Raw genomic sequence first — 72089 nt, forward strand, 5'->3', positions numbered from 1 at the left:
TATAGAAATTCTATATCCGCGGAAAGCCTTTTATAATACGATACGAGAAATAACTATTAAAACTTTTTAATTTTGAAAAGAAAACATTTTCTTAAGTGGTGACATATATAACCTCTTCTCCTCTATCTTAAAATAATATCAAAGTATTATATTAATGTGTACATCCCAATTGATTATAAACAAAATACCCATTCTTTAGAATAAAACATACGGCCAAAAAAAATGAAGTAATAATATTCCCAAGTCTAAACGAAAATTCCCGGTAATTAATTATAGATTTGCCACGCTTTAACATATATGGACGGGACATTGGGTTGTATATTATTGCCCTAGTCCTCAAAGTTTAATAATAATGTGATCTTATTCATTGGTTCAACAACTTGGGTGACTTTTTTATTGAATTTTGATTTGTTGGTTTATTACGTTGATATTCCTTTGGCCGTAAATAACAGCAAAACGGTTTGCCTAAGGCGGCTAATGCTTAATTAACAAATGCTGTGCCTTGAAAAGTTAAAAAATAATGAAGAAAAGGTCTATGGCCCTAAAACGACTCCTTCCCCCAAAAATAGGCGAAAACTAACTTTAAAAAAAAACATACACAGGGTTTCCCAAAATTGTTAAAATTTGTAAAATAGATAAAATGTTATTATATAAAATCTGTAACTATGGGTTTGTTTTAATCACTTAGAAATAAAAAATAAATTTTCAAAAAACAAAAAAAAATTTTCTTAATTTTTGAAAAATTTTAATCTAATCAGAAAACACTATGGACTAACATATTTAGGTACTTCGTAGATTAATTTGAAAAAAATAATCAATTTGGACCAATTTTAAACTCTACAGACGCAAAAATCACATTTACAGGGTGTTTCAAAAATTTCTCAGGTGTCCAAATATGGAGTGCCCACGCCAAATTCACTTCATATGTATTCTAACATGTATAATATTCACTCTCAAGGCAAACATATAGGCAAGATTCGTTTCGTCACAGTGTCAAAAGTTTAAAAATAGTGTTTTACCATGATTTTTATTAGGACACCCTGTAATTCATGATCTTTGTGAATTTAAATATATAATTTCTATATTCAACTCATCTTGGGGATTAATTTGATGTATAAAACATATATGTGAGTTGAAAACTAATATAAATTTTTAAACTTGTAAATTACAAAAATGCTCATTTTTCATAATGAAAACACCACAGTGAGAAAATGCGCAAAAACTCTAATTTAAATGGATTAAAAAGGTTAAAAATCACCCAGCGCTTGGTTTTATGACCAAATGAAGGGGACTGGGAGTTATAATCAAGATCTAAGACCTTACGCAGAAAAAATTTTTTCAACCTTTCTCACATTTTTCAATGTAGTTACTAAACTTCAAATAGTACAAATATGGTATAAGGGTTTTTAAGGCATAATTTGTTGAAATAGTCATTTTTAAATATTTGAAACATAAATGTGTCATAACAAGTTTTATAAAATTGTTTTTTTTTCTGTGAATAATTAAGTTTTAATAAAAATCATCTTGAAACCCCCTGTATGACCACTTGTCTTTATAATATTGTTACATCACTATCACTATTGTTTTTCACTTTTTTGTATATTAAAGAGCTACTAAAGTATTACTTGTCAGAAAAACATTTGCCATAGAAATTGTCATAAAAAGTAAACTTTTCAAAAAAATAAATATTCTTATAGACCTTCCAGGTTTAGAAAGGTCTAAAAGGTTTGAAATATTACAAATGGACCTACTTTGCAAATAAATTGCAAAATTCATTTTATTACAAAAATAACTTTTTGACAACTGAGGTGGATTCTTAGATGTTTTTTTAAAATTTATAAATAATTTGTAAAAAATAAAAATTAAGTGATCTTGCTACCATAGTCGAATCTTCGCTGCTATATTTTTTTAAAGAACCCATCTCTGTATTCATGACAAGGTTTTTATGACAATTGATGACATGGTAAAAATACACTATTTACATATATGGACTTTACAATACAAGACACTTGATAAATTTTTTAATGCTTTATCTCAAGGTGCCTAGTGAGTCCAGGATCTATATGAAATAAAATAACACAAACTATCCCTCTTTAATTTCAATTTATTTATAATGAAAGGAACCCTGCAGGAAATACAACGCTTCAAATTAAGGGTATTGGGTCTACTTGTGACAGTCTTTCAGCAGTTAGATTGGTGTTTTTCTTGCAGGGTTACTTTAAGGAAGAAGGAGAGATGTCGTCAACTAGGCACTTTCCATGAAACTATCTCTTTTTAAATTTATTTGAGGGAGTGTTCCTTAGCCCTTAAAAGAGAAATAGCTACACCTAGAGATTAAAAGGGACTATGCACAAACAAGAGCAAAAGACTTTCAGCACATTCCAGCATTAAACCTGAGTAATTTTTTATTGAATATACTGGAATTATGTTTAATATACTTATATAGACTAAAATACGTTTTACCAGGGTTATATATGAAAAAATCTTTGAAATTTAAGTATTTTTGATGAAATATCATCAAATGTTTTGTTGAGGTCAAACTGTTATTTAAAAAGTTTTTGAAAATTTAAACTTTACAAGTTTTTTTTCATATAAAACCATGATGTTACTTAATTTTCTTAGTCAATGTAACTATATTACATAAAAAAAAAACTAGTATATTTACTAAAAAAAAACTTTGGTTCAATGCTGGAAGGTGCTTAAAATAACTTAAAGGAGGTGGGGTTATCCCTGCAACATGAGTTAGTAGAATATAAATTGGCTTACCTCATTCTGAAATAATCAACAGAGACTGATATTTTTACAAATTTTCAATTTTCTTTTATTACCATGAACAAGTGTTTTGTAGAAAATATAAGTCACAATCACACAATATCTTCTACAGCACTGATATTCCCTTTATTTAAAAAAAAAGAAAATAAGGGGAGGGGGGTTAGTTTTTTGTTTCTTTGTTTAGGTAAGGTTTGGTTTGGTTAGGTTACAGGGAAGCAAATGTGTAGGCACAAGGACTAAGCATGGGGGAAAATATACTCCCTTCCTTATCATAAATTTATATTAAACTTTAAACCATGGAGGGGGTGGGGAGGGGAATTATGAAAGTTAGAGGGCTATAACTAAGTGAGTTTTTAAATATGGGTATGGCATATAACTTCAAGTTGGATTTTGTTTAATATCTCCATGATGCAAGTAAACCTGGCAAGGTCATCAAAGAAAACAGCCTATAGTGTCAATAAAAAAGATGTCATACAATACAAATGACCAATAATATGCCAGTATAAAATGTATAATATACATTGTAATTAACCATTGGTAAATTGTATACTGGCCTTTTATTTGTCATTTATTTTGTATGACGTCATTTTTTATTGGGCACTATACACTGTTTCTCATACAGATAAATGACAAAAACTTTTAACTTAAACAAAGCATTTTATGTTACCAAAATTTTTACTAACTACATCCTAATGTAGATGTTAAAGTAAATTTTAGGTTCCAGATATAATACTGCAAACCCTGATCCTCCAAATCTCCAGCAATCTTTCATTAGCTCAATTTTATGTGTAAATACTTTAAATGTTAAACTTAAGCTTTAACATGATTACATGACATATTAAAATCCGCAGACGAAATTTATTATTTGATATTTATTATTTGTATTATAAAATTTACATAATATAAACATTTTCTGAAAAAGTTGTTTTTTAAAAGGGTTAAGGAAGCGAAATTGTCCTTGATAGACTTAAAATCGGAAATTCTTATAATTCTTAAAGGGAGTGTGAACGTAAATATTTCTCATCTGATTATATTAAATCTTAACATTTTCTAAGCACATTTCACTACACTGATCAACCAAAAACGTCCTATTAACAAAAATATGCAGGAATAATGCCTTGATTTTATGGTATTTTGGGAGGAAAAAAGGAAAAAACAGGGAAAATCTGAACTTCTTTGTTTCTTATAATGTTTGTAGGGATATTTAACTTGTCATATATAGTTGAAACAATTTACTTACTGTTAAGGATTTATTTTATGATATAAAATTGCCAATTAGTTTTTTTATAACGTAGTAATTAGATAATAAAGACCTATTTTAAATTTGTATTATTGACAAAAAAATACCTCACTGTCTACAAAGGGTTGAATCTCATAGGTTATTTAAAATAATAATATCCTTTTTTATTGTGTTTTGGAAAATTAGTTTACACTTTTATCAGACTGTTTATAAAGAAATATTGCATCTTTATTATTTGCAAATTTGTAATTAAAGGTTGGCAAGAGATGGGCCATCTAATATTAATTGGATACTAATAAAAAAACCTGTTTCTAGCTTTGTTATTGTATTTGGTTTTCAATAAAAAATATTGCTTATTTTATCAATTTCTAAGTAAATATACATTGGTTTAAAGCAAGGATTATGTTAAAAGTCAGCTTAACCGTTAGGAAAAATCAAGAACTATGTGAAAAAGTTTAATTTTAGCTATAATAGGAGAAAACAGCAATTTAATGCACATTTTATACAATACGGAAAATTTCTTCCTTTCCCTGTACCTTATAAAAATCGTCAGAAAAAGCCGTTTTTTAAGCAAACAAAATCACGTTTTGCTCTATCTGTGAGATATTATGAATGAGATAATGTTAAGATTTGACATTAAGATGAGAAAAATTTACGTTCTTAGTCCCTTTAAGTATCCTACCATAGTAATATATAGAGTTCTATCTCTCACACACATGAATGAAATAGAAACAAGGATGATAACATACATAAGTAGCGAAATTTTTGATTTTATCATCCCAAAAAAGTTTGAAAATGAGACCAAAAACATCAAAGATATGAGGAAATGTGAAAAACCAAAAATAGCTGAAAACCGGATAAAAGGTTATGTGATATATGCAATTTAAAAAGGCAATTTTCAAGTCTTGATATTTTCAAAACTACGTGGTAGAAAATTGAAATTCTTTCAAATATATGCCATATAAATATAGTTTAACCCATTGATTAGCAAAAAATATGCGGTTCAATAAATTAAGTTCAAATGCATTTCGTGAAACTACCCCTTTAGTTTAATTACCCTTAAATACAAAAATTTTAACGCTTCTCCTCCAAAACATTAAAGGACGCCTGCAAGAAATAACACGCTTTAACTGCTGAAAGACTGCCACAAGAAGACCCAATGCCCCAAATTTAAAGCCTTTAGCTTCAATAACAAAAAAGTTCTAGGCATTTCAAAATAGCATTTTATGTACAATGGAATTTTTGAAAGATTTCCAATGCTCATAAAAGAAAAAACAATATTAAATTACGACGCCTAGACACAAAATTATAACCTTATCTTTGTCAGAAACTTAGATTGCCTGTAACTGATTACATTTTTACAATAAAAACAACACATTTCATAGTCAAAATCTATGAAAAAAATTTGATTTAAATTGCATTTTTAAACGAAAATCATAGCGGAAACAAAGGGGTAAACTAATACAAGCTTAGCTGTGATTGGTTGTTAAGCTGATTCAGCCTTCTGATTGGCTACAGTACATTCGGTACAACGCAAGTAAAAACTAATTTTTTAAAATGATTTTGACTATGAAAATGAGTATTTTTATTGTAAAAATATAATTAGTTACTGGAAACCTAAATTTATGACAAAAATAAGCTTATAATTTTGTTTCTAGGCCACGTAGTTTAATTTCAAAGTTTTCAACATGAGCATTGCAATTCTTTCAAAATTTTAATTGTACATAAAATGTCATTTTAAAATGCCTAGAACTTTTTTGTTATAGAAGCTGAAGGCTTCAAATTTGGGGTATTGGGTCTACTTGTGGCAGTCTTTCAGCAGTTAAAGCGTAGCATTTCTTGCAGGCTTCCTTTAAGGGTGGATAGATTAGAGAGGGGAGGGAAATCATTCACTACTATTATATCAAGTTGTAGCTAGAACTCTTCCAATTGTTTTAAAAGCATAGCTTTTCTACAATTAGGGTAGGTCCGTATATCCGTCCATACGTCTGGAATGGTTTACGTTAATTTTGACATTTTAGAATTGTCTTATGAAATTTTGAACTTGGCATGGATATTCCTGGAACGGCAACCCTATAATCATTACCAGAAAGACCTTACGTTCATTTAAAACATGTTCCCTTTTAACCTTTTTGTATGTGATTTAATTATCTTATTCATTTAATTTTGGATAACTAATTCTTATTACAAACAGGTACAATATTATAAACGAGGCATCTCTATAATCAAGTCCTAAAAATTTCATTAAACAGTATTCTGTATTTAAGCATTTAAGCAGTTTTGCATCAAATTTACTTACAATTTTGTTTAGACTTACACATTTATATTCTACTTTTTTAGTTCTGACACTCTACAAGTATTGTTATTTGTTGTCTTACTGTTTCAAATCAATTATGACTGTTGTCATCCCCGATAATTAACTTTTGAGTTTTCAGCAGGGGCGGTGGTCTAAGGTCCAAGGTCCAAATGCTTGTTTTTGGCTTGAAAACGGCAACATTAGATAAGCCCGAGATAATTATAAAATTTGAAGTCTCTTGGTTACCCATATGCTAGAATTGTTATTACTAATTTCGCTTATTCCAGTATTTTAGCACTTTCAGTGCTTTGTCTTTGGGTCTCGAAAAGTCATAAGTCATAATGACCCAGCAAAGTTTATTGGCGTCCTCTGCCAGCAAAGATGGAGATACAGTTCTTTAGACCTCTCCCTCTTTTCAAAAAAAAAGGCGAAAATAACAGGAAGGGTGACATTTTCACCCTGCGAGTCCGACCCCCTCCCAATCTTTTTTGGTTAACCTTGTAATAAATTGCAGCTGCTAGGTTTAAGGCGTGACTACTTTATGATTATTAGATGCCAAGAACTTCTAAATGACTTATTTTGTTTCCACAATGAATACTCATTTCTGTTGCTAACTTTAAATAAAAATATTTTAGGGTTTAGTTGTCATGTATCAAGTTATAGAAAAGTAGGTTTGCTAGAAAAAAATGAATAAAATATAATATTTCTATAATAAATGTAAGGTTGACAATTTATAAATAGCAGCCTTTACATTTGTAAAAATTTCACCTGTTTTAAAATTTGACAAAAGGTATCCTTTTTAACAAATATTTTTGCATCACATTTTTTTATAAAATGGGAATTTTCCTAAAGAGCTTAATGAGCAAAAATGGCCTCCCCCTTTACTCTACGTATGAAATTAATTTCAAATAAAGGCAGTGGGGGTTCAGTGCAGTGTTGTTTTCATGTCTCACCCCTGTGTTGCCCTAACCCTAAGGGGCTACCCTGTACCCATTATAGCCTAACCTTATCTAAAGTAACACAATAATAGACAACCCCCCCCCCCTCCTTTATATTTAATTCATTTAAATATAAGGGGAGGGGGGAATTTAATGCTCGCTTTGAACTTTAAGGGATACCGCCAACTGAAGTTATTCCATTTTTTGGTGTATGGAGTAGGTAATAATCTATAATTATATTAAATACCCAATAATTTACAGGGTAATTAAGGCAGAATTTTAACAAACAAGATTAAGCAGGGAGGAAGGGGACATTGAGCTGTTTATTACACTAGTCCCCAAAGTCTTATAATTATGTTTTCTCGTTCGTTAGCTTAAAAACTTTGAGGACTTTATTGGTTTGTTCGTTAAGTTGATTGTCAAACCACTAATTGTAAGAAGGGATACTTGTGTGTATCATCGTTGTTGATGTAGATCAATTTATCGGCCAATATTTTATCCCTTTAGATCCCTGAGATAAAGGCAAAAATTATAGGTCTATTTTTCTGTCCTTAAGTTCCTGATATATGCAGAAAATATTAAAACAAGTGTGTAATATTTACGTAGGAATTGCAATTACAGGGTTAGGATAATGGCTCATAAATAGTTGTACATCCCCAATGATGATATACAAAATTACCCCTTCTGTAGATTACAATTAGTTGTTGAAACGTTTGGACACTCAAATTAATGAAAAAATTAATTAAAATTTAATAAAAATCCCCAAAGTTGTTTGTCCAACGAATAATAAGACGTTATTATTTAACTTTGAGGACTAGTGTAATAAACAGCCCATTGTCCCATCCCCTCCCCCCCCCCCTGGTAATATCTATTGATGTAAGAATTCTATTACAGGACTAGGACAATGGGCGACAAGTTGATATTCTTTATTTTAATGGAAAAATTTTTGGCCTTCATAAGCAAATCTTAGCAGTAGTGAATGCTTTCACACAAAGCACCTTCTTAAGCATTGAAACCCTGTATCTTTTAAAAAAAGAACATTAGGGGAGGGAGGGTTTTTTAAAATTGTTCTTTACTTCTGGGTATAATATATCCCGCAGAAGGCTGTCTGTAAGCGTAAGTATTTAAGTCTGTAAGTTTGTAGGGATCTAAAGGGATAAGACAATGGCCTGTATATTGATGTACCCAATGATGTTATTCAATATTACCCCTTCTGCAGATTGAAATTAGTGCTGGAAACCTCTGAACTTAATGAATCAACCAATCAAAATCACTAAAATTTCACTAAAAAGTTTAAAATCAGCATGTTTTTAATGGATGTACGGCCCTATGGTAATGATTATATAGTTGCTACGCTTCCAAAAATGTATCTAACTTTAAAGTTTGAAATTGATAGGACTATTCTACCATGTCTAGAAGAATGAAAAGAGCTAATCATACGAACAGACGGACCAACCCTAATTATATAAAATCTTTGCTTTAAAAAAAAATTGTTTAAACGTACTTATGCAATATTTATCTACGTATAGCTTTTTTAATATAAAAAAAAAACATAAATCTGTTCCGAATTTTAAAATTTTAATATAAATTGCATTTAATCCTAAATTATTTGACAGGTATTAACCAGAGAAAGAGAGATGGGACAATGGGCTGTATTTTAGTCCCTAAAGTTTTCAATCCTTAATGGTTATTTACGAAAGGGGTAATTTTGTGTGTCAAAATTTGGGATGAACATCAATTTAACGATCATTGTCTTATCCCTTTAGATTCCTGATTTATTGTGGATTAAAATAATATTTTTTTTTAAAAAGTAAAACATTTATATACAGCAGCAACTGTTATACTTAACTTTGCTATGTTAGAATTGTTCTGTCAATTTTAAACTTTGTAAGACAAGTTATTGTCGGTCTCGTGACATTGCCTCTTAATGTGCGTTTAGTCGTGTTTTCATAGTAGCTTTTGATTTTAGGTTGTTTAATTGTAAAAGAAACTAGCGGTAACGGCCCAGTAGGTAAGTACACAAAAATAGCCTAAAACCACCAAAAGACTTAAATAAAAATGGATTTATATTTTTATAATACTATCCTCAATGTTAAAGAGTTAAGACTCTAGAGGCTTGGTGTCGCTTCGGGTACTAGACCTCTCTCCACGCACCTTTACGTTGTGCATATGACATAGGAGATGTGGGAACCATTTTTAACGTCTTTAGTTATGACGCGGTGTCTGGCCGAGATTCGAACCTATCACCTTAATGACGACGAGCGGATGCGCTACATGTTGAGGAACGGTTGCGGGTATCCTTAGTTTAAGAATAATGATAAGAATAGGAAAATTAGAAATAAGTGAAGTTTTTGTATAATTATATATAAAAATATAATTATTTTATAGTAAAACAACGTTTTTTACTTCAATTTTATTTATCTTTAACTTAAAGTTTCATGCTTTCGCAATCTTTAATAATTATATGTATCTTAAAATTTAACATCATAAGACTATGTTTATTTGGCCATCTTATTGGTGTAGCTTCGCTTTCATGGATTTTTTCTTCTTTTAAACTGATATCTTTTTGTATGGCCTTAACTTTTATGCATGATAATAGTTATTTATCACATTGTATTATAGACAGCTTTCGTTGAATATAATAAATATTTGTAAGATTTAAACCGTATATGTTACCTCAAATGGAAAACAAATCCCTGGCTAACCAAAATGGTAACTATTTATGATTTTATTTTAATATTCTTAAAAAATTGTCTGTAATTCAATGCTATTTATACATGAATTTTCAGTATGGCTGAGAACTGGTTCTAATCCAGCAGATCCCAGCGGACAATTTAGCAATTTCGCCTGGCGAAATCGCGAACTTTAGCAAGGGATTAAATGCGAATTAGCAGTTTTTAGCAAAATTTTTGTATTTTTTGCAAAAAAATTCGAATTCGCGAAAATTTTGCGAAATGTATAGGCTAAAAATTGCGAATTAGCAAGCTAAAAGTTGCTAAAAATTGCTAATTAGCAAGCTAAAAGTTGCTAATAATTGCGACTGTGTTAATTAGATTTTTGAGAGAACGAAAATTCGCAAATTCGCTAATTTTTAGCGAAAAAAAATAGAGAAAATTCGCGAATTAGCCTTTTTCGCAAAATATTTGCGATTCTTCGTCATCACCTTTAATAAATAGCAAAAAATTCGCAGATAAAACTAGCGAATTCGCGGCTTTTTTTCAAGAAATCCTTGCAAATTCGCGGATATTCTCTATTTTTTTTTCCCTCAAAATTCTTGCAAATTCGCGGCTTTTCTCTATTTGTTTCCTAAAATTTCTTGCTAATTCGCGACTTTTATTTATTTATTTTCGCGGCTTTTATCTTTTTTTTCTAAAAATCCTTGCGAATTCGCACATTTTCTTTATTTTTCCGCTCAAAATTCTTGCTAATTCGCGACTTTTATCTATTTATTTTCGCGGCTATTCTCTTTTTTCCTCAAAATCATTCCGAATTCGCGGCTTTTCTCTATTTTTTCCCTCCAAATTCTTGCTAATTCGCGACTTTTGTCTATTTCTCTCAAGCTCTAGCCTACTTAAATATTGGCGGATTAACAAATATGTACTTCAGATACCCTTTACTTTAACCTCTAATTCAGAAGTTAAGTGATGAGAATCTCATATATTTATTTTAAGGTGGCAATATCTATTATATTCTCCATCCTAGGCTGACTGCATTCAAATTTTGTATACTGTTGTCTGTTGTTTAGATTTTGTTATCATTTCTTACAAAAAATTTCAAAATACCGGAAAAAAATAAAATAGGAAACTATTTTAAATATGATATACTTATTTCATTTTTAAACAACCATACATATAATAAAAATACCAAAAAAAATATATTTTTCTAAAATGTTAGAGACATCTAGCGGCAAAAATTTAAACTATATAAAGTATAAATTTATTAAAATTAAATTTAATGGAAAAAATATAAAGAGAGCTCGCCACAATTTTATACACAGGGAGGGAGCGGACATTGTTTTTTACACTAGTCCCCAAAGTCTTAGTATTTTTCGTTGGCTTTACAAATTTGGGGACTTTTATTGGTTGCCTTAATAAGTTAAGTGTTAAAACATTTCAATCACTAATTCTAATCTACAGAAGGGGTAATTTTGTGTGTCATCATTGAGAATGTACATGAATTCATTTGCCATTGTCTTATCCCTTTAGATCCCTGTTTTCTACACCTTATATTAAGTAAATTTCAAATTCAATGTCAATTTTAATTATCCGTAAATTTCCATATACAAGAACAGACAAATATTTAACCGGTATGGCATTGAATCTGATAAATTTATGCTGGATTAGAACCGGTTCTTGGGTCATGTATCACAATAAACACTTTTCCGCATATGGTAAAATAAAATCATAAAATCAATAACACTGGAGTTAATCTTACAAGTTTTCATTTTACTATCCGCGGACAACCATCTAACGATGAAATAATCTATTCCTATGATGAAAATAAAGATTTCAACCTATAGGGACAGAAAGCTTTGCTATATATGTATACTAGCGGCTACGCCCCTAGAAGCATCTAGGGGCACTTTACTTAAGGTAGGAGGAGGAAAAGTCGACCTCATCCCATTTAAAATTTGAGTTTCAAAAAGATAAAGAAGATATTTTTTGGGGGGAGGGAGGTGAAGACACCCTCTCCTAAAATAGTTTAAAACCTTCCTAGGACCTATAAGAAGCTTCACTGTAAAGGAGAACAAAATCGGTTCAGCAGTTAGCGAGATCCTTCAGTACAGACAAAAAACGCTTACTACTTTATATAAAAGGACTAGCAGCTACGCCCCTAGAAGCCTCTAGGGGCACTGGTAGGAGGGGGAAAAGTTGACCTTATCACTTTTTAAATTTTAAGTTTAAAAAGAATTTTAAAAATATTTTTTTGGGGGGGAGGGAATTGAAGACACCCTCTCCAAAAATAGTTTAAAACCTTACCAGGATCTATAAGAAGCTTCACTGTAAAGGGGAACAATATCAGTTTAGCGGTTAGCGAGATCCTTCGGGACAGACAAAAAACGCTTACTACTTTATATAATCTATAATATAATACAAAGTAGAACGATGTCTGTCCGTCTGTCCGTCTGAAGCTTAAGATCTCAGTAACCACTGAACCGATTGGGCTCTACTCTTCAGGGAATATACCTACTGGTCCTGTGATGGTTTTAAGCTATTTTCTTTGGGGGTGGGACACCCACAACCCCCCAAAAAAATGAAAATCCCCCCCCCCCAAAAAAAAAATCTAAAATACGAAAAATTAAGTTGATGAAACCTCTTGGGGCAAAGCCCCTATAGGCTAGGGGCGAAGCCGCTAGTAGGATATATAAAGCCTCTAGGGGCTTTGCACCAAGATGTTTGATTAACCTGATTTTTCATTCGGTGGGGGTGTCCCACCCCCCAAGAAAATAGCTTAAAACCATCTCAGGACCAGTTGGTATATTCTCTGAAGAGTAGAGCCCAAACGGTTCAGTGGTTACTGAGATCTTAAGCTTCAGACGGACAGACAGACATCGTTCTACTTTGTATTATAGATTTAAGTAGTTAGAATTGTCATATTTTTCGTCAATTTAGGCAGGTTAGAATTGTCCAATCGATTTAAAACTTTGCAAGGTGATTCCTGTAGTACGTAGGTACAACTTAGAAAATTTTTAACTATATAAGTTACTTTTATTGAATTTTCATTGAATGGTTCACTAACTTGAATATCATTTATTTGTTAGTTTGTTCTTCCAGTAGGAGGGGAGGGGTGAGGTAAAGTGGGTGGATAAGAGTGTTTGTTCTTTTAGCCAGCTAATAGTTTCAATTTATTAAAGAACATGATAATCTTGTGTAAAATCCATGTAATAATAATCCATTATATAATACTAGCGGTTACGCCCCTAGCTTCTAGTGGCTCTGTATTCAAAGGGGAGAGTTAAAAAGCCTAAAACCTTCCCAAGACTTAAAATAGAATAGCCTAAAACCAATCCACGACTTAAAATCAAATAGCCTAAAACTATCACAAGACAAATATTAAGCTTACCTGAAATAGAAAGCCCAATCGGTTCAGTAGTTATTGAGATCTTAAGCTTCAGAACATAGAACCGGTTCTAATCAAGGGGATAATAGTCAGTTTTTAAGCCAAACTGGAAAAATTTTAATGAACAATTGAATAAATGCAACTACTCTATGATTAAGTGTATGTTATACAGGGATAGGAAAATGGCCGATAAATTGATATACAAAATTACCCCTTCTTTATATTAAAAATTTGTGGTTTAAAAGTTTGAACACTCAACTTAATAAACCAACTTATCAAAATTCACTAAAGTCCCCAAAGTTTTTAAGTTAACCAATAAGAAAACGTTATTGTAAAACTTTGGGGACCAGTGTAATATACCCATTGTCCCCTTTCTCTTTCTCTGATATTTATTGTTTTTTTATCAGTAGCGAAGCTACTCTATAATTTGAAATGTCCGTCTGTCTTAGTTTGGGGGAAACGTGATTTTCTCGGCTCTTATAAAAGATAAAAGATTGATTTTTTTTTGACAATTAATTACCCCTTATGAACAATTAGATTATTTGTTGGAAAAGTTTGAAGAGAAAGAGGGGACAATGGGCTGTTTAATATACTAGTCCCCAAAGTTTTATAATATTTATAGTAATATTTTTTTTCTTTGGAGAATTTTGATTGGTTTGTTAATTAAGTTAAGTGTTCAAACGTTTCAGCCACTAATTTTGATAATATAAGAGGTAATTTTGTCATTCAATGTCTTATCACTTTAGATCCCTGAGTTTGCATTAAATTTTCAATTGCTCTTTAACAAGGATGACAACATCCATAAAAGCGAAGCACTGAAACGGTAGGACAAACGGACATTAACACTTGTATAGTGTCTGAACTGAATAATCAGAATATAAAAGAATCGAAACAGTCGAAGCAAAATTGTAAGTAAATTTGCTTAAAAACTGCTTGATACGGGATAATGTTTCTGGACATACTTACATTTTTAGGACTTGATTATAGAGTTGCTTCGCTTATACTATTGTTCTTTGTTGTCCCATGAATCAATATACAAAAAAATCAGATCAAACGGATAACTAGATCACATAAAAATTTGTTTTTTAAAAAGTAGAAAAATCAACATGTTTAAAATGGACGTACGGACATTCTTGTAATGATTATAGAGTTGCTACGCTTTCTAAATCGTACCTAACTACTACAGGAATCATCATGCAAAATTTGAAATCGATAGGACAATTCTAACCTGCCTAAATTAACAAATAAAAGCTATCTATCTCGGACGGACGTACGGACCGACCCTAATTATAGAAAAGCTTCGCTTTTAAAAATATATAAATATACATACACAACTATCTCTCTCTATACACAACTTATGTTACATACGTAAAATCATTCTTATATGATGAATTTCCCAAGTTTTAAGATTTTTTGGATAGTCCTCCAGGTTCCGGAGCTCCAGGCCTCCAGGTGGTCTCTGTACAGGTAAAAGTTAAAAATCAACTTTTTTTGATGAGTTAGAGGTCAACTTATAAAACAAAATATGCATCTTTTTGAATATTATTCACATATTGGAAGAAAAAACATAAAAATTTTGTTTCATAAGCTAACATCGTATTATAAACAGCTTTTCGCGGATATTATAATGTACAATTATAAGATAAAATTAATTAGCCCTGATAGGCCGAGGATCATAAATTGATATACATACATTCCCAATGTTGATAAACAAGATAAGATGATAAGCTAAAATTGCTTAAAAACGGACCTATGGAAGCTTCCCTAAAATGAATTACTTCATCAGTTTAATGATTACCGAGATCTTAACGAACAAACACAAAGTTATCAGCGAAGCACCACTGTTTTTTTAATTTTCAAATGTTAAGCATCCTGTATTTGATTTAGTTTGAGATAAATATTTATATAAATTTTAGAAAAGTAACCAACTTTTAAAAGCCAACCAAAATGAGCAAACGTTTTATAAAATTTGGGTAGCAGCATATTTTAAATTCCAATCCCCAATCCCTCCCTGTTTATTACGTGTCCAGTTTGACCGCTCATATGCTCTCACATGCACCTCATGTTACTGCTATTGGTCTAGTGCGCATATTTGACCGACAATGCTCGTGCGTTTTCATCTTTGAACTAAATAATGGGTATATAAGAAAGACAATTCACATCATCTATTAATACCCAAAAACACCCATTGTCTATCTAACGGGAAATGTTTTCAATAAAATCTAAAGGGATTTGCATATCCTCAATGGTGACACACAAAATTACCTCTTCTGTAGATTAGTTTTCAAGATTGAAATGTTTAAACACTCAACTTAATAACACAACCAATGAAAATTCAATAAAGTCCCTAAAGTTGTTAAGCCAAGGAACAATACTAAGACTTTAGGGACTAGTGTAAAAAAACAGCCCAATGTCCCCTCCCTCCCTTTGTATAAAATTGTGGAGAGCTGTCTTTTCCATTGCACATTTAAAATAGAGTTAAACAAATTTTTACTTTATATAGTTCAAATATTTGCCGCTAGGTGTCTCTTACTTTTTAGAAAAACTTTTTTTTATGCGTTTTTAATATATATTTTTAAAAATTGGCGAAAATATGCAAAATTGCACTAAATCTTATATGCTAAACTTACCAATTAGCAAAATTGGGAATTTAAAAAAAATGGCAAAAATATGCAAAATCTCACTAAATCTCATATGCTAAACTTGCTAATTAGCAAGATTGAAAATTTTTAAAAATTGATGAAAATATGCAAAATTGCATTAAATCTCATTTGCTAAACTTGCTAATTAGCAAGATTGAAAATTTAAAATTTTTTTTTAAAATTGCCAAAAATATGCAAAATTGCACTAAATCTCAAATGCTAAACTTGCTAATTAGCAAGATTGAAAACTTTAAAAAATTGGCGAAAATATGCAAAATCGCACTAAATCCCATATGCTAAACTTGCTAATTAGCAAGATTGAAAATTTAAAAAATTGGCAAAAATATGCAAAATCGCACTAAATCTCATATGCTAAACTTGCTAATTAGCAAGATTGAAAATTTTAAAAAATTGGCAAAAATATGCAAAATCTCACTAAATCTCAGATGCTAAACTTGCTAATTAGCAAGAATGAAAATTTTAAAAAATTTATAAAAATTGCCGAAAATATGCAAAATTGCACTAAATCTCATATGCTAAACTTGCTAATTAGCAAGATTGAAGATTTTTAAAAATTTGCAAAAATATGCAAAATCGCACTAAATCTCATATGCTAAATTTGCTAATTAGCAAAATTGGGAATTTAAAAAAATTGGTGAAAATATGCAAAATCGCACTAAATCTCATTTACTAAACTTGCATTATAATTAGCAAGATTGAAAATTTAAAAAAATTTGTGAAAATATGCAAAATCGCACAAAATCTCATATGCTAAACTTGCTAATTAGCAAGATTGAAAATTTAAAAAATTGGCAAAAATATGCAAAATCGCACTAAATCTCATATGCTTAACTTGCTAATTAGCTAGCTTGAAAATTTTCAAAAATTTGCAAAATTGCACTTAATCTCATATGCTAAACTTGCTAATTAGCTTAAGATTGAAAAATTTCAAAAATTGGCGAAAATATGCAAAATCGCACTTAATCTCATATGCTAAACTTGCTAATTAAGATTGGGAATTTTGAAAAATTTGGCAAAAATATACAAAATCGCACTAAATCTCAAAATGTGATAAACTAGCTAATTAGCAAGATTATAAATTATAAAAATTAGGGAGAAAATACGCAAAAACGTTTTTTTTTTGGCGAATTTTTAGGGTTGATAAAGTATGCAAAATCGCAAATATAAAGCTAAGATAAAAAATGCAAAATCGCACTATATCTCAAAATTTTCTAAAACTTGCTAATTAGCAAGATTGGGAATAAATCTAATTAGTGCTAAATTGCAATCATTAGCAATTATTAGCAAGATAGGTAATTTGGAAGTTTTCATTTTAAGTGAATTAGCAAGTTTTAGCACATTTTAAGATTTATTGCGAATTTGCAACTTTTATCTAATTTTTTTTTGTTGCGATTTTGTATATTTTAGCAACCCAAAAAAATTCGCCAAAAAAAAGCATTTTCGCACATTTTCGCTAATTTTTTTTTGCATGTTTTTTCGCGATTTCGCAAGGTTTCGCAAAATATGCGATTTTGCAAACTTTCGCTAATTTTCGCAACATATAATCGCAAATATTTCGCGAATTCGCCATTTTTTCGCAATTTATTTGCGAAAGTTGGCGAAAATTTCGCAAATTTGTCGGCTGGGTATCAATCGGTTTCTAAGTCATACTGGAATATGATGTCTGCTTCTATGCCAGATGTATGACAAATTGACCATTATATTAAAAGTACTAGAGTTGGCTCGATATAACTATCTCACTATTGGCTAGTTTTCTATAAGTACATAACTAGTTATCTATTTAAATTTTCCTCCCTCGCCATTACTTTCTAAAAGAAAGAAGTAAATATTTAATATTTTAAATGATTTTGAAAAGATTTCTTCAATTATATTTTTTATTTATATTACCATCACCAAAGGGTTAATATGATTAAAATTTTAGTTTTAGTATTTGAACACTACGGAAGTGTCGCCACAATCGAGTTCTTTTAAAACAGAGTTTTCTTAGATTTTCTATATTATGAACGTATATTTTTTGTTTATTAAATCATGATTAAATACTTCAATGTAATTCAAATATCAACATGGATTGAAAAACTTTATTCATTCCATAAACAAATAGAATAAAGGTCTTATCGCTTTGGTCAATGAGAGTTTAATGATGATTATTGGAGCACTATGAGTTTTAAACATTTATTCCTTGGAAAACTTGAGCTCATTTATAGAAATTTATTTCCTATATAGATCTGACATTGATCTTGAAGCAATAAAGCAGGCTGTTTTGTAAATGTTAAAAATTGGAAGAATCTATTAAATAAAAGTTATCGCAAATATACTTAGTAAATAATATATTAGACAAATGAACGACAACACATTCGATTATGACAATACCCAAGGAGGGGACATTTGGCTATCTATTTCACTAGTACTCAAAGTTTTATAATAATGTTTTCTTATTCGTGGGTGTTATCAGCCTTGTTTTTCTATCAGATTTGTACTTGTCACAATAATATTAATGTAGAAATAAATTATTTCAAAAATAGTATTTATTATCTGACATTGTGACATTTTTTTTATTTATTAATTTTAAAACATTTGTATTCTATTTTTCATTGTAAAACTGCAAGAACTGGGCGGGATATATTATTATATAAAATAAATCTATTGTTAAAACTAATATAGTTAGAAACATTCCCTGGACCTTTAATAATCAGTCAAGCAGTTAGCAAGATGTTATTATTATTACCTATTACCTCATTGGGGCAGGATTCTTCTTTGATTAAAGTGATCATCTAGAGAATCCAAGGGCAAGGTCTATCCTGAGGTGCCCTAACTCAGCGTGGCTACCCAGTACCCATTAAAATATAAAGTAATTAGAAAACAATTAAAATATAAGGTGAAAGTGGGTGAGGGGGGGGGGGTGTTTAAGATGCTTAAAAGAACTCAAAATTTTTGGATTAATGGTTCTGTCTCTTTAACAAACAGACAAAAATATAAATTAAATATGTCTTTGAAAACAAATCAAATTTGCCGCCACTCAAACGCTTCCTATTGGTGTAAATTTCGTAGCTGCCGCCAATGTCGACTAATGAGAACAGTTTTCAAGAAATTTTGCCATGTTGGAAGCAAAGCTACTTGATATTTACTTTATCTCTAACACTAATTTACTTGTATACTATTAAAAAAGATAGATGGCTCATTTTTTTAGAAAGATTCCCATGAATTGATGATTAAATTTTCATGTGAATCTGATGTCTATAGAAATTTTCTGTGAAGATTCTCCTGAAGATTAAATCTGTTACACTTTCATTAATATAAAATTTATCATTGATTACTGTGGATATTACAATTTAGAAAGTTGTAAGTTTCTTGTGATCCTTACATAACCAAATTTAATCTCTTTTTGTCCAGGGATCTAAAGCATAAGACAATGGCCGATTAATTTATTTACAAATGATGATACACTAAATTACACCTTCTGTAAAACAAAATTAGTTGTTAAAACGTTCGGACACTCAACTTAATGCATTTTGGGTTAAAATTTAAATGCACTGTTTCTTTGTATTTGGTAACATTTATTAAATGACATTATGATATAATAATCTTCGCTTTTATGTACGTTGTGATCATTGGTTCTATTTATCAAAGTACTTACAAAGTAACCACAAGTGTTTTAAGGAATAAGCCTTTGTTAATATTTCTATAAGATTTGACATTTTTAGATATTTGTGGGCGGTACTGCTGACATACAATTTGTAAAGATTCTCAAAAGTAAGACGTAAATAAACAGATGTTTTTTTAAGAAGAATTCTTTTGTTGTTGTTTTCATAAGGAATTGACACGTAATTTTAGTGCACTTGTTTCATTTTTTCCTAATAGATTGAATTATTTTTAGATAGAGGTTTTGTGGTTTTTATCATTATCCAGCTTCTGTACCCATGGAATCTTGTAGTGATGCAACTTAAAAAGCCTAAAACCATCCCAAAATCCATAAGGGGGGGATAGTTTTTTTGCCGAGAAAACTGCCAGAAAGTACAGTGTGGGCAATCAACCTATTCCATGTAATCCAAAGGGAAAAGTCATGAGAGGGAGAGGGGGTAGGCAGAGTATTATAACAGCATCTTATTAAACATTGGGGACTGTAAATTACTGTGGTGCCCAAAGTATTATAACAGCATCTTACAGGACATTGGGGACTGTAAATTACTATGGTACCCAAAGTATTAAAACAGCATCTTACTAGACCTTATATTGGTCCCAATGTAATAAGATTTTGGGTACCAATGTGATAAGACTTTGGGTATCAATGTAAAAAGACTTTGGGTACCAATGTAATAAGACTTTGGGTATCAATGTAATGAGACTTTGGGTACCAATGATATAAGACTTTGGGTATCAATGATATAAGACTTTGGGTACCAATGTAATAAGACTTTGGGTACCAATGTAATGAGACTTTGGGTATCAATGTTATAAGACTTTGGGTACCAATGTAATAAGACTTATGGTACCTATGTAATAAAACTTTGGGTACCAATAGAGTGATATTGAGTGATTTACTGACGGAAATTTATGTTTTTTTGGGGGGAGGGGGACTAAATGTCTAATAAGATGCTGTTTTAATACTTTAGATACCACAGTAATATACAGTCACCAATGTCCAGTAAGATGCTGTTATAATACTTTGGGTACCACAGTAATTTTCAGTCCCCAATGTTTAATAAGATGCTGTTATAATACTTTGGGCACCACAGTAATTTTCAGTCCCCAATGTTTAATAAGATGCTGTTATAATACTCTGCCTACCCCCTCTCCCTCTCATGCCTTTTTCCTCTGGAATACATGAAATAGGTTGATTGCCCCTTATTTTGGGTTTAGGTGCTCCAGTCCAGACAATTTTAAGGAATGACAGACTGACAGATTTACAAACATCTTTGATAAGTGAGTTTAACCCACCCTTTATCCACCTGCACAGTCAGCAGGAACGTGTAGAAACAGGGCACCTTGGAGGCATAAACTTACAACTGAAGGTCCCCTTTTAAAATGGTGATGGTTTTTGGCTATTTTTTTATTTTTAACATGTTTCCCGATATCGTTGGTGCTTATTGTCTAATCAAGATTTTATTAAACAAGGACATAAAACAAGGATGACAACATCCATAAGTAGCGAAGCACAAAAAATCGTGGATGGAAATACGTAAAAGTAGATTTAAAGTGTATTTATCCCAAAAAAGTTTGAAAATTGGACCAAAAACACCAAATATATGGGGAAATATTTAAAACATATAAAAATAGCCAAAAACCTGATAAAAGGCAGTCTGACCGCCATGGTTGTTTTCTTTAAACGACGGGAAATTTAATTTTGATATCTATAACTGAAAAAATGTTGAAAATCGGACCATAAACACTGAAGATATGGAGAATAATGTGATAAATACAAAAATAGCCTAAAACCTGCAAAAAGGCAGTCTGGCCGTCATAGATGTTTTCTTTAAACGACGGGAAATTTAATTCTCATATCTATAACTGAAAAAATTTTGAAAATTGGACCATAAACACTGAAGATATGGTGGAAATGTGAAAAATACAAAAATAGCCTAAAACCTGCAAAATGGCAGTGTGGCTGTCATGGTTGTTTTCTGTAAACGACAGGAAATTTAATTTTGATATCAATAACTGAAAAAATTTTGAAAATCGGACCATAAACACTGAAGATATGGAGAAAAATGTGAAACATACAAAAATAGCCTAAAACCTGCTAAAAAGGGGTCCGACCGCCCTTGATGTTTTATAGTTAATTGTGCTCCTTAATAATGGGAATGCTGTCAAAAAATTTCAGCTGTCTATCTTTAATAGGAGCCGAGAAAATCACGTTTCCCCTATTCTGTCTTACACGGACAGACGGACGGACGGACAGACGGACGGACAGACGGACGGACAGACGGACGGACGGACGGACATTTCGAATTATAGAGTAGCTTCGCTACTAAAAAACACTGCTTGACCAGCCATAATCTTACAGGTTTTACAATGTTTTTAAAATCTTTACAAAAGTTTTATTCAAAAGCAATTATTCAAAAAGTTTTAACCTTCTAAAAGTTAATTGTATGCAACCCCATTATAGTTTATTTAATACCAATATTTGCAACAACTTTTGTTTTAAAGAATTATCAAATTCTTAACATTTACAAAAGTGCCTGTTTCATTGCTTCAAGATCCATGTCAGATCTATATAGAAAATAAATGTATATATAAATATGAACTCAAGTTTTCCAAACAATACCCAGAGTGCTCCAAAAATCCATAATAAACTCTTATTTGCCAGAACGATAAGATCCATTATTTTACTTTATGAAGAATTTTTTATTTTATGTTGCTATTTGAATTATATAAAAGTATCTGATTTCTATCCATAAACCGAAAATTTAAATTTATAATATAGTGAATATATGGAAACTTAGATTGTAAATAAGCAATTGAAAGAGATAATAAAAAGTAGCATTGAAAAAAGATTTATTATCTCTGATAATATTTAATATTATCCAGGTACTACAATTTTAGAAAATATTTTACAGTAATATAGGTTTTTTTATATTGTAAAACCAAAAATAAATAGATAAAACATCAAATAAATCTAGCCAAAAGTAATATCCCGCCACCTCTAGTATCTGTATGTGTAGGTATATCTAAATAAATATTAATTTTGTTATTCAAAAAAAGAAATTATGGATTGCTTTACTAACAATTTCTGGGTTAGAGATAAAAAATAACTCTGATAGTAATTCATTCATATTTTTTTTGTGCTTTGTTTTAAAACATTTGTATTCTATTTTTCATTGTAAAAATGCATTTACAGGAATATATTATTTTAAAATAAATTTATATTCATATACAGGGTGTTCCAAGAGAAATGTCTTTTTAAAAAATTAATCATGCATAGAAAAAAAATTATACAAAATGCTTTATATATTTGAAAAACCTTTACTGGGGAATTTATGTTTCAAATATTTAAAAAATGATTATATCAACAAATTATTCCTTTAAAATCGTTTTTTTTCGGTTTTTGGAAGATTTATGGATGTTAAAATTATGAAAAAAATGGAAGTTTTTAAAATTCAAATTGCGCAGCTTGTGTTAATAGTAGAAAAATGTTGTGCATATCGTTAGAATCGTCATACACATTTTTGGAAAATTAAGTACCATTTTTGTGCTACTTGGTAGTTCAGGAGCTATGTTGAAAAATGTGAGAAAAAGGTCAGAAAGTTTGAAGTAAGTTGGAACATTTTACCACGTAGCTGATATACTATAGGTAGCCCAGCAATGTTTCTTATATATCCAAAAATAAGAGTTTAAAAAGATATGGTATGCATAACATTTTTCTACTAATAATACAAGCCGCGAAATTTGAATTTTTTTCATTACATTTAATCCATAAATCTTACAAAATGAGGCCTTTTGAAAAACTGTAATTTGGTTGAAGGGCTGCATCTGGAGGGAAGGGATGTTTCCCACCATCTGCAGCTTTCTTTCATTTGTGGAGCTGCAGTGCCTCCTCCCCACATTCCAGTTTTTATCTTATTTCTGTGTGTGAAAGAATTAGGGATATAACTGAGTGACTTTTTAAATATAAGCATGACACAGAAATGAGAGTTTTAATTTTTTTAATATCTTCATCCTGGTGGGCAAAAGATAGCAAACCAAATATGACAGAATCCTCCAGGATTGCTGTTTTTGTGTTTTTTTGTGTGAAAAAAATTGATTTCACAATATAACCCATTGCTTTTTATGTCTCTGGTTCCATCAGTCATGCAACAATAACAAGTTATATAAATAAAATTTATGAAGATCTAGCATCCTTTAATTAGCAGGAAAGCTACTTTATGATAAAATTTCTCTTGGTCAAAATACAAAAGACATGACAACTAAATCTATCACATTGTCATTCTTGATTAAACCAATATAATTATTGAAACTCATATATATAAGTTCTTGTACCAAAATGGATCTGGCAATCTAAAATCATCAAAAATAAAAGTTCAAGGATATTTATTTAAGGATTAGAAAAATTATATGGAGATTTCTGGCAAAATTACTGCTTAATATAGATTTGTATTCTTCTTCAGATTAAATTAGTTTACAAGAATTATTATTTTAGAAATAAAATCGTATATATCTCAATAAGATATTTGTTTGCTTTAGATGCAATACTAGATTTTCTTTTCATTAATTTCACCTGTATTTTCTATAGACAAAATTTCTTAAGACAAAATTGCATAGAAATTATTGCATCAATTGTTAGATGCAACATTTAAATAAAATGAAAACAAAATTGAAAATGCATTAGGTCTAGTTTGATAAGGTTTATCAAAGTCTATCTAAAATTTGTCTATATACAAATTTTGGGTACCCCAAATTTTACATATTTTTGAACCCTAAAATTCATGGTGTAAAATTGAGATAATATTTGACTTTATTAGATACATTAACTAAATTACTGTTAATAAAACAAATTTAAATAATATCATTAGCATAAAATTGCAAAAAAATCTCTATAGAACACAACTTGCATGTTATTATCTTCTTGTAATAATGTAAAAAGTTTTTCACTTTTAGGGATATATGGAAATGTCAATTGACATATACAAATTACATAGAATAAGGAGGAATAGAAGTGAAAACCCTAAATATTTATGGGAAATTTGAAGGAATCTTTGACTTGCGCAGTAAAGACAATAATGCTAAAGTACAAATCACACTGACTAGTTGAACACAATTTAAAAAGTTTAATTTGTATCAAAATCTTATATCCACTGTTAAATATTTGATTTAAGCCTTTAAAATTTAGTTTTATACTGAGTTTTGTAAAATTTGTCTTTGAATAATTTGCTAGAGTTTTCTGTGGATAGTAGGTACTCTTTAACCCTACAAATATTGGTATCTTACTAAGAAAATCACCACCATAACTCACCTCATGTGGAGGTTATTACAGCATTAGCTGCTTGGTCGTATTAGACTAAGATGAAAAGTTACTTGTCTTTGTACACCTTGTTTTTATAAGTATGATTGACCACATTTATAAATGGGTACAATATTTAAATATTTTTAAGGGGTGGGGGGGGGGGATATGTTTTTTTCTCTCAAAAAAAAACAATTCTATTTTAAATTTTGATTATCTTGTCATAGCCCTACAGGATGGGGGCATAACACACGAAAATTCAATTATTATTACTTGTAAATATGATGGTTTTAGGCCATTTCATTATCTTGTCATTGCCTTCAGGATGGGGGCGTAACTAACCAGTATTCTATGTAAATTTGATGGTTTCAGGCCATTTAGCTTATCTTGACATTTCCCCACAGGATGGGGGCGTAACTAACCAGTATTCTATGCAAATTTGATGGTTTTAGGCCATTTTTGTTATCTTGATATTACTGTATTATTATATTCTTTTGTTTGTGATATTTTTTAAATACTTTAGGCCAAAGATATGTGATAAGTCTTTTCTAGTCTTTCCTTTATCAATAAAAATTATATTTTTTTATATATTTGTCAATTACTGATACTACTAGAATAGTTGCTACTCTAAAATTCACTTTGGATGTTCAAAAATTACATTATCAAAATCCCTCCCATTATTATCAATACAAATATTAGCAAAAGTTTTAAAACTTCCTCGAAATGGGCTTTTTTAACCAAAAACTGCAGCACCTATAGCCAAAATCTTAAATGTGATATAAATTGTTTTGTATGTTAGTTGTAGCTCTATCAATTACATGAGGTTATGTAGTTTTCAATTACGGATCGTATCAAAGTTCTAAAAAGTGTTCATCTCACTTTGGGCGTTCAAAAATTACATTTTTAACTTTTTGGGCCAAAAAACCGGGTATATAAAGAGCAAAAATATTTTTTTGACTTAACAAAGCATTTTACCAAAATACTGAAATATCCTAAAGTTGTAAACCCTTATATAAAATATATGTGTTCGAGTCAATTTCAGGTTCCAGGTATGATCCTGCAGGTCTCCAGAAATCTTTGAAAGCCTCCTGTGACTGTAATTTTAAAATTATAAACTTAAGCTTTTCTTACATGTCTACATAATGTATTACAATTTTATTAAGATCACCTGTTATTTTCCTGCCAACTTCCAACTGCAGTAGCAAAGCTACTTTGTGTCAGTCAATCATTCTGTAATTCTGGCTGTTAATAAAGATAGGGTTGTCTGTTTTTATATATAATTCATCAATATATATATCTATAATATATAAAATTGTAAAAAAAGAAGATCATTCGGGATAGATAAGAAACGGCGGCGGATTTTGGTGAAAATTTAGATGTCATTTAGAAAATTTTAAGTTTAAAATTTGAAGTCTCTAAGTCAAAAATTGCGGTCATACCATACGATCATACCCAGAACCTGTAATTTGCTTGTATATCTTAATTGAATGTGAGGATCTACTACTTTAGGATATTTTATTATTTTGGTAACATAAAATACTTTGTTTAAGACCAAAAAATATATTTGTTTGTTACTGAACTATATGACTGGTTTGGAGTTAACACTGATGTTAGACCTGGTTGTATAATTTCACAGATTTTATTCCTCATAACAATAGAAGAGACAAGCAAAATGAAATACTCAAGGATTATAATGAATTGTAACTTATGACCTCTATGATCTTGACTTTGCGAACGAACTTGCCCTAATTGCTAAAATAATTTATAACCACCAGTAAAAACTGACAATCTTACCTTTTCTTTAGATAAATTTGGACTTCAAATTATCATTGATAAGACAAAAACAATGTATAAAGCTTCTGACAACATTGACCAATAATTATTATTAAACAAAGTACAAAAATTAACATATTTAGGAAGTCTTAATCACCAAACAGAAGGAGCAAGTGCAGATATCAAAACGAGAATTGATAAGGCAAATGCTTCCTTTGCTATGCTAAAAACAATTTTGAAATCAAACAAATATAGTGAAAGTACAAAAGTTAGGATATATAATAGTAATGTCAAATCTGTCCTCTTATATGATGCTGAATGCTGGAAGAATAATGTTTCTAATATGAAAAAGTTGAATGTTTTTCAGAAGTCTTAGTAAAATATGTAAAATATACTGGCAAGAAATTATATCTTATAAAAGAACAAACAGTCAACCAATTTCTACAAATATTAAACAGTGCACAAGCATTTGAGCTTTCTGGGACATGTGCTCAGGTTGAATGGTAGTAGGATCCCTAAACAAACCCTTAGTTGGATGCCTGGAGTCAGCAGGAGGCGGGAAAGACCCAAGGAACCTGGCGCAGGACCATGTAGAAGGAGCTGGAGGACGCCAACCTAGCCAACAGCCCAGTATCGGAAATAGTGGAAAAATCGGGAATAGTCCCTTTCGTAACATCGCCCCCATAAGGAGCGATTCGTCGTATTTTTAAAATGGCTTTTCTAAGGTTATTTTAGGTTAGGTTAGGTTATATTGGGAAAGGTGATTGCCCCACTGGGTTAGGTAATTGGCCCCGCAAGGTTAGAGCCCCGCGCAGGGGCTAGAAAAAGGGGAAAAGCTACTGTGAAAAGGTGCGATGTTACGAAAGGGACTATCCCCGAAAAATCTTGTCAAGGCCTTATGTCCCTCGGAGGAATAAAGAGTTTGTACATGCAGAATATTCTAAAGTTTTAAAGCTAACATATAATCATGTTCTTGCATATTGGAACATTTAGAGCAAATTTTTCTAAGAGTTGTATTCTTAACTCACAACTTAATGAACTAACCAAACAATAAAAGTCCCCAAAGTTGTTAAACTATTGAATAAGGATATTACATATACATAAATCTTTGGGGACTAGTGTAATAAACAGTCTTATGTCCCCTCCCTCCCTCCAGATTTGTACTTGTCTCATTAATGTTAATGTAGATAAAACAAATCTTTTTGGAAATAATATTTATAGCCGCAATTAATATTTTTATATTTGACATTATGACAGGTTTTTTATTAATCTGTTTTAAAACATTTGTATCCTATTTTTCATTGCAAAACTCATTTTGGATCATTTTTGACACAATTTTAACACAATATAGGCTTTGTCTTTTTTAAGCCATACTGAAAAATTATGTATAGCATCCTATTATATTCAGTTTTCTAAGAATATAAGAATGCACAATCATAGTATTAAAACCAGTTTTGTTAGACTGTGCCTTCGGCCTCTTTTCGGGGATATCAAAACTGGTTCATTCTTATAATTGTACATTTTCATAATCACGCAAAACTATTTATAATACGATGCGATAAATAACTATTATCATATTGTAAGGAGTTCCTTGATATTGATATCCATCAAGAGTAGGATTTAGCAAACATTTGATTATAAATTATAAATAAAAGTTGCATAAAAACGTTCTCCTATTCGTTGGGATATAAACACCAGCTATTTTTTATAAAATTTTTGATAATCAGATCTGTGCCGTCAGGTTTTAAACTGGCAGTCCATATCTAAAACAATCTTATTTCTCCAAAATCCTGTTGGATGCAGTGTTTTTTGTCGTCTTGTGTCACTTTATAATATACTAGCGGCTACGCCCTTAGATGCATCTGAGGACTAAGGTGGATAGGGGGGGGGGGGGGGGGGGTGTGGGAGGTGGTAAATCTCAAAGTTTCAAATTTAGTTTTTTAAAAAGGAAAAAAATGTTGAAGGAGGGAGTCAGTTTCTTCTAGAGGAGCACACCCCTCCTTAACCGAACTTTAGATTAAAAAAATTTCCCAAACATTCGGACAATTGGGCGTTCAAATAGGACCTAGTGGTAATTAGAATCAGTTGAGAACAAAATCCCAGCCGTTCCTTCTTGTCAGATATCGCCATTTTAAGATTTTTAGTAAAATTGCACTAAATATCCAAATACAAACTTTAATCTTGTAGTATAGACGTAGGACAGATCTTTCTGAATTATAGAGCAGATTTGCTACTTCTACAAATAACTAATGTCACCTTGTTTAATGTTGATCAACACTTTATTAATAATATAGTAGATTCAATAATAACTGGATATATGTATATATTACTTATGATTCTGGGTTGGTATAATGTAACTGTGGTGTCCACACCTAGGGACTCAAACCTACAGCTACGGGGGAGCGAACCTAGCTAAGCTAAATTCTAAAACCAACTGAAGTTGTCTAGCTTTGCATTGTTTTACCTAAGCCCACAGCTTATACTTTATTGACAGCTACCCCTTTTGGCCATTATCCATTTTAGCTGTCTATTTAGACTAATTATTAAGATCAGAGCAAAGCTAGTCTTTAACTTATACTACATTCTCCCGGACTTAGAAGGGGATGTAAATTACATTCCCTTTACCCATAATTACCTAAACCCCAGAATCTTTCCTTAATATTAACCATGGCACTAATAATTAAATCATTGATTACCGCTGGTAATCTTTGACCCTCTTACATACTAATTCTTACATACTAATACATTAAACATATCAAAAATGGCATAATCATCAAGCATTACAAAATTCATCATAGCGCAGCGCAAGAACATAGTTTTAACTTTTAGTTCACTTATTTAATTTTGGTACAAAGCAGCTTAGAGGTATAACTGTTTGTGGTCACAATGATAATTAAGTTATCCCCCTTGGCGGTTGCGCCCATGTCGACGTTGCTGGCGGCGTAGTCTGATGTTGATAACTACTAAGGCCACCAAGTGGGCGATAGATTCAACTAGTCAGCTGTCGTTCTCTTCATCCACTTCATCAAGGATAGCTGGATCTGGTTGCTGATCTGGAGCAGGTACGGGTGCTGGATCCTGGCAGGTTGCGGCCTCGCTGGCAGCAGCTGATCTCGTGCGGATCCCGTTGGGGTTCCCTTTCCTTCTCTTCCTGGGGGGCTCGGTCCTTGGCGGCTTGACATCTTCATCGCTGGATTCAGAAAAATCACCAGGCTTGTAGGAAGGAGAGGTTGGTGTGTACTTGGGTGAAGTTGGCGTGTACCTGGGTGATGGGGGCTCATAGAGTGTTTCATCATCACTGCTCAGGCCACCAGAGTAATCATCTCTGGTGAACAAGAGCCTGTCGCTGGTCATGGGTGGGGTGTGTGGTCTGGGGCTGCGTGGACGGGTGGAAACAAGGTAGCGGTCAGTCATCTCCTTGGCTCTGGCTACTGTTGAACTTGAAGGGCGTGGTGGCGAGGTTTGCCTAGCTCTGGCAGCAGCAGAAATTGATGGTTCAGCTTCGTTGCTACGCTGTGCTTGGACAGGTGGATCCTCTGTTACATCAATCTCAGCTATGGACAACCTGTTTTTCGTCCAACCTTGGAACTGGTCCAGCTTCAATCTCAACCTGTCTTGGGCTGATTGTACAAGTGTCACTGAATTTTGGATCTTCTTCAGCTTATTCTCCAAGGTGGCGGTGGTGGCTGGAACGATGCCCTGGCACTCTCGTCGTAGGATGTAGCCCAACTCTTGGACACTGGAAATGCGGTTGTCCCTGGTCACGCTATCAGTATGGGAGTTGACCGTTTCAGCCAGCTTTTTGAGTTCATGGATAATAATATCCATGTTCTCAGAGAGCTGACTCTGAGAATTTTTGCCCCAGAAGGTCACATTATTTTGGAGTGCGTTGACCTCCTGCTGCCACTGGTCTAACGTGATCCCTCTTTTCCCCGTGTGCTCCCTAAGGGTGGTGTCCACCCTTAAGGTCTCCTTCTGCAGATCTTTGATGGCTGCAGTGTTGGCCCCAGCTACAGCGGTCAAATTATCCAGCTTAGTGTTCATGGCGTGCACCTGCTGTCTAACCTCAATCATCACTGCGAGCATCGTGTCGTTGGATACCAGGTTGGCTGCGGCAGCTGCTGGAGGGGTGGTGTCCCTGGGTTCAGTTTTGAACCTCCTCTGGCTGGCTCCACGTCCGAAGGGTGCTGCAATATAGCAAAATTAAATTACAATATCAAACAATACAAATACAATATTAACACATATTAATAGTCAAATAAACAAATAAACAAACAATATATGTGCTTTATCATGGTTTATTTTCCCACCCAAAGGAATATGGTACTTTCCCTCTATTTCCCACGAATAAAAGGATATTTATTCAAATATATTTAGTGAGTGGTGCTTTCCTCCCCCCATCCAAATACCACATGTTAACAAATATATATGTGTTTTATGGTGCTTTCCCCTTATTTACCACGAGTAAAAGGATAATTATCCAATAATTAACCAACAAAGGTGTAGTTATTATCCACACATTAATTTTATTCAAATATATTTAGTGAGTGGTGCTTTCCTCCCCCCGTCCAACTACCACATGTTAACACAAATATATATGTGTTTTATGGTGCTTTCCCCTTATTTACCACGATTAAAAGGATAATTATTCAAATATATTTAATGTATGGTGCTTTCCTCCCCCGTCCATCACCAATAAAGGTGTAATTATTATCCATGCATTAATTTTAAATTTTAAGACTAATAAGTTTCCCTCCCACGAATAAAAGAATAGTTGTTAATTTGTTGCTTGCCCTTGTGTATTGTTCACTTTAAATATTTTAGCACAGCAACATAAATATATCATAGACCCAACCAAGCAGACCGATAATGCTGCAGCTAAACCCCCCGCCATGTACATTAAAATTTCATGCCATTTAGTTGAAACCCACCCGGATATTTTATTTACATAATACTTGACCCATGTCATCTCGACTTTGGGTTTAAACTTTATAGCGTCGTGGGCCAGCTCCTGTAGTTTAAGGACGTCTAAGCTAATTAGAGACGTTTCCCCCTGATCTGCCTGCTCATCAATTACTTTTCCATAAAGATCTTCAAACATATAAGATTTAACTTTCCCCTCTGTTACTTTTACCAAATTTATCCCTTTATCCGTGTTAACGGCATACACATTTTGATTTACTGAAATGTACGTTGGATTAAAATTGCAATCCACCTCTATTAGATGATCTTTATTTACTAATAATCTAGTGTTTGGTACAATGCCATAAATGGACCCATTAATTGCCACGGCAAAATGATTGACAAAACAAGGCAATTTTTCGCTAATATTTAATTTAACCCTAACTTGTACACATTGTTGTTCCAAAATTATTTCCCCCATAGTTCTTTGAATTTTCATTTTGTGTGCTTTAACTAGATTGTATAAAATAACACTGTCAGAGGTACAGTCATTGTGTTCATTTATTAAGTTGTTATAATGCCCATAAGATAAATAAAATTTATCTTCCAAATTTGCATCTATTTCTGCCCTGTGGATGAAAGGAAAAAATTCCTTTATGCTGTGGGTAATCCATACATATAAACCCTCTACGTTTGTTATATAGTAGTAAATTCCCGGTAGGACATCCCCAAATATTTGTTTATCCCCCATTTCCACAGCTAGTGAATGTTTTTCATTGTAAATCACCCGAAGTTTGTTATATAAGATATTATCTTCTCCCCATTCACTGTGCGTTAGAATAGATGCATTCAATATTTTTACTGTTCTAAACCCTGAATAATAGCGTTTTTGAGTATCTGTCTCATTTAATGCTATTATTCTACTCATATCCCAATGAAGATGGGGCGTCCCGCAATCCCTGTTTGTTTCATTGTCAGTGGCTAATATTATATCATTAAAAATACACCCATTCTCTGTTTGTATTAAATCAACGGTTCTAATATTAATGGTTACTTCAGTATCAATAAATGAATTAGGAACGAAAGTGTTGCCCACTAAAATCCCTTTTCCCTCGCATTGGGGATTAAATCCATCCCTCCATGAATCCCTGAAATATATTGTTCCATTTATTAGAAAAGATTCTTTAACCTGTTGATTTAATTTTACTGATATGGGTATCCCTCTAATAATTATTATCCCTGATTTATAAGCTTGGGCGCATTCGTCAGCGGATATTAATATTGGTCTGTTAATTTGTGTTGGTTTTGCTAAATGAAGATGTGCATATGCCCCGCAGTAATAAAAGTGTTGTGTTTCATAAATGTGACAAATCACCCCAGGAATTACCCACTTTTTTGCCCTTTGCAGAATATGTACCCCTAGTAATCTCAAAACGTGTAAGTAAGCAATTAACATTTTTTTTGGCTTACTTAAATGTGCCATTGTGCCATTTTTGTGGTAAATTACTGATAAGCCATAAAGAATACTAATTGCTTACTTATATCAGCATTCTACAACAATTTGGTCTTACTTGTGAGATAAAAGAGGGTGGAGTAAATAAATACTCAGTCATTTACAGTAAAAGTGGCTTATATAAGTTGAAGTGAAGAAAAAGAAGGAGGAGTAATAATTAATCCCTTCCTTCCTGTAAGCAGTTTATGAAAAAAAGAGAAGATTTGGCTGATATAAGCCAAATAAGCAACAAATGTGATTGATTGCTTATAAGTAATTTATCCAAAAATTGCATGATTTGGTATATAAGCCAAATAAGCATTTATTGTAATTGATTGCTTGTAAGTAATTTATCAACAAATTGGATGATTTGGTATATAAGCCAAATAAGCATTTATTGTGATTGATTGCTTATAAGTAATCTATCAAAAAATTGTATGATTTGGTATATAAGCCAAATAAGCCGAAATTTTTATTGATTACTTATAAGTAATTTATGAAAAAATTGTATGATTTGGCATATAAGCCAAATAAGCCAAAATTTTCATTGGTTGCTTATAAGTAATTTATCAAAAATTGTATGATTTGGCATATAAGCCAAATAAGCCAAAATTTTGATTGATTGCCTATAAGTAATTTACCAAAAAATTGCATGATTTGGCATATAAGCCAAATAAGCCAAAACTTTCATTGATTGCTTATAAGTAATTTATCAAAAAATAGCATGATTTGGTATATAAGCCAAATAAGCATTTATTGTGATTGATTGCTTATAAGTAATTTATCAAAAACTTGCATGATTTGGTATATAAGCCAAATAAGCCAAAACTTTCATTGATTACTTATAAGTAATTTATCAAAAAATAGCATCATTTGGTATATATATATCCAAATAAGCCAAAACTTTCATTGTTTACTTATAAGTAATTTATCAAAAAATAGCATGATTTGGTATATAAGCCAAATAAGCATTTAATGTGATTGATTGCTTATAAGTAATTTATCAAAAACTTGCATGATTTGGTATGTAAGCCAAATAAGCCAAAACTTTCATTGATTGCTTATAAGTAATTTATCAAAAAATAGCATGATTTGGTATATAAGCCAAATAAGCATTTATTGTGATTGATTGCTTATAAGTAATTTATCAAAAAATTGCATAATTTGGTATATAAGCCAAATAAGCCAAAACTTTCATTGATTACTTATAAGTAATTTATCAAAAAACAGCATGATTTGGTATATAAGCCAAATAAGCATTTATTGTGATTGATAGCTTATAAGTAATTTATCAAAAATTGCATAATTTGGTATATAAGCCAAATAAGCCAAAACTTTCATTGATTACTTATAAGTAATTTATCAAAAAATAGCATGATTTGGTATATAAGCCAAATAAGCATTTATTGTGAATGATTGCCTATAAGTAATTTACCAAAAAATTGCATGATTTGGCATATAAGCCAAATAAGCCAAAACTTTCATTGATTGCTTATAAGTAATTTATCAAAAAATAGCATGATTTGGTATATAAGCCAAATAAGCATTTATTGTGATTGATTGCTTATAAGTAATTTATCAAAAACTTGCATGATTTGGTATATAAGCCAAATAAGCCAAAACTTTCATTGATTACTTATAAGTAATTTATTAAAAAATAGCATCATTTGGTATGTAAGCCAAATAAGCCAAAACTTTCATTGATTACTTATAAGTAATTTATCAAAAAATAGCATGATTTGGTATATAAGCCAAATAAGCATTTAATGTGATTGATTGCTTATAAGTAATTTATCAAAAACTTGCATGATTTGGTATGTAAGCCAAATAAGCCAAAACTTTCATTGATTGCTTATAAGTAATTTATCAAAAAATAGCATGATTTGGTATATAAGCCAAATAAGCATTTATTGTGATTGATTGCAAATAAGTAATTTTTCAAAAAATTGCATAATTTGGTATATAAGCCAAAACTTACATTGATTACTTATAAGTAATTTATCAAAAAATAGCATGATTTGGTATATAAGCCAAATAAGCATTTATTGTGATTGATTGCTTATAAGTAATTTATCAAAAAATTGTATAATTTGGTATATAAGCCAAATAAGCCAAAACTTTCATTGATTACTTATAAGTAATTTATCAAAAAATAGCATGATTTGGTATATAAGCCAAATAAGCATTTATTGTGATTGATTGCTTATAAGTAATTTATCAAAAACTTGCATGATTTAGTATATAAGCCAAATAAGCCAAAACTTTCATTGATTGCTTATAAGTAATTTATCAAAAAATAGCATGATTTGGTATTTAAGCCAAATAAGCAAAATCTTTCATTGATTCCTTATATTTTATCTGTTGCATATCCCCTCTTCTGTCTTATTCCAATATGAACCTGCCCTATTATACATAATATATTTATGTTTTTTTTATTTAGATTTAAAAATTATATTGATTTTTTTTTTTTTTTTTTTTTAATTATCAAATGATTTCATTTTTAACTGCTCTAAGAAGAAAACCTCCTTTAAAGGTTTAATGTGATAATAAATGTAGGATGTCTAGATCCCCAATTACTTAACCCATTAGTGACGAACCGGGTATTAAAACCCGGTTACGAAAAATGAAAAAAAAAACGGTTTCCAGTCTTCAAATTTCATCATCCTTTTGTGAGCCTCCCCTTTACTCCGTTCTTTATCTATTGTCCCTGGAGAGAAGTCTCAGATATGGATCTATGATATGGATAATATGGATCAACCGCGAAAAAAAAGGTGCATTAATAACTTTTTTGTTTTTATAGTTAAGTTGCTGATTTTTTTCATCTATTTGTTAATTCGTTTTATTCAAATTATTATTTTTTTATCATTTTTTTACGCCCTATTTGGACCCGGTTCGGCATGGCCATAAATACCCGGCAGTTTTAAAACCCGGCTTGGTTTTGGTTTTATAACCTGGTTTTAACTTTTCAACCATTAAATATTTTTTTATGATTTATTATTCTTGAGCCACCCTAATCAGTATACCCTAGTAATCTCTATATGTGTCCTCCAATAGTTTTATGCTCTTTTTCTGATATGTATCATCCAATTTTTATATGTTCTTTTTTTGTGTATGCCAGGTTTTAAAACTTCGACAAACGGGCCTTTTTACCCGGTTACGGCGGCTGAAACCGGCGGATCAGTAATATTTGACATAATATCATTTGACATAAATTCATTTCACATAAAACATTTGACATAAAACCACTTCACATAAAGGTACATTTGACATAAAAACGTTTGCCATAAAGGTACTCTTCACATAAAAACGTTTCACATAAAGGTACATATGATATAAAGGTACATTTGACATAAAGGTACATTTGACATAAAGGTATGTTTGACATAAAGGTACACTTGACATAAAGGTACATTTGACATAAAGGTACACTTAGCATAAAATGTTTCACATAAAGATACATAAAGACACATAAAAATATTTTCATATAAATATGACTGTATAGACATGGGGACTTCAGTCGTGCGAGGCTTGTGGTGCAGAACTGAGATTCTGTTCACCGGTTGCCATGCAATGTACCTTTATGTCAAATGTACCTTTATGTCAAGTGTACCTTTATTTCAAGTGTACCTTTATGTGAAATGTACCTTTATGTGAAATGTACCTTAATGTCAAGTATACCTTTATGCCAAATGTACCTTTATGTCAAATGAGTTTATGTGAAACGTTTTTATGTCAAATGTACCTTTATGTCAAATGAGTTTATGTCAAATGATACTTTATGTGAAATATTTTATGTGAAATGAATTTATGTGAAGTGATTTTATGTCAAATATTACTGATCCAAACCGGCCGAAACACTTAATTTGAAATAAATCGCTTCGTATATTACTTGTAGCCCTATATATTACATGAGGTTGTGTAGTTTTCAATTACGGATTGTATCAAAGTTCTAAAAAGTGTTCATCTCACTTTGGGCGTTCAAAAATTACATTTTTCATTTTTTTGTCGAAATAACCGGGTATTTAGGAAAAAGCGGCTTTTAATGCAGGCAGAAAACCACCCAAAACGGGTTTAAATTAGGGTTGGGCCAGATATCCGGTGTGGCCGGATAACTGGCCGGATATCCGGCCATTTTCAATAACCGGCTGGATATTGAAACTATCCGGCCGGATATCCGGCAATATAATCTTTTATATTTTACAACAAAAATCTCTGTTATTTTAATCTTAAATGGCTGTAATTTTCTTATTATTGAAGCTAGAAGAACAATTTTTTCTGAATATGTCTATCTTTATGTAGATTTTATATTAGAAATTTCAAAACATAAATTTTGGCGGTGGCAGCAGTACTTGGCAGCTGCTAGCCGCAAACCGACGGTTGGCAGGTAACCGGCAACGGATTTTATGAAATTGTAATATGTCATGAAGATATAAATATAAAAAAAGCCTAAGTTTTTTAAATTTGAAATCTTAAAGTAAAGATTTGCGGTCACAGGAACTGTTTAAAGATTTCTAGGGACCTAAAGGTTCAGGACTTGCAGAATTATACCTATAACCTGAAATCGACTTTACCACCTATATTACATATGAGGATGTACGACTATAGGATATTTTAATATTAGATAACATGAAATGCTTTGTTTAAGTAAAACAATATTTTTACTTTTTACCTGAATGACCTTACCAGATTTGCTGGCATCCTGTGCCCGCCAGGAAGGAGGTATTAAAAAAATTTCAACTCTCAGTTATGTGTCATACCCATATTTCAAAAGTTACTCAGTTATAGCCCTCTACCTTTTATACACAGAAAATGGGATAGAAAAAAAACAGAGGGGGGGGGGCAGGCATTCAACGCCACCTCACCGCCCATCCTCCAACCGTTAGGGGTTAATATTACAGATTGAGGGTAGTAATAGTTAATTAGATTTATTCGCTAAGAAGAAAGATCATTTAATAGTTACTTCATTTTTAAGTTTTAACCCTAATTTTATCCTATTTTATAAAGTACTAAGCTTTTATATGTCTGTAGCGAAGGATCTTGCTAACCGCTGAACCGATATGGTTCTCCTTTAGAGTGAAGCTTCTCATAGGTTCCAGGGTGGTTTTAGGCTGTTTAATTTTTATAAAAAAGTCGTTCTAAGGTTTAAAGTTATTTTTCTGCACTTTCATGTCCCTTCTAATATTCCTAGATACTAGGGATGCAGCCGCTAGTATAATACAAAACACCAGTTGCGGGTATATTCCCTTTCGTGGCTACTCCCCTTAAGGAGCGATTATTCGTACTTTCACAGTAGCTTTCCTCCTATTTCTAGCCCCTTGCGGGGGACTCTAACCTTGCGGGGCCAATTGCCTAACCCTGCGGGGCAATCACCTAACCAAATATAACCTAACCTAACCTAAAATAACATATCAAAAGCAATTTAAAAAAAACAATGAATCGCCCCTTAAGGTGCATTGCCACAAAAGGTACTATATCCTTTTTTAATACTTTAATATGTAGTAATTTGGCCGGTTATCCGGCCGGATATCCGATAATTTGGCCGGATAACCGGATATTTGCCGGATATCCGGCGTTGGCCGGATATCCGGCCGGATACCGGATATCCGGCATTTGAAATCTGCCAGATATCCAGTATCCGGTATACGGCCAAAAAAATATCCAGCCCAACCCTAGTTTAAATACCCGTTGTGCATTTATGGCCATGCCGAACCGGGTTTTTTTGCAACTTTCCTGTGCACGCCACTAGAGCAAAACAAAAAAATTGGAATTTCGTTTTGACCATTATAAAGCTTCCCTGAAATTTTCAGCTCGATCAGCCCATAAAAGTGGCGCTCGGCACTAATGGGTTAATTTGACGAATAGGAATAAAATGTAGACACAATCATACCACAATAAAAATTAAATTTAGAGTAATCAATTTGCCAGGTATTTTTACAATATTCGATTAATACAACTTTGAATATTTGAATTTAGTTTAAGATTAAGGTTGTTGAAATTATGATGTCTAAAATCTATTTATTATGGGATTGATTATCTAGTAGTATTAAATCCTTTTTTTTTATCAAGTTCGTATTATTCAATTATTGCACTGATTATAAACAGCTTTCTGCAAATATAAAATGTACAATTATAAGATTTAAGTCATGGGCTTAAAGGAAGCCTGCAAGAAACATTACACTTTACCTGCTGAAAGACTGCCAGAAAGAGACCCAATACCCTAAATTTGAAGCCTTCAGCTTCAATAATAAAAAAGTTATAGGCATTTAAAAATGACATTTTATGTACAATATAAATTTTAAAAGATTTTCATTGCTCATTTTAGAAATTTTGAAATTAAACTACGTTGCCTAGAAAAAAAATTATAAGCTTATTTTTGTCATAAATTTAGGTTGCCAATAACTAATTATATTTTTACAAAAAATACCCATTTTTATAGTCAAAATCATTAAAAAAAATTAAGTTGTTTTGAGAGTACTGTAGTATTTCCAGCCAATCAGAAGGCTGAATCAGCTCAACAGCCAATCTCAGCTGAGCTTGCATTAGTTTTGTTAGTTTCCGCTATGATTTTTTGTTTGCAAGCGCAATTTAAACCGAATTTTTGTCAGAGATTTTGATAATTGAATGTGGTGTTTTTTTATTGTAAAAATGTAAACAGTTACAGGCAATCTAAGTTTCTGACAAAGATAAGGTTTTAATTTTGTGTCTAGGCAACATAATTTAATATTGTTTTTTCTATTATGAGCAATGGAAATCTTTCAAAAGTTTCATTGTACATAAAATGTCATTTTTAAATGACTAGAACTTTTTTGTTATCAAAGCTGAAGGCTTCAAATTTGGGATATTGGGTCACCTTGTGGTAGTCTTTCAGCAGTTAAAGCGTGGTAATACTTGCAGGCTTCCTTTAATATTCAACTAAAAAGAGCAATAAAAAAAGTGGTGATTTCTTGGATCTTGGACAAAGTAGCCTCTAGGATAAAGCAGTGTGGGACAATTACTTAGGAAAAGTAGCCTCCTAAGGAAAATAGCCTCCACTGTAAATAGTCACAGCACTTAGCTTGGACAAAGTAGCTTCGGACAAAGTAGCTTCAGACAAAGTAGCTTTGGACAAAGTAGCTTCGGACAAAGTAGCTTCAGGACAAAGTAGCTTCAAGACTAAGGAAAGTAGCCTCCACTGTTAATAATGGTCATAACCGCAGCACTCAGCCCCCTGGCCTGCTTAGCCGCGGGTGCTCGGCCCCCTAGCCTATAACCTAACCTAACCCAACCAAAAAATTGTAAAAACATTATTAAAGATTGTAAAAACAATATTAAAAATTGTAAAATCCATCAACCACTTTTTGCAAAATCCACGAAATTCTAAACCACTTATGTATTATCAGTTGATGACATTTTTCTTAAATAAATGTTCTGAGGCTAACATAGGTTAGGTTATAAGATAGGGGGCCGAGTGCCCATGGCTAGGCAGGCCAGGGGGCCAAGCGCTGCGGCTATATTGGAGACTATTTTTTTAGGAAGCTACTTTACTTAAACTTTTTTTAACCTATTTTTAAAACGTATATAAAAATATACTATGACACCAGTAAAATCAGACTGCAGAGCCCAAATTTGAATTAAGTCCCCAATAAACTTTTTTGGGGGGATTTAAATATTAATTTTTACTGTTGCCGTGGTCATTTTGACCAAAGCAAAATGTCTTTTTTTTATTTGGGTAAAATTCGTAGCTTTTAGAGTGTTTTGCTTCATAAATATTGTATTCTGGTATAGAGTAAAATTAGGCCTTATGATTTTACTATAAAAATTCACTAAAAAGTTAAATCTTTACAATATACCAATGAATTAACATTAACATGTTTGTGTTTGTTCACCTATTTTAAACACATAAAAATTGGCTGTAAGTGTTAAATTTGATGACAAGATGACATGATGTCAACAAATGTTTATGCAATACAACAAAATTATTTTTGACACATATACAAATATGATATGTAATAAGATTATTCAAACTTATTTTTTAAAAATATTTTTAAAAAGTATGTATCTTTTACGTGTATAGTTTTCATTCTTTTCATTTTAATTAAATAAAAATTATTTAACTACCGGTTACCGGATATCCGGCATTTGAAATCAGCCGGATATCCGGTATCCGGTATCCGGCCAAAAAAGTATCCGGCCCAACCCTAGTGAAAACACTCTTTTGGAAATTATAAATAATTGAAATGAAACAAGAAATCTTATTGGTTTAACTTTAGCATTATGTGTTTTATTGTATTATGTTAAATTTTTTACTGAAATTGATTGTTTTAGAAAAAAAAATTATTTCCATCGAACAGAGTAGAGTTTTTTTATTATTGTATTGATATAAACTGAATCATATAAAATTGTTCTGTAAGAAACAATTTAACCCCAAACTAAAAGTTGCTTTTGCTCCCGTCAAAATGATCACAGCAACATATAAAATTAATTTTTAAATCCCCCCAAAAAAGTTTATTGGGGACTTAATTCAAATTTGGGCTCTGCAGTCTGATTCTACTGGTGTAATAGTATATTTTTGATTTATGATTAAAAAATAGGTTAAAAACAGTTTAAGTAAATGTCCTGAAGCTACTTTGTCCAAAGCTACTTTGTCCAAAGCTACTTTGTCTGAAGCTACTTTGTCCAAAGCTACTTTGTCTGAAGCTACTTTGTCCAAAGCTACTAAGACTTATTTTGATTAAAATTACTCCCTATCACTCTTTTGTATCTGCACATCTGCTCATTGTTGGGAAGGTGATAGGTTCAAATCTCAGTTTAAAATCACATCATAAATAAAGATATTAAATGGTTCCTACTGCTGCTATGTCAGATGCTTGACATATATATTTAGAGGAAGGGGAATGCCTTGGCCCTAATTAGGCGCAACTTATTAAAATGCACAGTTAGAACTTCACAGACAATGGTTGTGCAATCAAAGGGTTCATTGTCTGATAGGTATTGGTTATCTTATGCGATTGAGCGCATTACATTGCAATTCAAAATGTAGAGTATGTTCAAAGGTGACCTGGAGAGGACATGGACCCAAAGCATACCCAAGCCTCCTGTAATCATCACCACTCTTTTGTAAACCAAAAGATTCACTTGAAGAAGGGAAAAAAGGGTAAATTGACCTTCCTCCAAAATTTAGTTTTAAAAGAAAAAGAATAAGTTTTCTTTGGAAGAGTGTGGTATCCTTTTAAAATAGTAATAAACCTTCCTTGGACTTAAGATAATAAGAACCATACAGAGAAACAATATCTCTTCAAAAGTTAGCATAGTTCTTTATTACATACAGACAGGGTGACATACAGGGACACAGACAGATATCCTGTTACTTTTATATGAGGATATGGATGATAGATTTTAAAATAATTGTTTTCATTTAAATTAGATAAACCCACGACTGTGGCTCAACATGTAGCGTATCTGCATGTTGTTGGAAAGATAAGTTTAATCTCAGTCCACCATGTCATAACTAAAGACTTTAAAAATGGCTCTTTCTACTGCTATGTCAGATGTGCAACATAAATAGTTAGAGTAGGGGGAATGCTTTGGCTCAAAACAGGTGCAACTCATTACCATGTACAATTAAGACTTCTCAGACAAAGGTTGTGCAATCAAAGGGTTGGTTGCCTGATTGGTGTTGATACTCTAGGCGATTGAGTGCACTACATGGCAATTTAAATGCAGAATATGTTTAAAGGTTACCTGGAGAGGACTTGTACCTGAAGCATCACTACACCTCTAGAGTCAAAATTAGAGAAGAAATAAGATAAATTTTTTTTTATAAATGAGTAACTATTCTCCCCCTGGCTCAACCCTTAACAATATATTACTGTACAAACAGATAACCATCCTGGCACTCTAAACTGTAAATTAAATTGATAAAGTACCCAAAAGTTTTAATGCCTGTTCTCTTATTAATTTTGTTTTATTATCATAAGTGAAAAATTCAACAACAAAAAAACCAAATGTGAAAATTAAAAAAATAGCCCGAAAACTACTAAAAACACAAATGGAGGGACTGACAAACACACAGACAGACATACCAAAGACAGACAGACAGAAAGACGGACAAATAGAAAGAAAGATGGACAGACAGAAAGACAGTTGGACAGACAGATGGACAGAGAGATAGACAGAGAGATGGACAGACAGACGACAGACAGACGGACAGACAGACGGACAGATAGACGGACAGACAGACAACAGATAGATGACAGACAGATGACAGACAGACAGACCGACAGGTAGACGGACGGACGGCCAGACAGAAAGACGTACAGAAGGGCTGAAGGATAGATGGACAGACGGACAAATATGAAGAGAGACAGACAGACGGAAAGACAGTTGGACAGACAGACAGACGGACAGACAGACAGACAGACGGATAGACAGACGGACAGACAGACGGACAGACGGACAGACGGACAGACGGACAGACGGACAGACGGACAGACGGACAGACGGACAGACAGACAGACGGACAGACAGACAGACGGATAGTCAGATGGACAGACAGACGGACAGATGGACAGACAGACGGACAGAAAGACGGACAGACAGACAAACGGACAAAAAACAAGACAGATAGATGGACGAACAGACAGGCGGACAATCAGATGGACAGACGGACATTCACAATTATACGGTAGCTCTGCTACTAAAAAGTATAAAAAATCGCTTTAAATTTAAATTCATCTAGACAAAAAAAAGTTATAGATATAGTAAATTTTACTTTACATTAAATTTATAAAATAAAATAAAACAATATTTTCCCGCTCTAGATGCTCTAGATCAAAACCACGGAAATTGCAAAAATCGTCAAAATCCCGCATTCGGAAGTAAATCATGGCAAAATTATACATAAAGGCAACTGATACATAATTAAGACAAGATACGCCTTTAACATTTGATTGGTTAATTTAAAAATTGTAGTGCCCAAAGCTTCAACCAATAATTTTTAATGTACAACAGGGGTAACTTAAGTTTCATTGTACATTTTAACGTTCATTGTCTTATCCCCTTAGATTCCTAAATTAAAATATGTACAAAGATTCTTAATCTTAACTACTTTACATTATTTGTTGACATAAAAGCTTTCAGTACGCTAATTGAAATTTTAACCACCAGGGATCATTAAAGGGATAAGGCAATAGTTAATAAATTGTCGTACATCCCCAATGACAATATACAAAAATGCCCTTTCTGTAGTTTGTCATTGGTAGTTGAAACGTTTGGACAATATACTTCAATTAATTAACCATTCAAAATTCAATAAAAGTCCCCAAAGTTGGTTAACCATCGATTAAGAATTCATTAGTATAAAACTTTGGGGACTAACGTAATAAACAGCCTAACTTCCGGATCTACCTAAAAACCATGCTCGCTCATTGGTCAGCTTAAAAGTTTGGGTACTTATGTTGAATTTTGATTGGTTTGTTCAAGAATATCAGTGTCCAAACTTTGTGACCCATAGTAAATAAACAAAATTAAAAGGTGGCAGGAGTTATCAGTGCTCAACAAGTACTTTGTGTGAAAGTATCAAACACAAATAATCATTAGCTACAAAATACAGAATTTGGTTCCTAAAAATTTTACATCGAATTATTTTGTCAATTGTCTTTTCCCTTCACATACCCAACCTAATTTTATATCCAAATTATAAAAAACGAAATCTGTGTATGATTGTGTTTGTGTGTGTGTGCGCGCGTGAGCGCGCGTGTGTGCGTGTGTGTCGTGCCAGCGCAGCACACCTATTGGGTCAACACAGAAGCTACTCTGTCGCGTCAGTACTACTACTCAGTAAGCCAAAGTAATTCTTGGGTGAAAGATGTGTTTGTTACAAATCTGTGAAATTTAATTTCTACAGTGATTTGATAATTCATGAAACCTTCTCTGGTGAATTCTATATCTTTTTTAGCACTGCGTATTTTCAACAATTAAATATTCTAAATATTTCTTTTATGAATATTTCAATTGTAGTAAATCGTATTGTTAAATAAAACTACGCAGCAAAATGAACCAATCTATGTTTAAAAGAAACTATTATGAAGGTTAGAATATTTTTTTAAAAGTTTTATTTTTATTGCATATGAATCAGTATGGCTGTGAACCGGTTCTAATCCTGCGGATATGAATCTGTTTTGAAGCCTTCTTGAGATTGGTGTATACATTTTTACAGGCTAAGCTTTTCTATATTAGGAGTCCGTCCATTCGTAAGTCCATATCGGTTAGCTTTTTTCATTAATTTAGACATGATGGAATTTTCCTTTTGATTTCAAACTTTGAACTATAACAGTTATGACACACTTCAATAGTTAATGTTCTGTAGAGAGCTTCGATTTTATGAATGTTTCATCTTTATTTCTCTGATATTTATCAGGGATCTAAAGGAATACGACAATGGCCGATAAATTGATGTACATCTCAATTGATAATGCACATAACTACTACTTCTGTATAATTTCAATTAGTGGTTGAAACCTTTGGACACTCAACTTAATAAACTAACCAATTAAAATTCAATCAAAATCCCCAAAGTTATTAAGCCAACGAATAATAAAACTTTATCTAAAACTTTGGGGATCAGTGTAATATACAGCCCAATGACCCCTCCTTTCCTGGATATTTCAACTGTCCTTTTCTTATCTGTCCCATTTTATTATTGGCAGAATTTAGTTCATAATATTTTTCGTCAATTGTTCCATCCCTGTTTGTTTACATATACCAAGGGAGGGAGGGACATTGTAAATTAGAATTATAGGAAAAGAACGAGGACACAGGTACCCAAAGTTTTATAACTATGCACGTTTTATTAAAAAATAATTGGGGGATTTTGATTTGTTGATTTTGAACTTGTTGTGCCCAAACTTTATTAAATCCAATAAATAAATTTAATTCATCATCATTGTCTAATATCTTAAGATCCCTGTATTATACCTTACCTCGTAAGGGCAAGATTACCCCTGAAGTATATACAATATTTAATACCATTAATAAAGGGATAAGACAATGGCCGATAAATTAATATACATCCACAATGATGGTAAATATAATTACCCTTTCTGAAGATTACAATAAGGGTTGGAAACGTTTGAACACTTAAGATAATATTGATTTTGATTAGTTAAGTCCTCAAAGTTGTTTGTAAATAGGGAATTTTCATCAATTTATCGTCCATTGTCTTATTCCTAGTAAAAACGAAAATTTAGTTTGAAGTAAAAACATGAAAAATAAATCCATAAATGCAATGCTCTAAAGTAAATTGGCGCTTTCACTCGAAGTACCTTGATGAGCACTGATACCTACAATTTTGGGTCAGGTTAGGATAGGTTGTTTAAGGAGAAGGGGGTGGCATTTTACTTAAAACGTTTTTTTTTATTTTAGGCACATCTTTGAACAAATAAAATTAAGCTTTTTGCGCATTATTTTTAAAATATTTTTACTCTTACAAATGTATATTTTAAAATACACGGAAAGCTGTTTAGGGTTTATTATACGATGCTATAAATAACTACAAATCTAAGCTTTCCCTCTTGATTATATAGGTTATGGGTCATACTGAAAAAAATGTATTATATTGAAGAAAAACATTGCTTGTGCGATAACTGTTTACAATATGCACAATTACAATTATAAAACGGGACCCCTTTTGTAGATTAAAATAATCGGTGGAAAAGTTTGGTCACTGACTTTTGCAGACACACCATACCCAGGGATGTAGGGATCATTGAGCAGTAAATTACATTTATATCCAAGGAGGGAGGGTACATTGGACTGTATTTACACAGGTACCCAAAGTTTTATTACCATTATCGCTTATATTTAGCTTAAAAACTTTAGGTACTTCTATTTTATTTTGATTGGTTGGTTCCAGACAAGTAGTGCCCAATCAATAATTTTAATCTACAACAGGGGTAATTTTATATTCAGTATGGCTTTGAAACCGATTAATATCCGCGAGATTAGAACCGGTTCAAAGCCATACTGGAAAAATGTGTAGTATTATGATCTAGACAATTTTATATAAATATTAAAATGAAAAAAAACCATAATATCAATGCCAGATTTGTAAGCCCAGGACTTCGGCCCCTCAGGGTTAACAAAACCGGAATTAATCTTTTAATTTATAAATTTACTACACGCAGAATGCTGTCTATAATACGATGCAATGAATAACTATTATCATAATTGGGGATGTATTGCAATTAAACATTCATTTTCTTATAGCAATAAAAATTGGGTACTTTGTTGAGCAATGAAACCCTGAAACCTTCGAAAATCAAAGGACAACTTTAACATGCCTAAATTAACGAAAAGGTATTGACAGACATACAGACATGAACAGATGGTCAGAATTTTTCTATCAATTTCAAAATTTGTATGGTGATTCTTGTGGTAGATAGGTAGACTTTAGAAATCGTAAGAACTCTATAATTGTTACCTGAATGTCCGTACGTCCATTCTAAACAGCAAATTTTTGTGTTTTATAATTATTTGATTGATCTGATTTTTGGAATACTGATTCCTAGGACAACAAAGTACAATTTTGTAAGCGTAGCATCTATAAAAATGCAAGTATGTCCTTAAACATTATTCTTTATTTAAGCAGTTTTTCAACAAATTTACTAAAATTTTGTTTCAACTTTTAAATATTTATATTCTGATTATTTAGTTCTGACACTCTAAAAGTGTTAATGTTCATTTATCACACCTTTTCAGAGCTTCGCTTTTATGGATGTTGTCATCCTTGTTTACCTATTTTGACCCCACTCTTTTTAATTTTTTTTATGAGCAAATCATTTTGTTATTTAAATTTACATGTTTTAAATTAGTAAATGGGTTAATGTTTGGCTTTATTTCTTAAAACGTTTTTATGATGCATTTGTTTGAGCAAACAAGGAGGGAGGTGCCATTGAACCGTAAATTACACTTGTACCCAAAGTTTTATAACCAGTTCAACTTGGTGAATTGATATAGGGTAGGGCTTTACATTATATTATTCAATATTAATATTAATTTAGTTGGAAAGCTGTTGATAATAAGATGCAATAAATAACTATTCCAGTATGGCATCGTATACTTTTAATTTCTACAGGTTCTGAGCCATACTTATAAAATAATGTGTAGTGTCGTTTTATAGACAACTTTCAATATATATCCTATAATATAAAGTAATAAGCTTTTTTGTTTGTAGCGAAGGATCTCGCTAACCACCGAACCGATATGGTTCTCTTTTAGAGCGAAGCTTTGTACAGGCCCTGAGATGGTTTTAGGCTATTTTATTTTTATAAATAAGGCTGGGTATAGTTTTAAGCTATTTTTATGCCCTTATTTAGCCCTTCGAATATAGAGCCCCTAGATGCTAGGGGCGCAGCCGCTAGTTTAATTATAAAGTAAAAACAATTTACTTGTTTTGATAGCCTGGGCTCATAATAATTTTTTTTATTTTAATATCCCTAAAAAGTTGGTATTAACACGATCTGTTTTATTCATAGAGAAAAAAATAAAAGAGAGGAATCGAAGCAACTAGAAGACGAAAATAGGCAGTGGGCCTAGAGGCCTACTCAGCGCTGTTGCCGCGCTAAAATTTATTGCTATTTCACTACTTTTCAAATGGGAGGATTAAAAATTTTATAAAAAAATATTTTTTTACTTTTTACTATTTCCATATTTAGGGCAAGAATATTAGATTAGATATTTTCGTTTTAATGTTTTAATTAAAAATTACATAGAATTTAATTTTTATTTAAAAAAATTTGTTCATGAAAGATGAATCCTTCTATTTCTAAAAAGGGGGAAATTTTTTTCTTAATGAACATTCAGCTGATTCTGACCGCCCACGGCTGTTTGCTAAATATCGCTTTTCTTTTTATTCACATTATTATTTATGATTGACTTACAAAAAGCCCTGGGCGGCTTTTGATTTTCGTCTGCTTCTGAATTTAGGGATGGGGAAGTTGTATTTTACCATGAAAAAGGGGTGAGTATTCATCCTCTTATCCTTTTTCCTTATGGTTTTATTTTAACTGGATTAAAAGGATCATTTAGATATATACGCAGGGAGGGAGGGAACATTGGACTGTAAATTATATAAAAGGAGAGAAAGACCATGCACGTTTTATAAAAATAACTTTAAATAATTTTAGAGATTTGGAATTTTGATTTTTTGGTTTCTAACTAGTTGTGCCCAAACTTCAATCAATTAAATTAAAAGTTTAAATCCACAATAGGGGTAACTTTATTTATCACCATTATCCTATCCCTTAGTTGTGCCTGATTATAGGTAAAAGCATTCCCCATACTCACACTTTTTTTTTCGCGCCTCTGACCTAACCCAACTTAACCTAGCTAACGTAACCTAATAAATCCAAAATCTAATATAACAAGGATGACAATATTCATAAAAGCAAAGCACTAAAATGGTAGGACAAACGGACATTAACACTTGTATAGGGTCAAAATTGTACTTTATTTTACTATTGTCCCAGGAATCAATATACAAAAATCCGATCAATCGGATAATTAGATCACATAAAAATTTGTTGTTAAAAAAGTAAAAAAAATCAACATGTTTAAAATGGCCTTTCGGACGTTCTGGTAATGATTATAGAGTTGCTGCGATAGAACAATTCTAACATGCCCAAATTAACAAAAAAGCTATCCGTACATACGGACGGACGGACGGACCCTAAATATAGAGAGCTTCGCTTTGAAAATTCGACGAAACGCCACTTGCCACGAATGGGACCATACCCAAATTTTATTATCGCAGAAATCTAAAGGGATAAGACAATGGGAGATTGATTGATGTACATCCTCAATGATGTTAAACAAAATTACCCCTTCTATAGATTACAATTAGGGGTGCACGTTTGGACACTATCCATACAACGTAGAACGATGTCTGTTTGTTTGTTTGTCTGTTTGTTTGTAACGAAGGATCTCGATATCCGCTGAACTGATCGGGTTCTCCTTAACAGGGTAGCTTCTCATAGGTCCCGGGAAGGTTTATAACTATTTTCTTGAGGGGTGGGACACCTAGAGGCTAGGGGCGAAGCCCTCCTTGTAATATAATTAAATTATCAGGAACTAGCAGAGAATGAGGGGGGACAATGGGCTGTTTATTACACTAGTCTGCAAAGTTTTAAGATAACGTTTTCTTATTCGCTGACTAAACAACTTTGGGGACTTTTATTGGATTTTGAATGGTTAGGTTATTAAGTATAGCAGTTGTTAAACCAAAATTGAAAATTCATTAAAATTCCCCAAAGTTGTTAAGCCAACGAATAAGAAAACGTTATTATAGAACTTTAGGAACTAGCAGAGAGGGGGACAATGGGCTGTTTATTACACTAGTCCCCAAAAATTTTATGATAATGTTTTCTTTTTAGCTGGCTTAAAAACTATGGGGACTTTTATTGGATTTTGAATGGTTAGGTTATAGCAGTGGTTAAACTAACCAATCAAAATTGAAAATCCCCAAAGTTGTTAAGCCAACGAATAAGAAAACGTTATTATAAGACTTTAGAAACTAGCATAGAGAGAGAGAGAGGACAGTTTGCTGTTTATTACACTAGTCCCCTCAAATTAAAATAGCGTTTTCTTGTGCGATGGCTTAACAACTTTGGGGACTACAGAAGGGGTAACTTTGTGTGTCATCATTGGAAATGTACATCAATTTATCAGTCATTGTCTATAGATCCCTATATTTTGATATAACTTCGGTAGTTTGATTGATTGGTTCCAAACTAGCAGAATCTTAACTTTTTGGCCAATAATTTAATTTCTCATATTGATTCGAATCCGGTTCTCATCCATACGAAAAAAAACTATGTCTAGCATCGTATTATATCCAGCTTTCTACGAATTTAAAAATGTACAATCATAAGATTAATACCAGTTTTTTTTAGCAAGAAATAACTATTAATTTTTTGTATTGTAATATATTCATCTATTTATATTCCATTTTCTAATTCCTTAAGATTCATGGTAAAAATGTAATTTAGTTTGAAGTGAAAACAAGAATCATGTAGAATCCATGAAAGCGATGCTATAAAAAATACTGGTGTTTTTCTCAGAGTACATTGTTGATCTCTGAAACATAATTTATGTAATAGTTATTTATCCAATCATATTATAGACAGATTTCCGAGTATAGAGAAATGTAACATTAAAATTATTGTTTCAAAGTACCCAAAGTTTTAAACCATCAAACACAACATTGTGGACCAGTGTTATTTACAGTCAAAGGTCCCCTCCCCTGATATTATTCAATTTTTCTTTCTGTGTTACAATTTATTAAAGCTTTGTATAAACAAAGGAGGGAGGGGACATTGGACTGGAAATTAAACTTGTCCCAAAAACAAATCTGCTGTTTGTTGGCTTAAAAACTTGTATGTTTTTTTGAGTTGTACAAACCAACAGTGTATAAACCTTTCTACTAAAAATGTGTTACCTACAAAAAAGATTTATTGTAATTGTGGTGCTTACATAAATTTATCGTCCATTGTCTTATCTCCTTAGATTCCTCGTAAGATCAAATATTTAGTCTATAATGAATGAAAAGAAGGATAGTTCAAGGGAGGGAGGGGACCATGGGCTGTTTTATACACTAGTCCCCATAGTTTTATAATAAGTTTTTCCTATTCGTTGGCCTAACAACTTTGGGGATTGGTTGATTGGTTGAGTGTCCAAAAGTTTCAACCACTAATTGTAATGGAAGATTTTTGTTTTATCATTGGGGATGTACATTAATTTATCGGCCTTTATCTTATCTCTGTAGATCCCTGCATTAAAGCAATAATAAATAAGAAACAATTTAGTTATTTTAATTTTGTCTAGTGTCACATCTCTTCACGATCCATACAATGCAATGCTTTACTCTGGTGGGCCTTCACTAGATATACCACACTTTTCTGGGATCTTGCTGAGTCAAGTATCAACTGTTGGGAATATCAAAGGATGACTCCATGCAAAATTTGAGCCGGATCCGGCCAAAACCGGCCGTGAATTTTATGAAAAACCGTTTTTTTCCGGTTTTTAGGGGGTATCTGTAAATCGATTCAGCTGGAGCAAAACCGGTTAGAGGTACAAAAAATTTTACTTCACATGAAATTTAGCCAATGCAATTGCCTACAAAAATGTACTTCATCATCAACTTGATTGGACAACTTTTTCCCCTCCTAAATGTCCATTAAAACCTCGGAAACGGCAAAAATCGCCAAAAATCACGCCTTCGGCGGCAAATAACGGCTAAACGGTAAGCCGGAGGCGAATGAAACATAAATAAAGAAATGTCTGCCTCAAAAAGTTGTTCAACATCAAAGAGATGCTTGAAGTCTCTAAAACGACTCCTTCCCCTCCTTTAAGGGAAAAAACTGAAAAAACGTGATTTTCAAAAGTATGCCCACTTCGTGGGTGTGGGGTGCACTGAACCCGTCACCCCAGGGTCACCAAATATAAAGTCTAGGCGGCCCACAATGCTGAATTTTCACCAAGTGAAAGTCTTGTGTCATTATCTCTTATAAGAAAAAAGTTATTAATTAATTAAAATTTCAAATTGTGATATTTTGATGGATTTCTTTGATGAAATGACAGGCCGGTCAATTTTTAGGCCATTTTTTGCGGTTTTTGGGCCGTCACGCCCAAACGGTTTGAGATAATCTCACAGGACCTTTTGCCCAACCTAAGTCTGGTTATTTGTGAGGTCTAGGAAAAAAAAACAGACTTACGCAAAAGATTATAATTATAATCTTTACACAGAAAAATGGCACGAGGTGAGGGTTTGAGGGGGCAAAATGAGCCGACCAGCGATTTTTGACGGCACGCAGCGACGTCGTGCTTCATCCAATCCGGGATTTTTTTTATCTTAGACCTTACAAATAACCAGACTTAGGTTGGGCAAAAGGTCCCGTGAGATTATCTCAAACCGTTTGGGCGTGACGGCCCAAAAACCGCAAAAAATGGCCTAAAAATTGACCGGCCTGTCATTTCATCAAAGAAATCCATCAAAATATCACAATTTGAAATTTTAATTAATTAATAACTTTTTTCTTATAAGAGATAATGACACAAGACTTTCACTTGGTGAAAATTCAGCATTGTGGGCCGCCTAGACTTTATATTTGGTGACCCTGGGGTGACGGGTTCAGTGCACCCCACACCCACGAAGTGGGCATACTTTTGAAAATCACGTTTTTTCAGTTTTTTCCCTTAAAGGAGGGGAAGGAGTCGTTTTAGAGACTTCAAGCATCTCTTTGATGTTGAACAACTTTTTGAGGCAGACATTTCTTTATTCATGTTTCATTCGCCTCCGGCTTACCGTTTAGCCGTTATTTGCCGCCGAAGGCGTGATTTTTGGCGATTTTTGCCGTTTCCGAGGTTTTAATGGACATTTAGGAGGGGAAAGAGTTGTTCAATCGAGTTGATGATTAAGTACATTTTTGTAGGCAATTGTATTGGATAAATTTCATGTGAAGTAAAATTTTTTGTACCTCCAACCGGTTTTGCTCCAGCTGAATCGATTTACAGATACCCCTTAAAAACCGGAAAAAACCGGTTTTTCATAAAATTCACGGCCGGTTTTGGCCGGATCCGGCTCAAATTTTGCATGGAGTCATCCTTTGATATTCCCAACAGTTGATACTTGACTCAGCAAGATCCCAGAAAAGTGTGGTATATCTAGCCTTCACGTCTGCATATTGTCATATTTAAAACAATTTTTTTTTGCAAATTAGTAGAAGACCATACATATTTGAATAGAATTTTATTTGATGAAGGTAAATATAAATGGAAAGATTAAGTAATAAACTATGGTTCTGAATATTCTATCATTTTGACGAAGGTGATGTTGCACTATCCTATCATATAAAGTAGTAGCGTTTTTGTCTATCCCGAAGGATCTCGCTAACCACTGAACAGATATTAGTCTCCTTTACAGTGAAGCTTCTTATAGGTCCTGGGAAGGTTTTAAACTATTTTTGGGGAGGATATCTTCACGCACCCCCAAACAAAAAATATTTTTTTACTCTTTTTAAACTCAAATTCAAATTCTATTCTGAGGTCGACTTTTCCCCCTCCTACCCCTAGATGCTTCTAGGGGCGTAGCCGATAGTCAATTATCATAAAGAAAGACAAAATAACCTTTGTTATATATTTCAAATACTAACATTTAAAAAATATGCAAACAAGAATAGTCTCCTAGTAATCTCTCCTCGTGGAGTAAGCATGAAAAAAAGTAAATTGCTTACTTAATTGTGCCATTTTTGTGGTAAATTACTGATTTTAACATTTCATAAGTGCATTTATATCCACAAGTTTGTCAGCAACATTATGATAATCTAAATTTAACCCTTACAGATCGGGCCCCAATTTTCACCTTAATAGATCGGAGGGGTGGGGGGGGGGGGGTTCATATTGACCCCCCCCTTTATCTCGGCTCCTGTTACAGTTAGAGACATACAAATTTTTTCTGGTGGTTCATGTGTATTATTAGAGAAAATTACTTTTTCTAGTCATAGCGGTCAGACCGCCCCTTAGCCGCTTTTTAGCGGCCAGCACCTAAATATTAAAACAGCTGTAGAAAGGCCAATTTTGCAGCTAGGATGACCAAATTTTAGGACGAACTTTTAATTTTTCATAACAAAAAAAATACTTTTTTCTGATCATTGTCGAACAACGGCAAATAACGGAAACCGCCATTTTCGGCGGTTACGGCGGTAAAACGGTGGTTGGTGACGCCAATTAATATTTTATCTGTTTATTGTTGCTCAAGGATTTACCAAAAAAATTTATAGGTAATATAGCTGTAATATAAGCCACGATGTTCATGATATATGTCTGTAGTAAAAGCTGGACAAAAAACGGTCATAAAGTCGGTCAGGGAGCGGTCAAACGGTCATAACACCACTTTTCTCAGAAGGTCATTGATATCTAAGTATTCACCAAAAAAATTTTAGGTTTTCCTTATACACAAAAGTCATAATGTAGAAATTAAGATTTATTTAAATTTTTTTCTAAATTTGGTGCCACCTAACCGACTTTGACCGGACGCCACGACCGACACAGACCAGATGTCCTTATAAGATCAACTCTTGCCGACGTATAATTACAAAACTTAAATGGTCATGAAGTCACAACTCTCTATCTTACCTACAAAAAAAATGACATTGAAATAACTAGAGGGGGGGGGGGGGTATATATGACTCCCCCCTCCCAATCTTTAAGGGTTAACAAGGACATTAGTAACGCAACATTATTCCTTCTAATGTTAACAATGACAGTTATATACATATGTAAAACAACAACATTATACTATACTAATTTAAAACAAGGATAAGTATATCCATATGTAGGGCAGCAACATTAAACTATTTAACAAAGTATCCTCATTCCTCTCCCCCTCTGTTTTTTAAAAACTTTCTGAATATAATTGGTTCTTACACAAATAATTTTTTTTTTATTACTCCCTTATCATTTCTATGGCATTGGGGTACCCAAAAATGTAGGTACCCTAAAGTTTTTCTGTGTGTGTGTTTTTGTTATGCAGCAAATGCTACAATAATATTTATAATTCAGTACCAAATTTTGCCCTGGATTGTTGGGCTTGTTTTTATAGCTTGTAAGCTCATTTATTTGATTGGATCCACCTGTAAAACTGTAAAAGTTGAATTTTGGGACTTTTCTTCTAGGGGCTAGTGGAACAAAAGATTCCCCAAAACACTAAAAATGTAAGTTCTGAGCTTATTTTTAAAGATATCAATCTGATTTTTTTAAAGAAAACTTTTTTAACATAACTTAACTAATTAACCATTACAGATTTCATTTCGGGACTTCCTTTCTAGAGGCTAGTGGAGCAAAAGACCCCCTCTAAAACTATAAATATGAGTTCTGAGCTTATTTTTAGTAGCAAAGCTATTCTATAATTAGTAGTGAAGCTACTCTATTATTTGAAATGTCTATCTGTCTGTCAGTCCATCTGTCCATCTGTCAGAGACAGAAAGGGTGAAACATGATTTTTTCAACTCCTATAAAAGATACAGAGCTGAAATTTTTAGGGATAATTATGGTAATAATCTTCATATTTTCACCAAGTTTCATTAAGTTTTACCAATTGTTTGGGGTGCTAGATCGATTCTTACATTTTTAAGGACTTTCAAGGACTTCCAAGCTTTTTTTTGAAAGGAATGGTAATTTCCATTTCAGGTTGTAAATCTTTTTTATTCCCAAAACTTTTAACCTTGGAACTAAAATTTATGGGTATAAATAATCCCAATAATAGAAAAATGCTTTTAACTTTAAAAACTTAATTTTTTCATCACAATGTGTATAATAAAGGATGAATTCCAACATTTATTTGGCCCCCTTTTCGACATATCTCTTTAGATCTCTGGTAAATTATGCTTTTGAAAATCAAAACTCATTTTGATGAAATTTTATTTTGTTGATATCTTTTTTGTTAAAAAAGTTAGGATCATGAAAATAAAATTAACCTTACAAGACTCAAAAAAATGCTTTCAACTAAAAACTTATTTTAACTTTTTACTTAAAAATTATGTAAGTTACTTTTTCAAAATTTAGGCTCTTTCTAAAATTTTTTTCTTGTGTGGAAATGTTAAGAGATCAAGAACATATGCTACTTTTTTTGATACACTAAGTAATATGGTCTGTAAACCCTATAAAATACTTTTTGTGTGTCATGCTGTATTACATAGAAGCTCCACAATGATGTCTTAGTTCCTAAATGCCAAATTTCATTGGGGGTGGGGGTTATCATACCTGTACATCCCTCCCCCCTTAGTGCTTCATTGCTTGTTTTTATATATAATAGCTTTAAATTTTTTTTTGAATAAAAGTCTAATCCCAAATGACAAATACTATATTAGATATTTTACTATTATTTATTTATTCTAAATGTTAATAATAATTCATGAATATTTATTGTAAATATTAAAGAAACATATGTTAGAAAGAGTAGTTTTGTGCATTTCATATCAATATTAAATATATTTTATTTTTAGTAATTTTTTCTCAGGAGTTTACTTCATTGGAGAACAGAGTTGATAAATCAATCAAAATATCATTAGAGTACATTAGAATCACTTCAAAGGCAGATTGTCTCAGTCTGTGGTTAGAGTGGTTTTGCTGGAACTTTATAACACAACTTTAAATCAGAAACAGAAGATTGATTTATGCAGAAAACTAGTGAATTTGATTTAAACTGATTTGTATAAATTTAAAACAAACTTTCATCAGTCATTTTTTAAACATGAAAAGAATATAAAATTTTTGAATGTATTATAATACTGTATAATATCATGTAGTTAAATATAATTTGACTTATAAAGTTTTTTTTTTACATTAATTATAGGTTCAATTTTGCCAATTTTCATCATGAAAGTAGGAAATAAATCACAAATAATGGCTTGTTTAAGTAAGGATTTTGTAGCAAAAATGGAAGATTTAAGTAAGAAATTAATCTCAAAAATGGCTTGTTTAAGTAAGAATTTTGTAACAAAAATGGAATATATAAGTGGGAGATTAATCACAAAAATGGCTTGTTTGAGTAAGAATTTTGTAGCCAAAATGGAAGATATAAGTAGGAATTTAATCACAAAAATGGCTTGTTTAAGTAAGGATTTTGTAACAAAAATGGAAGATATAAGTAGGAAGTTTATCTCAAAAATGGCTTATTTAAATAAGGATTTTGCAACCAAAATGGATGATTTAAGTAAGTAATCAACCCTAAAAATGGCTTATTTAAGTAAGGGTTTTGCAACAAAAATGGATGATTTAAGTAAGCAATCAACCCCAAAAATGTCTTAATTAAGTAAGGATTTTGCAACAAAAATGGATGATTTAAGTAAGTACTCAACCCCAAAAATGGCTTATTTAAGTAAGGATTTTGTAGCAAAAATGGATGATTTAAGTAAGCAATCAACCCCAAAAATGGCTTATTTAAGTAAGGATTTTGCAACAAAAATGGATGATTTAAGTAAGCAATCAACCCCAAAAATGTCTTAATTAAGTAAGGATTTTGCAACAAAAATGGATGATTTAAGTAAGTATTCAACCCCAAAAATGGCTTATTTAAGTAAGGGTTTTGTAGCAAAAATGGATGATTTAAGTAAGCAATCAACCCCAAAAATGGCTTATTTAAGTAAGGATTTTGCAACAAAAATGGATGATTTAAGTAAGTAATCAACCCCAAAAATGGCTTATTTAAGTAAGGGTCTTGCAACAAAAATGGATGATTTAAGTAAGCAATCAACCCCAAAAATGGCTTAATTAAGTAAGGATTTTGCAACAAAAATGGATGATTTAAGTAAGTACTCAACCCCAAAAATGGCTTATTTAAGTAAGGATTTTGTAGCAAAAATGGATGATTTAAGTAAGCAATCAACCCCAAAAATGGCTTATTTAAGTAAGGATTTTGCAACAAAAATGGATGATTTAAGTAAGTAATCAACCCCAAAAATGGCTTATTTAAGTAAGCGTTTTGCAACAAAAATGGATGATTTAAGTAAGTAATCAACCCCAAAAATGGCTTATTTAAGTAAGGATTTTGTAGCAAAAATGGAAGATATAAGTAGGACATTAATCACAAAAATGGCTTGTTTAAGTAAGGATTTTGTAGCAAAAATGGAAGATATAAATAAGCAATCAACTACAAATATAGCCTAAATGGCTGAGAAGGGATTAAATTTTGAGGAAAAATAATCCGGATTAAAATCTTAATCTGTAAGACATTTACCTCAAAAGCGTCCGATTTTGCTGATTCTTATCAGCCACCCTTATTTTTGGGTTTTTTTAGGGGTTTATAGGGCAATAATAGTTCTTCAAGTAAGCAATTAACCTACGAAAATGGCTCGTTAGTCCGACATGTCCGATTTAAGAAAGCCACTTTTGTTGTAAAGTGCGGACTTTCCCGATGTGAGCACGTCCTACTTAAATCTGACAAAAATGCTTATATAAGCACAAAAAAAGGTAAATTGCTGAGACAGAGATTACTAGGGTACGTTTACATTATCGTTAGTAATATTAAATAACCCATTCCCACATTTACTTTTTTTAATTGTTATGTTTCCCCCCGTACAATTTAGCACACTGACATTTAGTTCATCCGCCCAACCAATATTGAATAGCCATACTGACATTAGAAACAAAAATGTACCTTGGTTAAATCTTTTCCCCGACATCTTGCTGGTGACACAAACTGAAATAAAAAAATGAAATTAATTATTTTTATTTTTGTTTTTCTTTGTATATTGCCTTGTAGGTGCTACCTCATAATGCTGCTCCAAATTTTTGGATCTAGTACCATAATTTTTTCCCACTATATTGGTGTAAACATATTCTGGTAGTGTAACTTTTCTATTTTCAGGTATGGAAACAAGTTTTTCAGGTGAGGATTGAATAGGTTCTTTATTCCAAAAAGAAGCCTCCCCAGGAATAGTAGTTAAATCTGCATTCCCCCCAAAAGAGTGCCCTTCCCCTGAAAATACCTCATCCTGTTCCTCCCCCTGATATTGGCTTTGCTCCCCTTCCTGGTATTCCCCTTGATTACTACCTTGATCCCCTCCCTGATCACCATCATTACTGGATTCCTCGACGCCCTCCCCCCTAGTATCCTCCCCTCCCATATCTTCATTGTCGGAATTGTCCATTAACTTGTCAATAGTTACAAAATCCTTATCCCCCGCTCCCTGTATTTCTAAACTTTCATTGAAATTAGGGTTTGAATAGGATAATATTATTTCATTCGATGGAAGGATTAGATCTAAAGGGTATACGTTAAATGACAACTTTTCTCCACATACTTTGACGCTTGAGTGAATTTTTCTTAACTTATCCCTGGTAATAACATGTTTTGATTTTACATTGCAATTATGAATTGGAGTTATTTCAAATAATGCATCTGAAAATTTATGGCTAACAATGAACGGTCCTGCATAAAAACTTTGTAATTTTCTTGAAATTCCCACTTTTGCAATATCAAAAAAGGCGTATACGATATCATTAACTTCCAAAATTTCCCTGGCACCCCTGTTCCTGTTTTCGTATTCTAGGTAAATTTCCTCCTTACCAGTAATGTTATACATAATCTGCTCAACCTTTTCAAGAAATGTTACATATGATTTACAATCCAATTCATCCACTAACTGTTGCTCAACAGGTGAAAATACGTTCAAAGGTAACAAAGGTTGCCGTCCAAAAACTACAAAATATGGGGAATACCCCGTCCTTTTGTTCTTGCTTATATTAATTACAAAAGTTGCCATTTTAATTTTCTTTGCCCAATCCCTTGGTTCGCTGCTGGTATCTGATCTAATTGCATTATATATCCCCTTGTTATATCTTTCAACAGGGTTTGAATTAGGGTTTCTCGCCGGAATTAGTATAGTTTTAACTCCCATGCTTTGCATGACGCTTTTAAACACTTGTGACGTAAAATTTGTTCCCCTGTCAGACCTGAGTGCTGAAAATAATCCATACGTAGGAATAAATTCCTCTAACAAACATTTTACTGTGCTTTCTGTAGTAGCATCAGCTATTGGGTGAGCGAAAACATAGCGTGAGTGTAGACATACTAATATTAATACAAACTTTACCCTCCCCCCCTGAAACATTACTTCAGTCCAAGGGCCAATTAGATCAATAGACACACACCCCCATACTCGATTATATCTGGCAGACTGAGTTATAACACTGTTGTGTTTAGGGGATTTATTGTATTTTCTCAAACAGTTGATACAATTATTAATTCTGGTTTCCACCAGTTTGTTTACCCCAGGTAAAAAATAAACGCTGTTTATTTTTAGTGTAGTTTCGACTACCCCCCTGTGTCCGCCCCCATATCCGCTATGAGCTAATTCAAATATTTCATTATATAGACTTAAAGGTGCTACTGGTCTCTTTACATGTTTACCATTGGGTAATGGTTGATTGAAAATAATGATACCTTTATCAAATTGCAAATGTGGTAGTAATTTAACCAACATTTCCTCCCTTCCATTTAAAATTTCCAATTCCCCTTTGGTAAATACTTTCCCTTCCAAAATATAATTTTTTATTTTTGATAAAACAGTATCATTTTGAGTAGCTAATATCCAAGCTTGTTTATCTGACCCCACTCGCACCCCCTCTACATTAAAGATTTGGTCCTCTAGCGGACATGTGTCGAGATATGGATCTAAAGTATTGTTATTTATACACTGTGTACATTCATCAATATTATGGTCTTTACACAAGAATTTCCCTCTAGATACATTATCTGCATTCGCATGTAATTTCCCAGCCCTATGTTCAATAGTAAAGTCGAATGATTGCAGGAAAGATATCCAGCGGTGTGTGACACCATTTAAAGAGTTTTTTGTCCAAGTCTTATATTTAGTTAGACTCATTGAGTCAGTCCTAACAACGAATGGCCGAAATCTAGCTAGGTGCAAAAATTTCTTTAATACAAAAACTAAACAGGCCATCTCACCCTTCCACGCTGGATACCCCCCCTCTGCCCCATTACACTTTCTATTTGATATACCGATAATCTTTTCTTTTCCTTCCTGAACTTGAGAGATTACCCCTGCATAATAATGACTACTGTAATCGATATCAAATATAAAAGGGTTAGGATTTTCCCATTGAGGGTAAGACTTTGAGATTGCTTCATTGAACATATTTTTAAAATTATCCCACTCTGAATTTAATTCAGTGTCCCATTCAATTAAATCTTTATTTCTTAACCCATCTAGCTTGTGACATAATTTTGCATAATCTTTAAAGTATTCACGATAGTAACCTGCAAAGCCCAAAAATTTTTGCATGTCTTTACCCGTCCTAGGTTTGGCCCACCTTTTTACCGTATCCAAATATCCCTCATCCATTCGTGTACCTTCCTTTGATATTATATGCCCCAAATATTGACACTTTTCCGTGAATAGATTGCATTTATTTAAATTAAGTTTTAAATTTGCCACCCCCAAAACTTTAAACACCTTCTCAATGTGGCTTAAATGCAGGGATATTTCCTTAGAATATATTATAATATCGTCTAAGTAACTCAAAGAAAAGTTTTCCAATTCCCTATTTAGGCTCATCACCCGTTGCATTAACATGCAAAAATAGCTAGGGGCATTAGACAATCCGAAGGGAAGGCGGTTAAAAAGGTATTGCTTATTATTTGCTGTGAATGCTGTGTACGGTCGACTTTCTTTATCTACAGGCATACTGTGGTACGCTTGTGTCAAATCTAATGTGCTAAAAATCCGCCCCTCCCCCAACCTTTCTAAATTATCCTGAATTAGTGGTAAAGGCCATTGAGTCTTTACCGTCTGGTTATTAAGCAGACGGTAGTCGACAACGAATCTTAACTTCCCAGGGTTCCCATTCACCCCCTTTTTTCGCACCGCAAAAATTGGGCTGGACCAATTAGACATTCCCTCACTAATTACCCCGGATTTTAGCCAATTATCAAGTTGTTCCCTAAGACTTTTTTCATAGGTGGGGTTAAGGGGTATGACTCGAGATTTAGTTGGAATTGCCCCAGGTTGAAGTTGTATATTAAATTGCATGATATTAGTATGGCCAATGTCCCAATCTCCTTTTGAAAATATATGAAAATTATCCAAACAAATTTTAAGTAATTTACCCTTTAATACTTTGTCATTCTTTAGAATTTCATTTTCATCCAACCTTAAATTTTCTTTTAGAAAACGTATTCTTTCTAATAAATCATCTGTTGATAAAGAATTAATATCATTAGATTCAGGTGCCTTTTCATATGAAGATTGAAACCCACAAGCAATTTTTATCCCTTTTTGTAATTTAACCTCTTTCCCACTCATATTTACTAAATTAATTAAACACGTCCCATCAGAGTTTGGCCTATAAACCCCTTCCAAAACCATAAGACTTGTATTAATTAATATTTTATTTGTGTTCGGACCGACATACCATTCCCGAGAGTGAAATTTTGCAGATGGCGCTTTTACTAGGAGCGTTGCCCCCCCCGGTACTATGTTTGCCCCCTGACATAATGTTAGGTTAAATTTTTGCCCCCCTACTGTTCGCATTGATGATTTTTGGTGATTCTTAATCCCCGGTACCCGTACATCAATGTTTTGTATTAATTCTTTTAATTTAGGAATTTTACTAACTTCTGCACAAATTTCCCCCCCCGTTTCGTACGGCGGCAGTTTAAAGTGAACACCCTCTATTTGGATTTCATTAGTATCAAATAGTAAATTTATTTTATTGTTTTGCAAGAAACGTAGACCTAAATTTACCACTTTACTAGTAACAGAAGGTACATAAAATGTTTCTACAAACGAACTTTTAGATTTATCCAATGTGAACCTAAGTTGCACCCTCCCAATGATTCTAACTGGTTCCAAGTTAACATTTAAAGCTTGTGCTTCTAGAGGCCAATAATTTATATTATTTTCTTCCAACAATTCTTTACTAATTAACGAATGGTAGTTGTTTCCGCTATCGTATATACAATTAGCGGAAAACAACTTCCCCCCCCTCTCATTGTTAAAATGTATGCTAGAATAAGCCATGATTTCCCCCGTCTACCCCATATACTTAGGTTTTACTTACTTGACTTCACTTTAAAATAAAATATACACTACAATAATACATATATGTAATAATATATGTGTAACCAATTAATATCAAAATACTCACTTTGATTTTTTATTTTTATAACCAATCAGAGTAAAAGCCAAAAATAGACTGTGCTTTTAAGCAATGTCTTTTTGGCTTTGCTAAAAATGTGTTGTTGTTGTGTTTACCCCCAATGAAAAACAACAATCTTAACTTCCCCCCCTTCTCTTTTCTCCGACGCGTCACGGAGAAGATTTGAACCCTTTAGAAGCCCATTAAGCTGTTTTAATGGCCCCGCAGGCAAGTGCGTCCTATTATCCCACCCCTTCTTTTGCCCCATTTTGCTAGTGCCAAGATTTTGTTTTGACAGCTTATATTTTTGCAAACTTCCCCTTTGTTTTGCAACCCGGGCTATTAATTACTCACCAGAGATAAATATTTGCCAACGTTTCAAAACAACCTATTAGGAAGATTTTACAGTACAACCGTATAAAAAAATTTGTATTTTGTTTATAAAAAATAACCCCAAATGTTTTTTGACTCAGCAAAACAGTTTTATTTGCAAACGTTTCAAAAGAACATTAGTTCTGATTGTAAAGTAACCCTAATTTTATTTATGAAACACCCTAGTGTGTTATGCAAAGATAATCCATTATAATCCTAATAATGGATATAATATTGCAAGCTAGTCAAAACAATATTAGTTTTTGTTTTAGAAATCAACCCCAACTTATCTAATTTCAATATAAATAATAAAAGGCGCTACTATCATTTTATATATAATAGCTAGATAATTTATTAATGTACTTTAACGAAAATATTTTTTCTTTGTGTCGACATAACCCCAATCAAACTTGAACAAAATGTGTTTATAATTCCCCCAATTTTAGACATAACCCTTTCAAACACATTTGTGCACAATAATATTTTTGCATATCCATATTAATATAGATCTACAATAATAATATTGTGTTAACTTTTATGTGTTTAAATAGGCGTATGATTTTGATTTGCTTCCATTCCCGCGGCTATTAAATATTCGATTTCCCGCGTCAATTTATCATCCCCGCCGTTTTTAGCTTCCACCTGATTTACTTGTCGAGCAAATTGATCCGAAATTGGCCGGGATGAAGGTTGAAATCTAGTTGCTGCCCCCTTGTTTTCCTTGTTTTTGTTCATTTTCCCAAAACGAGAATTTGGTAGGGGTGGTTTACCATCCCTTTTTATAAAACATTCATTTGCTGCATGGCCATCTTTATTACACCACCAACAAATAAAGTTCTTTTTCATTCTCGTATTCAAGGCTGCGATCACATTCAACAATTGCTCCCCAGTTATAGGATCTGTGCTATCTATAAACTCTGCAAGTTGTCCTTCCGAATGTGGGTCATTTTGGACAATGCCACTTTCATCCCTATTCATTTCCCCGTTTTTGACCTCGTTAATGACAATTTTGTCATTCTTACTCTCTTTCTTACATTCTAGTTCATCCTTGGTGGCCGTAGTAAAGCAAGAATCTATATTCTCGGTTTCCCCCTGCCCATTGTTAGCCCAAGAGATGTAATGGGCCCCTCTCTTTACCATATAGTTCAAGTAATCCCCATAGTTTTCTGGATTCTTTATGCTCTCCCCATACTTAGACATGTCCCTGGCTAGCTCTTTGTGTTTTAAGCCCCTTGCCACATTATCATAAAACTCTCTCCATTGTCTTGCATTGACCGAACTTGGATGCATATTTTTATATGCCTTAAGCTTTTTAGTGAAATACAAATCCAAGGGTTGGCCATCATTTTGCTTTACAGTGTAAAACAACTTTGCTGCGGTTTCACCGTCGGCATAGGGACTTAATATGCGTCGCAACTGAAGGTAATATTTAAAGGCCGACGCCGAAGCGAAGCGTTCAGGAGTAGCTATTAACCCCACCATATCTGGCTTGGCCTTCATGACTTTTTTGTAAAGTACTTTTTTGATAATACTTGGATCATCAATCAAATTTTCCTCAGCGCCCCTCCATAGTATAGTGAAATAATCCTCAAAATTAACCCTAATATCCCAATCAGGTGAAAAGTTGTTAAAATTATCATTCCACTTAAGTTGGCGCTCAATTCTACGAGTTACATCTTGTGCAGAATCGATCGCACCCCCCTCCCTAGTACTCCTATTAAGAGAAATACTCAAACTTTCAAAATAAGTGTATCTGTCAGGGATGACAGGGATTTCAGCGATCAATGCTTGTTCAAAATTCGAAAAATGTTTCTCATAACAATTCACCCAATTTGTATTGTTGTCGGGGCCCCAAAAGTCAAACATACTATTTTTTAACTCGCCAGGTGCCGTTATTTTGGACTTGTCCATTCTACCCGCCCCCTCTATTAAGTGAGAGGTTGAAACATGTTCTCCATAGCTAATATCCAATGTATCGTCCATACTTCCACCCGCCAAACCCATGGTTTCCAACACTTGAACATGTTCAATCCTGTCCTTAATATAAGAGTCTAGATTCCCATCCTTGGGCAGGTCCTTAGCCACTTTCCTAAGCTCCTTAATATCCGTTGTTACCCCAGTCAATTTAACATCAACATCATTGGACAGAGCATCTTTTTGTTCCTTAACCTTTGCCGAAACTAAATTCGCCACTTCAGTTTTGGATGCGTTAATTTCAGTTAATTTGGCCGTTACATCTGCCATGAACTTATCCATGGCCGCCCTGAGCTCTTCAACCTCCATATTAATATTCCCTTTTTCAGCCATCATAAAAATAAGAAGTCAAAAAGTTCAAAATAAGATTGGCAATTTAGGAAATTAGAAAACTGTAGACAAAAATAGGCAGCGAAGGTTCTATACAATTCAATCTATGAAACGTACAAGACTGCGCCAAAATTGTAGTATAGACGTAGGACAGATCTTTCTGAATTATAGAGCAGATTTGCTACTTCTACAAATAACTAATGTCACCTTGTTTAATGTTGATCAACACTTTATTAATAATATAGTAGATTCAATAATAACTGGATATATGTATATATTACTTATGATTCTGGGTTGGTATAATGTAACTGTGGTGTCCACACCTAGGGACTCAAACCTACAGCTACGGGGGAGCGAACCTAGCTAAGCTAAATTCTAAAACCAACTGAAGTTGTCTAGCTTTGCATTGTTTTACCTAAGCCCACAGCTTATACTTTATTGACAGCTACCCCTTTTGGCCATTATCCATTTTAGCTGTCTATTTAGACTAATTATTAAGATCAGAGCAAAGCTAGTCTTTAACTTATACTACAATCTTCTTTAAATTTTTTAGTATAATTTTAGTGAGACAGTCCCAAAACAGAGAATCTTTGCTCCTGTGGCCAAACTGACTGCCTGGTGTCCCTAACAGAGAGTGCCTTTATGTGTTAACACATTCCCAAAACTAACTAATGTGGAATAGCTGTGTATTACAGCATTAGGTTAGTATTTTCACCACTAACAGATGGAAGGCAAGGCCAATCCTAACCAGAAACCCGATCATTCACCCACAGGCCCCAGTGAAGCACTTTGGAGGTCTACTTGTTTTTTGGGGTGTTTTTCACCTGCACCTATGGATTGGGCAGGTTGAGACCCAATGGTGCCCTCAGACTCCCATGAACCCTGCGATTTGGGCCAAGCTCAGAGTGATGTCACACACCTGGCTTGTGCCCTGTCCATGAGATGCTTCCCTGCCAATCACAGATCAGCACAGCTGCCATGGAAGAATAGCTGCAGGTGGTGGGCCGCATACCTTTGCTCAAGATGCAAGTTAGCACTACCCTGATCTTGATCCTCCAGGAGATCATAGTAGTGTGCATCTTGAACTATGCCCTGAGCCTGGGAGGGTTCTTTCTGAGGGAGTTGGGGACACCATTACTGTTTGACTAACCCGAGCTGATGGTATGGATCAATAGGGAGAGTAGCCATGGTCGCCCCCATTCACATTAAGCAATGCATGAGTTGGGGACACAGTTACTGTTTGAAACTATCCATGGTGGAATAGCTGTATATTACATTATTGGGATCAGGCAATGCATGCCCCTTTGGATACCTTCTAGCTGTTGTTGGTGATCAGCAGGTTCAGCTCCTTGTTAAAGTTTTACCTGGGGTCCCCTGCACTGGAAAGTTAGGCCTGGTCTTGACCACCATCTCTCTCCTGGGGGGCCGTTTGATGCAGTCGCACCTCCTGGAGGCACATTGAACACCATGGGGGTGTACAACTAAGAATAGCCCCAGTTCAGTTTTACCTTTTGAGGGGCCCAGGCCCCTATCTTGATGGGAATGGCCAAGAACTTCACGCTACCCATATCCTGGTCATCAGTCAGCTCTGAACAGGTGCTCCTTGACCTCATGAAAGTCGATGGGGACAAAGGCTGTGGCCCCATGAAAGCTGCCCTGGCCAGACAGTTGATTTTACAGCTAGAGGGCTTCTTGTCTTTAGCAGCTGTTTGTGGGAGGGGCTCTGGGCCTTCCCCAGGCTTGGCAGGGCTGTGACCACTTGCTTAATGTGAGTAGGGGCGACCATGGCTACTCTCCCTATTGATCCATACCATCAGCTCGGGTTTGTCAAACAGTAATGGTGTCACCAGCTCCCTCAGAAAGAACCCTCCCAGGCTCTGGGTATAGTTCAAGATGCACAATACTATGATCTCCTGGAGGATCAAAATCAGAATAGGGCTAACTTGCATCTTGAGTGAAGGTATGCGGCCCACCACCTGCAGCTATCCTTCCATGGCGGCTGTGCTGATCTATGATTGGCAGGGGAGTTAACTCACAGCCCATTTTAGGGGCCAGGTGTGTGACATTATTCTAAGCTTTGCCCAGATGGCAGGGTTAATGGGAGCCTGTGGGCACCATTAGGTCTCAACCTACCCAATCCATGGGTGCAGAGAACCCCACTAAACATGTGGTGCAGACCTCCAAGGTGCTCCACTGGGGCCTGTGGGTGAATGATCGGGTTTCTGGTTAGGATAGGCCTTGCCTTCCACCTGTCAGTGGTGAAAATACTGACCTAATGCTGTAATACACAGCTATTCCACTTTGGTTAGTATTGGGAATTGGTTCGAATCCCTAATTGTGTTAACAAATAAAGGCACTCTCTGTTAGGGACTCCAGGCAGTAAGTTTAGCCACAGGAGCAAAGATTCTCTGTTATTGAGCTGTCTCACTAAAATTATACTAAAAAATTAAAAGTAGATTTAAGTTTGTATTTGGATATTTAGTGCAATTTTACTAAAAATCTTAAAATGGCGATATCTGGCAAGAAGGAACGGCTGGGATTTTGTTCTCAACTGATTCTAACTACCACTAGGTCCTATTTGAATGCCCAATTGTCCGAATGTTTGGGAAATTTTTTTAATCTAAAGTTTGGTTAAGGAGGGGTGTGGGAGGGTAGTGGTACCCTTTCCCAAAATTGTTATATACTTACAACGGTTAGCAAGTTCCTTTTGAGCTGACTGACACAGATACTGTTACTCTTATATAAGCTTTGTTTTTTATATAATTTTGCTTTTTTAAAGAGTTCATTCAAACAATAAATATCAAAGGATATGCATGTGAAAAGTAATTGGGATGTAAAATGATTAAGTATCTGCCGACCTGAAAACAATAAAAGTGTCGAACTATGACGTCAGAAAAAATTAACAATTAACCAATAAGAAGCCAGTATTCACTGTGGTAAAATATATAGCGGCCTCTCATTGGTTAATTGTTAATTTTTTCTGACGTCATAGTTCGACACATTTACTGTTTTCGCCGACCTGGCTATAGGGTATAATTGTCCAATATAATAGACATGCAACAAAAAAAGCAACATTATTTCAATACGATATGGGAGGTTTTGTGTTTTTAGTATATTTGGAGAAGTAAAAAAAGGATTATTTTAAATAGATATTGCAATTTACACGTACTTTGTTAAGAGCAAAGCTTTCCAATAAATAGGTTTGGTCCGTACTACATTTGTCACGGATACTTAGCTCTTTTCATTGATTTAAACAGGTTAGACCAAGCTAAATTTGCTTGATTTACTTCACTAAGAGACGCGATTGATAATGAAGATTTTTTTTCTTTGAAATATATTTCGTTATGAAGCAGCAGTAGTTACTAATTTTTGAATGTTATGGTTGAGATAGATTTATAACTGTTATAAGTGTTGTCCTATTAATTTCAAACTTTGCATGAGTATTCCTGTAACAAGTTGGTAGAAACTCTTTAATCATTGCCATAAAGTATGTATGTACAATTAAAATATGCTGATTTCTTACTTTCTTTTTGACAACAAATTTTTATATGTTATTGTGCTAGGTTATTATCATACTCATATGATTTTTGGAATACTAATTCCTATTACCACAAGGGACATTACCATGTTAATGGCGAAGCATCTCTATAGTAAATCCTAAATATGTAAGTATGTCCTTAACAGTATCCTTTATTTAGGAAGTTTTGCAACAAATTTACTTACAATTTTATTTAGACTTGATTGTGTGCATCAATATTCTGTTTATTCAGATCTGCCACTCCACTAATTTTAATGTTTGTTTCAGAGCTTTGCCTTTATGGATGTTGTCATCCTTGTTATAATACTTTTTATGTTTAAAGAGAGGTTTTGTGATTTTTATAATTATCAAAATTCTAACTATTAGCAGACAATATTCTAGTGGCAGCGCCCCTGGCACCTAGGAGAGGAAGGACAGATATAGCCTAAACAAATCTCAAGACCTAAATTTAAATTCAGAATTTCCTGTGACCTAGATATAGGAAGCTTATCTGATCATAAGACAACTTCTAATTGAAAAAAATATTAACAGACAAAAAATAAAACCTAACTACTTTATATTTTCAAGAAAAGACATTAGATAATGCTTACATGCATACAGTTGACCATATCAACAAGGATGACAACGTCCATAAAAGCGAAGCTCTGAAACGTTAGGTCAAACGAATATCACACTTGTATAGTGTCAGAGCTGAATAAATCAGAATATAAATATAGAGATGCTTCGCATTGTACTTTGTTGTCCTAGGAATCAGTATTCCAAAATTCAGATCAATCAAATAATTATATCGCATAAAAATATGATGTTAAAAAAGTTAAGAATCAACATGTTTAAAATAAACGTACGGACATTCTGGTAGCGATTATAGAGTTGCTGGGCTTTCTAAACTACTACAGGAATTACCATGCAAAGTTTGAAATTGATAGGACATGCCTAAATAAACAAAAAGAGCTAACCGTTATGGACTGAAGGACTTACTGATGGACCAACCCTAATTATAGAAAAGTTTTGCTTTTAAAAAGTAATTAATAAGTGTAGTTTAAAACTGAATTTAAACATATTACATTGTACACTAATGTTCTGGGAACATTGTAAGTTAATTAAATGGGAAAATTATATCATTTACAAATTGTTTTCAAAAAGCTAAAACTATTATCATTTAGAAAATAGTTGTGTTGACTTACTTGTAAAGATTATGTAAGAGCTATTCTTCCAAGATTGTACCTTACGGTTACAGTAATCATTATGTAAAGTTAAAGATAAATAGGACAATTATAACAAAAAGATATTTATAACTGAGGTTTAAAAGGATCAACAAGTATTCCTAAATAAAAAAAACTTGGCATTTAATAAACGCATGAACATTTAAAACAAAAAAATGAATGCCTAGATGGAGACATGCAGAAGGGTGATTTAGAGATGTAGCTACTCCTTGACAAAATTAAGAATGTTGGATATACCCACGTAGGTAATTATTATAAATAAAAATATTAAATTATATTGTCCAAGTTCCTTCCAGGTATGAGTCAACAGGTCTGGATCTTCCAAGTATCCACCAAACTTTAGATACCTCCCGTGACCGCATTCTAGAACTCAGGACCAAACCATATTATATTATAAACAAGTGAAATTTGCTGACGAAGCCCAATCTGTCCTACTTTTGATTCCTGTGACGTCATAAAAATGAAGGATTATCCATCTCTATTTTAGGGAATTTCTTTCTCACTTCTCCTCTCATCTCCCTCATTTTTCCGACGTCACAGAAATCAAAAGTAGGACAGTCGAAACTGATCATTGTTTCGTCAACTGTTTTGGTGTCAGGCCTCCTCCCATTATGAATGTCATTGTGTTGCTTGACCTGCTGCGACAGGAAGTATTTCTAACGTCTCTAGTTATAGTGACTATGACATCATACTGGCCTACCATTGGTCAATTAAAATATATACCGGCCTGCAATTGGTAATTTAGTCTGTGCATTGGCCTATGATTATTCATTTGTATTGTATATTGTAGGCTTCTACAGTGTTAGGACAAAATTCAAACCTTGTACCTACTTCATATTTCACAGTTTTGGGTGTTACATAAAAATTGCACTCTTTAAAGGCAACTTT

General features: G+C 33.0%; 2 protein-coding genes across 2 annotated transcripts in view; both read right to left on the bottom strand.

The window, feature by feature from the left end:
• The window catches only part of LOC145307614 (C-type mannose receptor 2-like), a 39135-nt gene extending 36328 nt beyond the window's left edge, over nt 1-2807 (bottom strand). Inside the window, exon 1 of the mRNA XM_080150070.1 lies at nt 2767-2807. Within this exon, the coding sequence (XP_080006196.1) occupies nt 2767-2771 (5 nt within the window). The 5' untranslated portion in view covers nt 2772-2807. The remainder of the gene's footprint in view (nt 1-2766) is intronic.
• Nucleotides 2808-28937: 26130 nt separating this feature from the next.
• LOC145306821 (uncharacterized) lies at nt 28938-59322 on the bottom strand. Its single transcript, XM_080149120.1, has 2 exons — nt 59260-59322; nt 28938-30864 (listed from the first exon to the last, which is right to left on the bottom strand). The coding sequence occupies exons 1-2, from the start codon at nt 59282-59284 to the stop codon at nt 29675-29677; spliced, it is 1215 nt and encodes a 404-aa protein (XP_080005246.1). The 5' UTR covers nt 59285-59322; the 3' UTR covers nt 28938-29674.
• Nucleotides 59323-72089: the final 12767 nt, after the last annotated feature.

Source organism: Acartia tonsa, chromosome 15, assembly GCF_053477335.1.
Source record: "Acartia tonsa isolate MP-2025a chromosome 15, ASM5347733v1, whole genome shotgun sequence".
In the NCBI taxonomy this organism is placed as follows: domain Eukaryota; kingdom Metazoa; phylum Arthropoda; class Copepoda; order Calanoida; family Acartiidae; genus Acartia; species Acartia tonsa.

Excerpts from the sequence above, each read along its gene's own strand:
- LOC145306821 (XM_080149120.1), bottom strand. The coding sequence starts at position 59,284 with ATGTCGGGGAAAAGATTTAACCAAG. Across the intron at positions 30,865-59,259 it reads GGGGAAAAGATTTAACCAAG|CACCCTTCGGACGTGGAGCC; the intron begins GTACATTTTTGT and ends GCTATATTGCAG.